The 70866-nt window shown below is 47.4% G+C and overlaps 2 protein-coding genes across 4 annotated transcripts in view; one reads left to right on the top strand and one right to left on the bottom strand.

Moving 5' to 3' along the window:
* LRMDA (leucine rich melanocyte differentiation associated) overlaps window positions 1-6218 on the bottom strand; it is a 944373-nt gene extending 938155 nt beyond the window's left edge. Inside the window, exon 1 of the mRNA XM_087701792.1 lies at window positions 6062-6218. Within this exon, the coding sequence (XP_087557918.1) occupies window positions 6062-6091 (30 nt within the window). The 5' untranslated portion in view covers window positions 6092-6218. The remainder of the gene's footprint in view (window positions 1-6061) is intronic.
* Window positions 6219-32072: 25854 nt separating this feature from the next.
* Window positions 32073-48582, top strand: ZNF503 (zinc finger protein 503). 3 transcript variants are annotated; one of them, XM_087701804.1, is made up of 3 exons: window positions 32073-33066; window positions 34124-35655; window positions 47071-48582. In XM_087701804.1, exons 1-3 carry the CDS (start codon window positions 32749-32751, stop codon window positions 47159-47161), a joined length of 1941 nt encoding a protein of 646 aa, XP_087557930.1. In that variant the 5' UTR covers window positions 32073-32748; the 3' UTR covers window positions 47162-48582. The 3 variants fall into 3 exon arrangements, with proteins under 3 accessions (XP_087557930.1, XP_013929089.2, XP_013929090.2); XM_014073614.2 differs by lacking the exon at window positions 47071-48582 and adding an exon at window positions 37758-38354; XM_014073615.2 differs by lacking the exon at window positions 47071-48582 and having other exon boundaries at window positions 32074-33066; window positions 34124-36522.
* Window positions 48583-70866: the final 22284 nt, after the last annotated feature.

Raw genomic sequence — 70866 nt, 5'->3', positions numbered from 1 at the left:
CTCATTATCCTTCCTGGTGGTGCAGAATGCAGCATTGTAGGCTAAATCTGCCAACTGCCAGGAGTTCACTCCTGTCCGACTCAAAGTTGACTCTGCCTTCCATCCTTCCGAGGTGGGTAAAATGGGGACCCAGATTGTTGGGGGCAAGAGGCTGACTCTGTAAAACCACTTAGAGGGCTGGAAAGCACTGTGAAGTGGTATATAAGTCTAAGTACTATTGCTATTGCTATACAAAATATTTAGGCCCATATAATATTATTCCCCCTTAGAGCGATTACTACAGAATCTAAATTTCTAAAGGTTACTTTTCAAACAGAGTTAAGTATGCCTAAGGTATATAGCAGGGATGGCGAACATTTTTCACCTCAGGTGCCAAAAGCAAACACTTTAGAAAATGACCTACCCCGCCCTCCCAGAGGCCCTCCAAGGCTGGAAACGGCCCATTTTCCAACTTCCGGTGGGCCGGGTAGGTCCATTTTTCACCCTCCCCAGTCTCCAGAGCCTTTCTAGGAGCCTGGGGAGAGTAAAAATGGCCCAACATGCAAACTGGAAGTTCAGGAACAGACTTCTGGGTAGTTCATTGGGCTGTTTTTCTCTCTCCAGAGGATTCAGGAGGCTTCCCTGAAGCCTCTGGAGGGCAAAAAACGGCCGAAAATCAAGGCTGAAAATCAACTGGCCAGCATGCTCATGCGCGCTGGAGCAGACAGGCCAATGCTTCGTGTTCCCTCAGAAATGCCTCTACGTGCTACCTGTGGCACACGTGCCATAGGTTCGCCATCATGGGTAAACGGCTTTACTCTGAAGCTGGTATGATTAGAATAGAGACCAGCCTATTGTATAGCTGTGTGGTGTTTTCTTTTTTTTCCATTCTAGTTGAAATTGCCAGGATGTTTTATTTTCCTGTAGACCTTGGTCCCTTAATCCTGGCTGCTAACTTTGAATCAACTTGGAGAAGACCAATTTATCAAAAGCTGCAGAGTTATAGCTTTGCACACAATGTATGACTGTCTATGAACAGGTGGTGTCAAGCTTAAACAATGCATTATGGATGTAGAATAGCAGTGGGATTTGTCATCTTAGTCTAAATATTTTTTTTTTTAAACAGACGGTCTCCTTTTTTTTTTTAGACCAGCAAGGTATTTAAACCAAATAACCATCCCTAACTTGAGGACAGTGTTAACCTAATATTTCACTTTCAACAGTTGCCCTTGAAGAAAAATTCAGAAAAATATCTTATTCTTCAAGATTGTGTCCTTGTGGCTACAGAAGCACTGGAAAGATAACCCATGTAATGTCATTGTTGTTGTGTTGTTAGTTGCGAACCTTTGTCCAACCCATCACAACCCAATGGACAACGTTCCTCCAGGCCTTCCTGTCCTCTACCATCCTCTGGAGTCCATTTAAACTCATGCCAACTGCTTCCGTGATTCCACCTCATTCTTTGTCATCCCCTTCTTCTTCTGCCCTCAGTCTTTCCAAGCATTAGGCTCTTCTCCAGGGAGTCCTTCCTTCTCATTAGGTGGCCAAAGGATTTGAGTTTCCTGGCCTTCTAAAGAGCAGTCAGGGTTGATCTCCTCTAGGACTGACCAGTTTGATCACCTTGCAGTCCAAGGGACTCGCAGAAGTCTTTTTCAGCCTTTCTTATGGTCCAACTTTCACAGCCATACATTGCAACCCACTTTTGTTGGCAGGGTGATTCTCTGCTTTTTAGCATGCTGTCTAGATTTTTAACACGTAATGTTGCACTGCCCAATTTATAAGAAGATATGGCTATGTTTCTTTATCCCCAACTATTAATTAAATTTCCTGGTCATTCAGACTTTATATGCAGTTGCTGTTAGCTGACCAAATGGGAATCAATTTCTCTGTGGCCAATTTTTGTTTTATTGCCTATACAATTCATTATAACCAGTCCTACTAATTATTTATTGTTTTTTACCTTTATCAACTTTCTATTACTTCTTTAAGCAAAATGTTGGGATTGACCTTAGTAATGGGCAGAAAGCAATCCATGCATACAAAACCGTTATGAGCTTGGGAAAGAAAGCATGATGTTTTCATCATGAAGACATATGACAGCACATAAAATTCTGCTTTGTAGGGGAATCATGGAATATTCAAATCCGTGTGTGTGTGTGTGTGTGTGTGTGTGTGTGTGTGTATTTTCCAGCATAACTCTGGAACGCCTTGAGCAATTTCAACCATACTTGGTACACGGATGACTTACTCTCTGGAGACAAATACTGTGGGGATAAGACACCCCTAAAACCCCTCAGAGTGTGTGTTCAGTTAAGATACAGTCTGTTGTGCCTTAAAATGGCTTCTACTGTGCAGCGCAGTGGAGTTGCCATAGTAACAGATTCACAGTACTCCACAAGGGGACTCCTTCTGGTAAGGGGGAAAATCCAACATTAGAAATTACGTTTGGTCCGGACATTTTCCCCTATAATTAAATACCCAGACAACGCTGAGTTATCAGCTAGTTAAGGAAAAAAAGATGCTATGAATTTTTTTGTTCACTGTTGAAATGTAAGTTTGTGCAAGAAACTCTTCAACCTCTGGACTGTTTGGTTACTGAGCAGACTCTGCTGTTTATTTTTATTTATCAGTACCATAAATATGTAGGTAAAAGGAGAAAACACCCAAGGCTAATTTACATGTCAGGATTTTTAAAGTCTGCTGCAGATCTGAAAGCAGACAAGAATTACTCCCCCACCCCTAAGTGTGGGCAAACAACCTCTGTCCCCATCATGTTGATTCAAAGACTGTCTCAAAAGAGATTAAAGAAGGAAGAGCCTTGTTAACTCACAAATTGCCATCTTAATGGCTACCAACAGGCACAAGATTACCAAAATATCTCAAAATTGACACACCCTGGCTCTTTTATAAAGAAGAGTACAGATAGTCATCAAATTACAAGCATTTATTTAGCCACCATGCTAAGTTACAGCAACAATGGGGGGGAAATGATTTGTCACTGGTCTTCACACTTATGACCAGTCCTCACACTTAAGACCATCAGAGTGTCCTCACAGTGACATGATCTAAATTCAGATGCTTGGCAACCGGCGTAAATTTACAACTGGGGTCATGTGATCACTCTCTTCCCAGCCAGCTTCCCACAAGCAAAGTGACAAGAGTGACATTGGATTCCTGTCAAGACAATGTGATTCACTTAACAACTGCAGTCATTCGCTTAACAACCATGAAAGTATAAGGTAGGTTCCAAAAATCAGATGCAAATTCACTTCAACCGTTTTCTTGCTTAGCAATGGAAATTCCGCTCCCAATATAAATTGAGGGCTACCTGCAGATATTAAAAAGTATGAGTTTTTAGATTTTAGAATAACAGAGTTGGAAGGGACCTTGAAGGTCTTCTAGTCCAACCCTCTGCTTAGGCAGGAAACCCTACACCACTTCAGACAAGTGGTTGTCCAATCTCTTCTTAAAAACTTCCAGTGTTGGAGCATCCACAACTTCTGGAGGCAAGTTGTTCCACTAATTAATTGTTCTAAATGTCAGGAAATTTCTCCTTAGTTCTAGGTTGCTTCTCTCCTTGATTAGTTTCCATCCATTTCTTCTTGCCCTACTCTCAGGTGCTTTGGAGAATAGCCTGACTCTCTCTTCTTTGTGGCAGCCCCTGAGATATTGGAACACTGCTATCATGTCTCCCCTAGTCCTTCTTTACATTAAACCAGACCTACCCAGTTCCTGCAACCATTCTTCATGTTTCAACCTCCAGTCCCCTAATCATCTTGGTTGTTCTTCTCTGCACTCTTTCTAGAGTCTCCACATCTTTTTTACATCGTGGCGACCAAAACTGGATGCAGGGATTCCAAGTGTGGCCTTACCAAGGCATTATAATACATTTAGAATAATTTAGAAATGTATTCTTATTCTTAGAGAAGAAACCACTGAAAAGAATGCTATTGAATGTGCCACTTAAAGAGAGGCAATAAATTCCCTTTGGAGAGCAACAAAAAGCAACTTACACCAAGCTGTCATGTTGTAAGAGTAGCACAATACTTGTTTTGCAAACATCGTGCCTTAAAACCACATTAACATTCATAATTGACCAGAGCCACTTCCCAGAAGTGAATTGCTAGTGTAACAAAATAGCAATAACACTTAGACTTATATACCACTTCACAGGGCTTTACAGCCCTCTCTAAGCAGCTTAGAGTCAGCCTCTTTCCCCCAACAATCTGGGTCCTCATTTTACTGACCTTGGAAGGATGGGAGGCTGAGGCAATAGCAATAGCATTTAAGACTTATATACTGCTTCTTAGTTCTTTTACAGCCCTCTCCAAGCGTCTTACAGGGTCAGCCTATTGCCTCCAACAATCTGGGTCCTCTTTTTACCCACCTTGGAGGCGGGTAAGCCCGCCTCAGCAAGGCTGAGAAAACCTTGAGCTGGTCAGAATCGAACTGATGACAGTCAGCAGAATTAGCCTGCAATGCTGTATTCTAACCACTGTGCCACCACCAAGACTCCAGCCTACAGATCAGGAATATTCTAGGATATTCACTGACTTCAGAAAAGTCCTAAACCAACCCCACTACAAATAGTCCTCGACTTGCGACTACAGTTGACCCCCACATTTCCATTGCTAAGCAAGATAGTCTTTGGGGTTTGCCCCATTTTGTGAACTTTCGTGCCACCATTAAGTGAACCAGTTACAGTTGTTCAGTTAGTAACATTGTTGTTAAGGAAACCTGGCTTCCCCTTTGACTTTACTTGTCAATAGGTCGCAAAAGGGGACACTGCAACCGTCATAAATAGGAGTCAGTTTCCAAGCATCTGAATTGCGATCACATGACCCTGGGGATGCTGCAACCAGTCATAAATTGAGTTTTTTTCAGTGCGGTTGCAACTTTGACCAGTCACTAAAATAAGCAGTTGTAAGTGAAGAGCTACCTGGACATATTATGCAGCCATTAATCAAGGATTATTGTAGGATTGTAGCTGAAATCTCACTTTCATCCCGAAATCAACAGGCAAGCAATTTAACCCCATCTTCAATATTGGGAATCGTAATGGAAACGTTACGATGTCATTATTATTGTTTTAATTTAAAACTTTTTAACCAGGTGATCAGGTGACACCCCCCCCCACACGCACACATTGCGACCGTCATATATGTGAGTCAGTTGCCATGCGTCTCAGTATAAAGCGGGTGACCCTGGGGACGCTGCAGCCTCGTAAGAGAGAGGAAAAAACTGTCATCAGCCTCTTTTTTCCAGTGCCGCTGCAACTTTGAACGGTCACTAAACGAACCATCGTTTAAGTGTGACCAGACTCCCGGAAGGACTTCTCAACAGATGCTTTGTGGAAGAGGAGAGGAACGTCTGAATGCCCTTCGTAGCCAGGAAAACCCAGGAGCGGAGAGCGCGTGCGCGAGTCCAAACTGACCGCAGCTGTTCGGGAAAACTCCTGGATTTCCTCCTTCGCCGCCTTTTCCTCGCGCCCAGCAGGTTGAACCCCGCGTGGGAGGGAGGAAACAGGGGGGGGGAGGCGTGGAAAAGTGCGGCTGAGGGAAAAGGGGCGGCGCCAAGAGAAAGTTTGGGAGCGCACGTGCGCCTCGGGAGTAGCCAGAGGTGACTGAGGAAGAGGAGGAGGAGGGGAGGAAGAGGAGGAAAGGAGAGGTAAAGCAGGAGGAGAGGAGGAGGAAAGGGAGAGGAGGAGGTGGAAAGGAGAAGTAAAGCAGGAGGAAAAGAGGAGGAAAGGGAGAGGGGGAGAGAAAAGAGGAGGGGAGAAAGAGGAAAGGCGCAAAGGAGGAGGAGAGGAAGAGGGGGAAGAGGAAATTAGGAGTAAGGGAAGAAGGAGAGAAAGAAGGCGAGGAAAAGGAGAAGGAGGTGAGGAAGAAAGGAGGAGAGGAAAGGGAGAGGAGAAGGAGAGGAAGAGGAAAAGGAGCAGATGAAGGAAGGAGAAGGAGAGGAAGAAGAGGAGCAAAGGAGGAGGAGAGGGAGAGGAAGAAGAGAAGGAGAAAGAGGAAAGGGAGAGGAAGAGGAGAGGCCAGGCTGAGCGGGGAGCCAGCGTGGGGCGAGCGAAGGCACTTACTTGTGTCCCGTTCACCAGCCGCCCCGCCATGCCTGCGCTGCCTGTGCCCGGGCCAAGGACGGCGGGGCTGCCGGAGCGGCCGGTGGGGCGGGGCGGGGCGAGGGGCGCGGCCGGCCGGCCAGCTGTGAGGTGCCTCCCGGCTGAAGCCCCTCCGGGATGCCGCTTCCTGAAGACGGTCAGCTGATCGCCAGGCGGAAGAGCCGCTGCTGCCTGCGCTAGGCTGGCTGCTCGGGCGGGCGCGGCGCTTCGCTGCGGGCTAGGCCAGGGATCTTCCGGGTTGGGGGAGCCTCGGGAAGAGAGCCGGGGGCTGGCCTCAGGGGGGCTCCGTCCAGGCCCAGCCGGGATGGGATGAAGAAGGGGGTACCTGCCTCGTTTCTCTTCCCCCCACACACATTTTTCACTTCCAAGACCACCTCTCAAACTTTTCAAAAGTTTGAGGGCTGCCAATCAGAAGAAGACTGATCCATAGATGGTGCCCTTTGCATGACACAGCTAGTCCTCGACTTACAACAGTTCGTTTAACAACAATTCAAAATTACAATGGCAATGAAAAAAGCTACTCAGGACCGTTCTTTGCACTTAGGATCGTTGCAGCATCCCTAGGCTCACGGGATCAAAATTCAGATGCTTGGCAACTTTCATACTTATGACCATTGCAGTATCCCAGAGGCACATGATCCCCTTTTGCGACAAGCCAAGTCAAGGGGAAAGCCAGATTCCCTTAACCAGGTGATTAACTGATCAACTGCAGCAATTCACTTAGCAACCGTGGCAAGAGAGGTCGTAAAACGGGAGGGGGGACTCACTGAACAAATGTCTCAACAGCAGAAATTTGGGACTCAATAATTGTGGTTGTAAGTTGAGGACCACTGTCTTGCAAAGAGGAAGAGGGCTCATAATATACCTGTCCAAAGTACCAACTTTGTCAGGAAGTGGTGGTATCACACACAGTCTAAGGCAGTGATGGCTAAACTTTTTGTCGTCAATGTGTGCACAATCCCCCCTGCATGCACCCAATCCCCCACGCATGCATGCATAACACACACACCCCACATGCCCCCCCATCCCCCACCCATTTTTGGCTTCTAGGTTGGTGCAGGAGGCTTCCCTGGGAGACCTGCACCAACCTGGAAGCCAAAATGGGGCACAGGGGGGATGTCCACGCATCCCCTCCATGGCCCATTTTAGGTCTGGAAGGCCTGCACCAACCTGAAAGCCAAAATGGGGCATGGGGGTCTGCACGAGGCCCCAAAATACAATGTGAGTGCTGCATGCGCAGCAGAGATGCAAAGACCACCTGACTGGCTTGAGGCATGTGCACATATGCGGTGGAGCTGAGCTGGGATGACAGCTGGTATGCCCACATAGAGGGCTCTGTGTGCCACCTGTGGCACGCATGCCATAGGTTCGCCATCACGGGTCTATGGATAGAGGCGGCTTGCAAAAGCCCTGAGCCAGGAATCCAGATGTTTCTGGGCTTCGCCTCCCTACAGTATGGAGCAGCCACAAGCCGGAGTACTGTGAGAAAGAGAAGGAGGAGGAATGGAAGAGGAGGAGGGGAAGAGGAGAAGTGTTCCTGGGAGCCCCAATAGAATTCCCAGTCTGCTGATTGGCTGCATTCTCTTGACATCTGCTGCCCAACCTTGCTAGGGGTTGGATGCTAAGAAGGCTGAGTCTTGCTTTATAGATGGATGAGTGACCACCTCTTGTAAGACAGCGTGTAGGTAGTCTTCGACTTACAACAGGTTGTATAGTGACTGCTCAAAGCTACAACGGCACTGAAAAGAATCACACAACCACTGCAGCATCCCTATGGTCACATGATCAGAATTTGGACAAATGACACCTATTTATGATGGTTGAAGTGTCCCAGGATCAGACAGTCCCCTTTTGTGACCATCTGACAAGCAAAGTCAGTGGAGAAACCAGAATTACTTAAATCCATGTTAGAAGCTTAAAAACTGCAGTGATTCACTTAACAACTGTGGCAAGGACGTTCGTAAAATGGGGCAAAACTCATTTCATAAAGGTCTCAGTTAACAAGAGAAATCTTGGGGTTGTAAGTCAAGGACTACCTGAAGAAGTAGAAAAGATAACAGAAAGAGTTTCCCTAACTCTTTTAAGAAAATTACCCTACTTTGATATAGTGCCTAAGATGTAAAGCTAGAAACCAGGAGATTGTGAGTTCTAGTCCCATCTTAGCCATGAAAGCTAGCTGGGAAACTTTGACCCAATCACCAGGAGACTGTGAGTTGTAGTCCTGCCTTAGCCGTGAAAGCTAGCTGGGAAACTTTAGGCCAGTCACTCACTCTCAGTCCAAACCCCGCTCACAGGGTTGTTGTGAGAAAAATAGAAGGGGGAAGGATTATTATGTATATTCGTCATCTTGAGTGATTTATAAAGTAATAAAGGCAGGATAAAAATTGAATAAATAAATAAACTACATGGACGCTCCTGGAAATGAAACTGGATTGAGCAACATTGTACTTTTCCTCCCTTGGCATCTTCTCTCAATATATTACAACCAAAGCCGTCTAAAAGGTCCCAGTTATGTAAAAAATATCATGTTCCCCTCAGATGACACAGTTCTTTTTTTTTTCCTTTTGCATGTGACAGGAGGGAAGAAACCACTGAAACTGACAACTGTTACAATCAAAACTTGTCTTGGTTTTGTCCATGAACAACCATCAATTCTCAACTAAGGCAATATCACCAACAGACTCTGCACCAGTTCAAAAAGTGTATCGGATCTCTGTCTTTATTATTTGATTTCTGACTAAGCCATAGTCTATTTGAATTTTCAGTAAAAAGAAAAACTCTTACAAAGGAAATAAAAAATAATTTATCTACCTTGTCAACAACTGTTTTACATTATAAACAGACTGTGATTTGCCTTTAATTAGTCATTTTTGTTTTAGATTAACTTGTACATACATTAGTCCTTGATTGTTCAACATATTCAATCGAAATTATTTTTTTGTTTTTCTGGGAGATAAATCTGTATATTACCCTAGATAGTTTCAAGTAAGGCCTCCAATTTCTCAGACTATAAATAAAAGAGTTTATTATAGGACTCCTTAGAAGGAGTGCAGACATTTTAAACAGTTCTTAGAAGTACTAGGCATTAAAGGGAGGGCACACAAACACTTTATATTTAGGAATTGTATTTGTCATCACTTTCATTTGTAGATAAATTATAGATAAAGCAGTGTGAATAATATTTGAGAAAGGCAGCAAAGTAGAAGATGAATTAATGTGCATTTTCTATGCACTGAGAGAGGAAAAATATAACCAAGCATTAATAACCATTTCCCTGCAAATGTGTCATGGACAGATTCTTTTATTTCAGGATATGGATTCATGCTGGATTTACATTTAATATTGCATGTAAAGTAGAACTTCTAAAACTTTTAATGGTTCCTTCCTGAGATGCTGCTTTTCATAATATTTCTAGAAAAAATCACTTCCATTTGAATTTTCCATGGACAGTTTTTTCACTATGAACTTCAAGGGAATGGATAATAAGGCCCTCTTTCCATTGTAAGAACTGATCTTGACATATGACCTATAGGCAACCTGTCAGGCCCAAAAGGAACCAAGAACGACAACAGGAGTTACTTCAGAATAGTTTATTTATTGCTGCTCGCCTAGGTACAGGAATTTTGCCAAACCAAAGTGCTTATCTTTATAACTGTTAGATAAACCCTGTGAACTGAATTGAAATGAATGAGAAATTAATTGCACCAGAAGGCAAGATGAGAAGCAATGAGTGGAAACTAATCAAGGAGAAAACCAGCCTAGAACTAAGGCAAAATTTCCTGACAGTGAGGACAATTAGGCAGTGGAACCTCCAGAAGTTGTGGGTGATCCCAACACTGGAGGCTTTCAAAAAGACACAGGACAGCTCTTTCTCTGAAATGGTATAGGCCAGAGTCTTCTGCTCAAGCAGGGGGTTGGACTAGATGACCTCCAAGGTCCCTTCCAACTTTGTGATTCTGTGTTCCATGTTCCAACTGCTAGAGCTGGTCACTTTCATCCTTTTCTTGCATGTCAAAGATTCCAAGCTATGTTGTCTCTTTATTTCCCAGGGAAGAGCCGAGGGGTGAAATTCAGCAGGTTCTGACAGGTTCTGGAGAACTGGTAGCAGAAATTTTGAATAGTTCGGAGAACTTCCACATACCACCTCTGGCTGGCCCTAGAGGGAGTGGGAATGGAGATTTTGCAGTATCCTTGCCCCAGGAGTTGGGAGGGAATGGAACTTTTGCAGTATCCTTGCCCCAGGAGTGGGGAGGGAATGGAGATTTTGCAGTATCCTTGCCCCAGGAGTGGGGAGGGAAAGGGGATTTTGCAGTATCCTTCCACAAGAAGTGGGGGGGATTGGGGATTTTGCAGTATCCTTCCCCTGCCATGCCCACCAAGCCACGCCCAGAGAACCAGTAGTAAAAAAAATTGAATTTTACCACTGGAAGAGACCTTCCATTCTGTGACTCTAGACTTTATTCCACCATGCAGCCTGCTCTGATCTTTTTGGTCCAGAGGCCTCCTTGGAGGAGTGATTTGAAAAAAATGAACACAGTGCCAACTCCAGGCTGGAGTCTCACACAGTCTCAGCTGCCATCTGGACTTTTGTGACTCCTCCTTCTGAACACTCCTGTTTCAACTCTATGGAGGCCCACTCAACTCTCTAATGACTTGGTCCTCGGCGATCTGCAACATGGCAGTTTTGCATTCTTGGAAAGGATGTACCCTACAACTATTTTGATTTCTTGCCTATGATGTCTTGCATTTGCCCTACATGTTTTAATAATGTCACCCAATGAAATTGTTAGGGTTCCAAATAACATCCAAAAGTAAATCAGAGTCTAAGGCAAAGTATTGCTCAAAGTTCCAGTTTATTAAAAGATAAGGAAAGACAAAGAAAAAGAAGAGAACATGGTCCAATCTTCCACCGCCATGCTGGCAGTTCCACCCATCCAGTTCCAGTCAGGTGCAGAGACAAAGGATGATCTTGGCTTTCTAGAAAGAGTTTTGTTATGGCTGCATAATATATACCTCTGTACAATCCCCCCTCCCATTTTCCCACAATAGAAAATGCATAGTAGAATAACAGTGTGGCAGGCCAAAGATCCAAAAGAAAAGATGGCTACAGACCTGACAGGAATGTTGAGATTATATTCAAGATTTTCTTATTAAAATTTCTAGTCTTGACATAGAAATTTTTTGGGGGGAGACACCAAGGCCATATTTCTATCATTGAGAGCACACATGCATTGTGTGTCCATTATGGTTTGCATCATTATAGTAGTTTGCTAGAGAAGAGGTTAGTCTGTTCTCTGCTACACTCTATGTTGTTTCCACATCATAGTTGGGAATGATATCAGTCGCTGTAAAAAGCCAAAAAATATAACTTTTTCTACTAAGGCTATGTATATGGTACATGTTTTATCTTCCTCCTGAAGGTTTGCCTTCCACTGATCACTTTTGATCCATTCCCAAGGTCACAATTCTTCCTATTAAAATTTTTTATTCTTAAAGTATCAGAATCAATGGGCAGCATACAATTAAGAAGGGAAGGGAGGGAGGGAGGGAGGGAGGGAGGGAGGGAGGGAAGGAAGGAAGGAAGGAAGGAAGGAAGGAAGGGAGAGATGGGGAAGGAAGGACAGAGGGACAAATGGGAAGGAAGGGAGGGACAAAAGGTTGGAGGAAAAGAAAGGAAGAGAAAGGAAGAGGGGGAAGAAAGAAAGGAAGGGGATGGAAGGAAAGAAGGAAGGAAGGAAAGGAAGGGAGGGAGGGAGGAAGGAAGGGCGGGAGGAAGGAAGGAAGGAAGTTCTGCATAGGGTGTGTGTGTCTGTAAGAAAACAAGTTCAGAGAGTATCAAGGATCCCACAATTGGCATGCATATACACCAGGGGTGTCAAACTCAAGGCTCGCGGGCCAGATCCGAGGTGCTTAGATCTGACCGGGGGGGGGGGGGCTGGCCTGGAAATAGCAAAGGACTGGGCCGCAGTACCTAGTCTGATAGGAAAAACAGGGTGTGCCCCCCCCACACCCTGGAGACTTGTTTTGGCTGCCAGAAGGCTATCGAAACTAAAAACAAAACAAAAGGAGAAATGTTTCCTCTTTTGCATTTCAGCATGCAAGAAGGGACAGGAAAGGGGAAAGAAAAATAGGAAGGACAAAGAAAAAGAAGAGAAAATGGGAAGAGAGCAAGGGAGGAAAAATAAGGAAAGAGGGGAAGGGAGAAGAAATTAGAAGGAAAAGGGAAGGAAGGAAGGAAGGAAGGAAGGAAGGAAGGAAGGAAGGAAGGAAGGAAGGAAGGAAGGAAGGAAGGAACTCCTGCATAGGGTGAGTGAATTCTATTTTAATCTGAAAGAAACGTGAGGTTCTGGGCAAGTCAGAAAGCCATTTTGGGGAAACAGAGCTAAAATATAAACCAGCAACAATCAAACCATCATGTGCACCTTACCATCTTGCCTTCTTTTAGGAAAACAAGATTTCTAGAACCAAAAGACTATTGGCTTCCATGCCTTACAATAGCTAGCTTAGCCAAGCAGCGAATAGTTCACTATCTGAACTCTTTTACATTATATACATACATACATACATACATACATACATACATACATACATACATACATACATACATACATACATACATACATACATATATATATATATATATATATATATATATATATATATTCAACCAAAGGCGGATGATTAAAAGCACGGAATGACGTACAAAAATGATAAACCTTAGCATTTATGTTAATAGCCAACGCTGCCTTTTCTACTGTAATTCTCTGTGCTTGCACAGCGTGTGTTTCAAAATCAGCTCCCATGGGCAGGAAGCAGCTTTGACAAGTGAAATACAGCTCGCTTCCTTCTTCTGTCCGGGTGAGGATTTTGTGTCCTCCTCCTCTAGAAGTTTCTCAACTCTTGGAAGGGTTTCCCCCCACCACCACCTTTTTTTTTTCCTTTTTGGACTCTTTATGTTGCCCATCAAAGTTATAGCAACATTTTTTTTTTATGAAGACCGCAAAATGAATCAACTTCCTTTTCCTCACCTGTGATTGGTCAAATGCTGCAATTGCATCAGTTAACTGTCATTAGAAGGCTCTTAACAAGGCGTAAGTGTTTCCTGCTCCAGTTCCAGAAGTCACTTCGACTTTGTTTGCTATTTAGGCACTAAAACGACCTTGAATTAAATCTGACTCCTGGGATTAAACAAGCAACAGCCTTGGAGTGTTCTTGGCAATAGGATAGGTGTGGTTTGGCATTGCTTTTTTTCCCTAGGACTGGCTTGTGGCCTAAGATTCCCTGGTGGGCGCCCATACAGTTATTAATCAGACCTGAACCTGCTTAGCTTCTGGGAACAGCCAAGACAATCCAGAGTCTGCCCCTTTTGCCAAAAATAATTAAATCTCACCACAGCTCTGTAGGTTGAAACAAAGAAATATCCTTCGGGCGTAGATAGAAGAAAGCTTGATTGTGTGAAGAGGCTTTCTCCTGGAACTTCAAACTCAGAGCTGAAGAAGCTGCTAATAAGAAATGAAACATCTTCAAAGAAAAACCAGAAAGTCCACTTGCCTCTTGAAAAAAGCACCTATGGGACAACCATGACCCTGGATGACTGAGAATCTCCATAGACTCGTGATGGCGAATCTATGGCATAGGTGACAGGCAGAGTCCTCTCTGTGGGCATGCCAGCCATTGCCCCAGCTCAGCTCTACTGCTCATGAGCGTACACCTCCCACTGGCCAGCTGGTCTTTGGGTCTCTATTGCACATGTGCGGGGGCAGGACGCATGCAGGAGACGAGCAAGCGCATGCATGGGGGGATGCTTGCATTGTATTTTGGGGCCTCACACAGCGCCTCTGCGCCCCATTTTGGCTTCCAGGTTGGTGCAGGAGACCTTTCAGGCCCAAAACAGGTTTGTGCCCCCGCCATATTTTGAGCCTAGAAGGCCTCCTGCACCAACCTGAAAGCCAAAAATAGGTGGGGGCGCGGGGCACAGGCGCAGGGAGCATGGGGGGTCACGTATGCATGTGCAGGGGTGGGGTGTACATGGGGGGGGTCACAGGTTAATGTGCGGGGGACGGGCGCAGGGTGTGTGTCATGCGCGCATTGCATTATGGGTGCAGGGGTGCCTGCACACATTTGGCATGCAACGATTGCCATAGATATTCAAACTCAAAACGTTTGAGACAGGATAAAGCATTTATGCCTAGCACTACCAGTTGTCTTAGAGAGATGGTATTCTTCCCCCTCCTGGAATGCCATACAGTTAGTCCTTTTTAAAAAAATGGTTTTTATTAAACATTTTTACCTTTAAAAACAGAAAAAAATGCAACAAAAAAAGAAAAAAGAAAAAACAAGACATACATTACAATATAAAGTAATTATATAGCTTCTGTATTGGCATTCATGTTTAGTCTTTATAGTTCTCCATTCAAACGGTTGTATTCAAAGACTTCCTGGATATCACACTATCCTCCAATCTAGCCGATTGGGAATGGGTTGCAAACAAATAAAAGAAACAACTTTAACCGACACAATTCTGTATCTGTCCAAATCCACTGAACAGCCTGGTTGAGGGAATAACTGTGAAGGGTTTATGCACATGGTATAAATGGTACGGAAGAAAGACCTTGGGAGAGGAGGGAGCATTACCTGAATGCTCAAATAAGGGATGACTTAGCTCAGGGGTCGGCAACCTTAAACACTCAAAGAGCCATTTGGACCTGTTTCCCACAGAAAAGAAAACACCGGGAGCCATAAAGGTCCTAACCGGAAGTTCAATTCTTTTTTTAAAACAATTTTTATTTGTTTTTGAACAAGGACAAACAAACATAAAAATAAAAATAAAAAACCCATCTTCCATTACAAATTGTAGAAAGTGTGTCAGTTGGTTACAGTATTTCCATGCATCTCTTCCATAATCACCACCTGCTTTTCATATCAAATCGCATATTTTAAATTTGCCTATATTCATGTAGATCACAATTATTATATCTCAACCTTAATTTGACTATAATTGTTTTTACATCCTTTTATATATAATATTCAAAATCTAGAATAGGATTATACGATAACATTCCATTAAATCATCCTAAGATCATCCAATCACAATACATCTTTATAACATATTCTAGATCAGTGTTTTTCAACCACTGTGCCGCGGCACACTAGTGTGCCGCGGCACAGTGTGAGGTGTGCCGTGGGAAAAACACTCGCCCCCTCCCCCATTTAATCGTTTTTAAAATGCGCTTTCTGAACTCGGCCTCTGTTGTCTTGGGAGCCTTCGGGGCGAATTCGCTTAATCTCCCGCCGCCGTCGTCCCTTTCACCCGAACCAGAGCTAAGGCAAGCCCCGTGGCCGTTGCACACGTGCGCAATCCTATTTTCTCCAGGGGACGACGAGCCCGAGGAAGAGGGAGCCGCGCAAGGGTGGGGCTTGTCATTGCAGGCTCTGGGCTGACCCTGCCTGAGAGCAGCTGCAGCTGCAAGCCAAGAGAAATTGAGAGAGGGGGAATGTGCACGTTGCGCTCTCCAGAAGGGCTAGGAGTGGGTCCGGCGGCTAAGGCTAAGCAACGCGCGGCCTTCGCCGGGACTGACAGCCGCGGCGAAAGCAGCCCCCGCCGGCCGGCCCTCGCTTTTGTCTGCTGGGTAGTGAAGGCAGCGGCTGCGGCGGAGGAAGCAGCCCGGCGTCGCTGCTCGCCTTTCCCGCTCTGTGCGTGGGAGAATGTGTGTGTGTGTGTGAGAGAGAGAGAGAGAGAGAGGTAATTCATAAAATCCTTTCCCCCTCCAGCCATTCTTCCCCTTTCCTACAACTGACATTGGTTTTTTTTTTAAAAAAAAATTGTGGCGGAGGCTGTTTGCTTCAACGTGGCTTGCCTCATCTTTTGGGGCGGGAGGAGGGCTCTGCCATAATTCCACATTAGCCAACAGTTTTTCCATGCTAGAGCTAGAAGTGTTGTGTAAGCCCAATCTATATGAGAACCAATAGAAATTAGTGGATGAATTCAATAAACCATGGTTAACCATGTATAAATGTCTTGTGGAAACATTCCCATGTTGTCCTATTGCAAGTAGATTCGGTGGTGTGCCTCGTGATTTTTTTCATGAAAAAAGTGTGCCTTTGCACAAAAAAGGTTGAAAAACACTGTTCTAGATAAAGCTTTTAAACCTCTTCTCATAATCTCCATGTGTTTATATAAAATTTCATATTATCAAACTAATATATCTATATGTATTATTATCATTATTAAACATTATTTAACTATAGCTATTGTCACTTCATTTTATACATACTACTAAACTAACTAAATTTAGCTTAATTTTTATTATACATTTTCATTGCATCAACCTGTATCCCTCCAGCAATAGTACGGTCTTATATATCTTGCCATTTGTAACACTGATGTTCTAGTTACTTTCTTAATAAATCTTGTATAAACCTCCCTTGCCAACATGCTGCTCCTTCCGTATCTCACAAAAGCTTGAAACCCAACATCTGCTCTTTCCATCAGCTTATCTTTGGTTATCACTAGTGCTTCTATCAAGTTTTCTCTTCTTATCTCTGTCAATTTTTCCCTCTTTTCTTCTGTGCTTTGAAGTCTGGGGTAGAGTTCCAATCCATCCATCTGCCCTTTCCATATTCCGCTCTTGCCATTACCAACCACGCTCACTTTGTTGTCAGTATCCAGTTTTCTTATTTCTTTGCTCATTTTTTTCTACTGGAAGTTCAATTCTGAAGGTGACCGGAAGTTCGGTTCCCCCACCATAGAGTCTCCTCCTAGTGTGGCCTCCTTTTTCCTCTACCTGTCGTAACCGAAAGCCCTATCAATTGTGGAGCCGACTGGAAAACCGGCCCCTTGCCATAGAGTCTTTTCCTGGCACACTGTGCTTCCCTCCCCTCCACCAAAAGCTCCTCTCAAAATTGTGGCGCCAACCAGTGACAGGGAGTCACAGCAGAAACATGAAAGAGCCACATGCAGCTCCAGAACTGCAGGTTGTTGACCTCTGGCTTAGCTCAAGGCTAAAGAATGGGTGAGAAAGAAGCTCAAGAGGGAACATCCCTAGCTTCTCAGGCTGTAAAAGAGACAGTGGGAAAGATGTACCATATTTTTCGGTCTATAAGATGCACTTCCCACCCTCTAAAAAGTGGGCGGAAATGATGGTGTGTCTTAGAGCAAATATTGGGGCAGGGAGGGGTGCAGCGTCGTTTGCTGCCACCATGTGTCACCGCTGTCGCTGGGGAACACTGGAGCCTTCACTGCTGAGCAGCTGATTAGACATTGAATTGGCCTCGTGGAATACTGCTGATCAGCTGTTCTAGGTGGCGCTGCTTGTTGTTGCCTATCACCGCCATGGCCGATCCAACTGCCTACTTGGCAGCGAAGTCTCCAGCGATGAATAACAACAACAACAACAACAACAACAACAACAACAACAAATACATCAGTGCCAGTCAATTATATTTGCGATACATTTTAAAACATTCAATTGAGTTTCATGTTTAATGAATAAAGTAAATATCAACAACAACAATAACAACAATAATAATATACTTGGTTGATACCTAGGACCCTTAAATGTTCACTTGACTGAGTTTTATCTTTAATGAATAAAATAATAATAATAATAATAATAATAATAATAATAATAATAATAATAATAACTCCGCCATTGCCGGTCCCAAGCCCGGATGAGAAAGGAGGAAGGTTGGGATCAGGTTGGCATCTGGTCCCGTAAAAAAAACCCCGCCAACCCATACAATATGGTGAAAAAAACGAATAAGAATTCCATACCGCATCGGTCGTCGCGCGGGTTAACAAGGGCCGCGGCGGATGTTGGGGTCCCTGGACATCCGTCGACAAGTGGGCTACAAGTGGACCAGCCAACAAAACGACAAAAATATAGTGCAGATGAAAACCGTGCCATAATGGCCTGTTACTACAACTCAGAGCCAGAAAAAAGAGGCTATTTAAAGCGAATGTATGAATTATGGAAACAACAATATCCAGATTCAAATGTTAGTGAACAACGACTAGCAGATCAAAGGCGATTTATTATACGGAATAAAGTGTTTAGTGAAGTTGAACATGAGGAAATTCAGGCAAATTGCAAAACCAAAAAAACAATATCACAAGCGGAAATAACTGATATTCAAGACACAACTAAAGACATTATAGTAGAACTCCCAGAAGAAGCTCTTGGGGAGGAAATAACATCACCACCACTAGAACCAGTTATCACTGAACCAACTGATGAACTAACTCAAAAACAAAAAGAATTGAAGGATAAGATCATGGAGCATTTTCTGCTTAATGAGGAAAGGCAACGTTTACCATCACTAAAAACTGTGCCGAAGAAAATTTTGGCCCCTATCATGAAAATGGTTAATGCAGTGTTTTCAACAATTGAACCGGGATCCATCTTGGAAACAAACCAGTTAATGTACAGCGCAGCTGTAATAGTCACTAATGAACTAGGCATTAAAATTAAAGTACCTAGTCATACAACAGAAAAAGCATCAAAGCCAAAGTGGAAAATCCGTTTAGAACAAAAAATAAAAAAATTAAGGGCAGATGCTAGTAACTTAAAGAACATGCATGAGCAACGGCTTAAAAACAACAAAATCATAGATCGGCTAATCAGGAGATATAGATTGGATACAAGAAACATCAATGAAGCTGTAGAGATTGTAAAACAGCAGATAACAGCAACAGCTAGAAAAATTGAAAGATATGAGGCACGAATCATCCAATATAAACAAAATCAGCAATTTCGATCAGACCAACGGCGTTTTTATCAAAGTCTTAATGTAAATGGTGACACCAAAAGTGAAAAACCAGAAAAACAGGCCACAGTTGAATTCTGGAAAGAATTGTGGGAAAATGCAAAGGACTACAACAAGGAAGCAAAGTGGATACATGACTTTGAGAAAAGCATTGGCAACAAACAAATGCAAGTATTAGAAATAACAACTGAGATGGTCAAAAATCGAGTTAAAAAGGTAAAGAATTGGACATCACCTGGAAAGGACCAATTACATGGTTTCTGGCTCAAATATCTGACCAGTTTACATGCAATATTGGCCAGGCAACTGAATGAAATTTTACAAAAGGGCCAAATTGATGAATGGTTGACAACTGGAAAAACATACTTGATTCAGAAAGATCCAACTAAAGGAACAACACCTGAAAACTATAGACCAATAACATGCTTGCCAACAACCTTCAAATTACTCACAGGCATTATTGCAGATAACATGATGGATTATTTGGAAACAAACAACATCTTGCCAGTAGAGCAAAAAGGCAACAAAAGAAGGAGCAGGGGCACAAAAGATCAGCTTCTAATTGATAAAATGATATTAGAAAATTGTAAGAACAGAAAAACGAACTTGAATATGGTCTGGATTGATTACAAAAAGGCATTTGACTCACTGCCACATAGTTGGATCATAAAATGCTTAGAAACAACTGGCATTAGCAAAAATATTACATCCTTTACTGAAAAGGCAATGAAACAATGGAGAACTGAGTTGGCAGTAGGGAATGAGAGCTACGGAATGGTTAATATCAAGCGAGGAATTTTCCAGGGTGATTCACTTTCACCTCTTCTCTTCATCATCGCAATGATCCCACTATCAGTAATCTTAAAAAAAATGAAATTAGGCTACCAAACAGCCAAAAAAGCTGAAAAAATTTCGCATTTACTATATATGGATGATTTGAAACTCTACGGAAAGTCAGAAATAGAAATCCAATCATTGACAAATACAGTCCGAGTATTCAGCACCGATATTTCAATGCAGTTTGGCATGGAAAAATGTGCCACTGTATCCATAAAAAGGGGCAAAATCACTGCATCTGAGGGAATTGAAATGCCCAATGGCCAACTAATTAAATGCAACGAAAGTGAAGCCTACAAATACTTAGGCATTCTGCAGTTGGATAACATCAAGCATGGAGAAGTAAAAACTATTGTCAGACGAGAGTACACCAACAGAGTTAGGAAAATTTTGAAATCTAAATTGAATGGTGGAAATACAATCAAGGCCATAAATACCTGGGCAATACCAGTTATAAGATACACAGCTGGTATAGTTAACTGGACACAAGCTGATTTGGACCTTTTGGACCGAAAAACCAGAAAACTAATGACAATGCACTACAGTTTACATCCACGTGGTGATACTGATAGACTATATCTGCCCCGAAAATCAGGTGGCAGAGGATTATTACAAGTGAAGCAAACAGTTGAAGAAGAAAAACATGCACTGGCTGATTATTTAAAAGAAAGTCAAGAACATCTATTAATCGAAGTAAAGAACAAAAATCTACTGAAGGCCCAACAGACAAAACAAGAATACAGAAAAGATGTGATAAAATCAAGAATGGAGAGTTGGCAGAACAAAGCACTGCATGGTCAATTTCTGGAAAAAATAAAAGATAAAGTGGACAGGGAACAAACTTGGTTATGGTTAAAAACAGGTACATTAAAGAAAGAAACAGAGTCACTAATCCTGGCTGCGCAAGAACAAGCTATCCGCACAAATGCCATTAAGGCCAAAATCGAAAAATCCTCTGATGATGCCAAATGCAGACTTTGCAAAGAAGCTGACGAAACTGTTGATCACATACTCAGCTGCTGTAAAAAAATCGCGCAGACTGATTATAAATTGCGGCACAATTCAGTAGCACAAATGATCCATTGGAATTTGTGCAAAAATTATAATATTAAAACAGCAACAAACTGGTGGGAACATCAGCCTGAAAAAGTCACAGAAAATCAGATGGTCAAGATCTTGTGGGATTTCCGTATACAAACCGACAAAATACTGGCGAATTATACACCAGACATCACACTGGTTGAGAAAAATAAGGTCACAATCATAGACATCGCAATACCAGGTGATAGCAGGGTCGCCGAGAAGGAACATGAAAAAATCGCAAGATACCAGGACTTAAAAATCGAAATTCAACGACTATGGCACAAACCAGCAGTGGTAATTCCAGTGGTAATTGGCACACTGGGTGCTATTCCAAAAGCACTGGAATTACATTTAAAACAGTTAAAAATTGACAAAATCACCATCAGTCAAATGCAAAAAGCCGCACTGCTTGGATCTGCACGCATATTACGAAAATACGTTACGACGTCCTAGGCCCCTGGCTGGGGCCCGACTAGTAACCAATGCCAAATCCGGCGAAATAACTGGCCGCTGTGATACAATTGTACAATAATAATAATAATAAAAATAAAACAAACCTTAGCCACAAACTGCATGAAGGCAAAAATTCAACATGTTACCACCAACAGCAAATGCCGTCTCTGTAATGAGAAAGACGAGACAGTCGACCACTTGATCAGTGGGTGCAGCAAAATTTCACAAACTGACTATCTACAACGCCATGACCACGTTGCTAAGATCATTCACTGGAAATTGTGCCAAAAGTTTGGATTTGAGTACAGCAAAAACCACTGGGAACATCAGGTTCAGAAGGTTTTAGAAAATGAGAAAGTCAAGATCTTGTGGGACTTCAGAATCCAGACTGACAGGCACTAGGCCCACAACACACCTGACATAACAATAGTTGAAAAGAAAAAAGTATGGTTCATTGACATTGCAATACCTGGTGATAAACGAATTGAAGATAAACAGCAAGAAAAAAAATCACAAAGTACCGGGACTTGCAAATTGAAGTTGAGCGACTGTGGAAACAGTGACTGTTGTCCCGATTGTAATTGGAGCCCTTGGAGCAATACTCAAAGGGCTACCTCGCTATTTGGAAATTCTACATTTATCAGACTTGAACATTCTGACTCTACAAAAAACCACCCTATTTGGAACAGCCTATATCCTCCGATGTTACCTTAACAGTTCCTAGGTCTTTGGTTAGGACTCGAGCTGTTGAGCTATCGACCAGCCCCAAAGGCTGTGAATCTCACCAAAGATTAACCACATAATAATAATCAGCAACATTATCATCCTGGCCACCTTAAACAGAGCGTCATTTCAAGTACAATAACATAATTTATTTTATTTTTTTAAAAAAAATCATTTTGGATTAAATGAAAGCTCATTGGTCGGCCCCTCCATTCCTAAGGAGGCAGCAGGCCGCCGTATCATGAAGGAAAGTTGGCTTCAACAAGTTGCAGCTTCCAGCCGGAGAAAAAACAAAGTCCCGGTTTGTCTCCCGCAGCGGCCAAGCCCACTCTTCGGTCTGCCCCCCACTCCCGACCCGCCAGCTTGAGCCCAAGGAGGCGGGCGTTAGGGCCCGGGGGAGACTTCCTTCCAGGCTCAACCTTAGGGCGGAAGTGTGGTGGCGGCGGCGACTGCCGGGCTCAGCTGCGCGCTCGGTTTCGGCCCGGGGGGGGGGGCTTCTTGGAGTCCCGGGGGCACCGCTGGTTAGAAGTTCGAGTGCTTCGGCTTGTCCCCCCCCCCCAACGCTTGCTTTTCCTGTCTCCCCAAGCACGAATGGCCATTCCCGGCTGGCGTTGGCACAATTATGGAATCGCAGTCCAGAATCGTATGCCAGCCCATGCCAACCCATACCCGGCAGAGGCAAGGGCGGCTGAGACGGCCGAAGGGGGCCTGCTTTGGGGGCCAACAAACCCGGCCAATGGTGCGGGGGAGGAGAGACAGAATGCTTCGGACATTCTCCAGATCGCTCTGTGTGTGTGTGTGTGTGTGTGTATGTGTGTGTATGTGTGTGTATGTGTGTCTGTCTGTCTGTCTCCCGGAGGGGGGTATCGGGGGATCGACCACTCCTCGACGCCGGCTGGATTCCTCCTTCTCCGCCTCTTTGCAAAGTTCCCCGCTTGGGAATGGGCAGGGCGACGGATCCCGCCCCCGGAGAGGGTGTTAGGATTACACGCAATCCCACGACGTGGCCCCCATTTTGCTGGGGCCTGAGCGGTTTTCAGCCGCGGCCAAAGGGGGAATCGACCTGTCCTCCCTTCCCGCTTCTTTGCTTCTCTCTCTCCCCCCATCACACCCACCCCTCAAAGAAGCGGGAAGGGTCCCCCACACACACACCTGGAGAGGATTCGCTCCCCCCTTCCCTCTCCCGGCTTCTTGGCTTTCCCAAGAGATCAGCGGTCTGGACGGGCAGAGGAGAAGAATTGGGAGATTTGGCAGAATTTTAGGGTGCTTTTTAGACAAACCACGAATAGTGGCTTGTAAAGGCCAAAGCTGAGACCAAATTGAACACCCCATTCCTTAACCGAGTGGTTGGTCCTAAGTAGACCCCTCTCGGGGGGATGAGGAGGGAGAAGAAGAAAGGGTAAAGCAGAGAAAGTAAGGGTGGGGAATTAAGAGTAGGAGAGGGGGAAAGAAAGAGGAGAAGAAAGGAGGAGAGGGGAAGAAGAAAGGAGGAAGGAGAGGAGGAAAGAAGAAGGTAGAGAAGGGAGGTTGAGAAGATGGAAGGAGTAAGGTTGTTGCAAAATAAGATGGAGGCACGGGGTGGCAAGAAAGTGACCCAAACTATTATATGTACTGTATGTGTGTAAAAATGAGCATAGAGACTAATGATGAACAGACAAATTTTAAATAGCAATTATAAGAATGTATATCTATGAATTAATTTGAAAGGGCAAAATAAAAAAAAAACTTAAAAAAAAGAAGACCCTCCCTCGCCCCCTTTTTTTCATCAGCAACCCCGAATCCCGCGGGAATTCCGTTCCCTTAAGAGCCTGAGCGAAAGTAGCCCAAACTTTTCCTCCGTCTGTCTTGAAGTGCCAAGACAGGTAAAGCCCGTCCGCCCCCGCTCCTTTCTCTCTCCCCCTTCTCCTCGCCTGTCCCTACTTTTCAATTTAGAGGATTAAAAGAAAGTCACTCCGCTAACAGCCTTTAGTCCATCGCCAGCCCATATGTCAGCCTTGGCGCTTTAAATAATTATATTTGCATGCAGGGAGTGATTCATAAATATGTCAGGCCGTTGAAATATAGGCAGGCATTTCAAACTTTCTATTTAAAAAACATGAATTATGGCCACGAAAAATGTGTTCCCATTTAAGGGTGATACGGAGTATTTGGTGTCTAGTGCGGAGGCCAATCCATCATAGAGACAATAAAGAGAGTTTTTTGCCTGACGCGGGAAATTTATGGTTGCCCTTCTCTGCCCTAATAATTCAACCATTGTGTCAGCCCGTGACAGCTTGCGCAGAAAAACAGCAAGCCCTGTTATCAATCAAAAAAGGAAGGGCCCTTTTTACATTTTTAGCAAAACTCGGATCATCCAGACACCCTTTTAATGTATATATTACATCATTATAGATCATTCTGTACTTCTTCCCCCCCTTCTTCCTTTCTGCAACTCAACAAAAGATTCATCATTCTCCTGGACAGCCCTGATGAGCGCGGATGTAAATTATTTGGCGTGTCACCGAAATGCAGTCCCGAGTGACAAATCCACTTAGGTGGAATTAATTTTTTTTAGGGCGCCTAGGATTTGGGGTTTGGGGTGGGGGAGAGATTCCCAGAGACCGCGCGTAAGGAAGAATCGTCTGCATAATCTGTATTATTTTTTGCAAAGATCTTCACCTGTTTCCATCCCCACCATATTCTCAATGGCGATGCAGTTTGGGTGCTTGGAAATACCCCCCCCCCCTGCGGCTTCAAAACTTTTCTCCCGCGCGTGCACACCTGGCCTTACTATGCAAACTCAAAAATAAAATTAAAAAACACCGGGGATGGTTTTGGGGTTTTTTTTAGAACAACAGGATTGCCCAACTCGCGTTCACGCAATTGGACTAAAAGAGATTGAATCTCTCCCGATTGTACTTCCAACGCCAAGCGCAAGGCACCTGCGATCCTGCGCAGCTCCCCTTTGGTTCCATGGGGGGGTGGGTAGCGCAAGATCACTTCCGGTAGGGGTTAAACGACCCCCCCTCTCCTCTCCCCCAATTTTTTTAACCATAATCAAAAGGACTTTCCCTTTCTTTCTTTCATGTCTCAGTTTAGCTTACTTTTCCTTCAAAGCGGCACCACTCGGAGCCGTTCCTACACCCCCCCCCCATTTGCGCCACATTCTCACGGACCCCGATCGACCTCTCCAACTCTAGCCTCAATTTTTACACGGGTTGGAAGTTGTTGGTGCTCTGTTCCTTTTTGGGCTGGGTTTAGTGGTGGTTGTTTTGAGCAATTAATTTCCTTCTGGAATCTTTTCTCCCCCCCCCTCTCCCCAGGTAAAGTTCAAAAGGCTGCGAGAAGTCCCCTTTTCTCTCTTTTCAACCCTATCGACCTCCCTTCCTCCTTTTAAACCCTGTTCCCCCCCCCTTCCCAGGAGCTGAATTAATTTTGTGGAGTGATGGGGGATCTCCAGACCTCCTGCCTGCAGCATCTCTGGAGCAGGTTGCTCCTCTAGTGGAAGACGCGCGCACGGGCACGCGGGGACGAGAGAGAGAGAGAGAGAGACCCCCGGGGGTTTCCAGGTTTCCCAAACGGGGGAAGGAAGGGAGGGAGGGAGGGAGGGCAGGAATCGCGCGCTCAGCTCCCCCCAATTACGAAGTGGCCCGTTTAGTCACGGGAGAAAAAGTTTCATTTCGCCACCCGAGGTCGCGGGTCTTTTTTCTGATTTCACCGCCTCTCCTCCGCCGAGAAACAAAGGCAGAAGAGCCGGAGCTCGGCGCGGTGGGGAAGGGCGGTGGGGAGGCGCCCTTGAACGAAGGAGAGAAGCGAAGGTGGTCTTTTTTTTTCATCGGTTTGGTTCAAGAAACCCAGGCCCCTCACGCCCGCCTGGCCGAGCCACGCGTGTCTCACTGTGACTTAAAAAAAAAGTAGAGAGCAGCAGAGGCTTTTCCGTGTCCCCGGGGGAATCTTTTTTTCGCCCAAGCGGACTGTCAGTCTCTTTGCGATTCCTTTCATTTTCTTGGGGAAGGGGAGATCTTAATCTTGGCAGATGTCCCCCCCCCAAAAAAAATCCAGGAGACTGTTGATTCCCATGGGCTGCGCGCTTTCCTTCCAAGGGGCACTCGAAATTCTCCACCCTCGCTCTGCCGGAAGCCCCTCCGCGCCGACCTGGAGAACCGACCCGGTTTCGGAGTCGCTGCCTTGCGCGGCACGCACGTGGCTGGACGAGTCGACTCGCCAACATTTCCTCGCGGCTCCGAAAGGCAGCTGTTTGGGGGAGAAGCGTGGGCCAGGTGGGGCGGCTGCGGCGCCGGCTTTCCCATCGGTGACCCAGTCTTCCCTATCACGAAGCTTTCCTGAGCGGTGAAGGGGTGGGTGGGGTGGAATAACCAACCGGGAAACCCCAGTTGGACCCTTCCTTGAATATATTCCACTTTTGTCCAAAGTGCAGCTGATATTTATTTTTATGGTTTTTATTTTTAAAAATGACCAAGAAAAATAATAAAATATTTCTGTGTACATACAAGGTAGAGAGCGTCAGCCGATCAAAAGCCGCGTCTTTCCCCGAAACATGGAAAAGAAAAAGAAAAAAAGAAAGTAAGAAAGAGACAGAAAGAAGGAAGAAAAGGAAGGAAGGAAAGAAAAAGAGAAAGAAGGAAAGAAGGAAAGAAAGTAAGTCAGAAAAAAGGAATGAGGGAAAGAAAAAAGAGAAAGAAGGAAGGAAGGAAAGAAAAAAGGAAGGAAGGAAGGAAAGAGAAAGAAAGGAAGAACGAAGGAAGGAAGGAAAGGAACAGAAAGAAAGAAAGAAAGAAAGAAAGAAAGAAAGAAAGAAAGAAAGAAAGAAAGAAAGAAAACCAGAAGTCAATCCAACCTAGGCTATATAGACCATTTTTTCTTTTGAAGGTGGGAGGAGGTGCCGTGAGGGTTGAAGGTGATCCTAACCAGGTTTTGCAGCTCACCAGTCTGAGCTGTCAAGCATATTATTTTAGAAGGAGATTAATAGGGGAGGCGGGCAGCAATAATAATCGTTTTGTTTGATGTGACAACTTTGATAGGCGTTGATTTACTTACAAACTGATAGGGTTTTAATTGAGCGCCTCCATCCCGCTTGAGATGAAAAGGAAACCGCATTGAAAGGTTGCCCGATTGCCCTCCAGCCTCAATACTGATTAGCCATCTCGACAATGAATAGTTCAAGGCATTCTCAAACTTTTTTTTACCTTCTCCTCCTCCTTCTCCCCCAACTTCTTCCCCTTCGCTCTTCCCTCTTCAAATAACTGCCAGCCCACGCCCCCTTACCCTCCCCCCTCCTTCGGTGAAAATAAATCATTTCCATTGTGTGCAAATAAAATCGACTTGACATCTTTGCCGATCGCTGGTAGGTAAACGAAAGTGTGGACTGGCATTTGCTAATTAATCCTTTGCTGTGTGTGTGTGTGTGTTTCACAGCCTTCCCCCAGCCCGGAATATAACGGCACCCCCTTCGCTTTGATGGAGGCGTCCTAAGGCTGAGGGTCTTCCCACCCACCCACCCCGATTTAATTTGCTGGAAAGAAGGGGAGAGGGGAAAAAAAGAGAATTCTTCACTAAAATGAAATAAAAAATATCGAAAGAAACTTGAAAGGCGACTGTGTTGCAAAGCTCAATTTCCTTTCTAAACGGAGGTTAGTTAGACAGCCAAATAACACAACCAGCTGACTCATACAAACCCAAATGGTGCCCCCCCTCCTCTCAGCCCGGGGAGCGTTGTTGTTAGTTTTGGTTATGCAGATAAGCCGGTTGAACGACCCCCCTCCCCCAGCTCTTGGGATTCGTTTAACAACCGGGAACTCCGGTCAATGCACAGCCAAGTTGGGCTTGACCGTCATATGGGAATCCTACTCCTATTGCCGAGGAAACTACCGTGTCTTCTGCAACTGGCGCCCCAAGGAAGGTTTGCAAGGAGGCGAAGGGACGCTCTCAAGGGAAGGGCGCCGTTTATTCGAGAGAGGGGCGGGATCCGGCTTGACCTTTCGCAAGCCGATCTCTTGATCTTCGATCCATTTGATCTCTTCGGGCCTTTGGAAAGCCGGCGGTTGATTAAAAAGCGCGCGGCAGAGGCCGAAAGGATGAGGCTACTTTTTGAAATTCCCCAAATATCCCCCATCTACTGAAAGCAGCAACTAGTCTGTGTAGGTTCCCCACCCGCCACACTTCCCTCTCTCTCTCACAAACTCATGCACACAAACACACCACACAATTATTCCACCCATTCTCGCTTTTCGATGTTTTCCTGTCTCTGTTTGTCCCTCTGTCTGTCTGTCCCTCCCCCCCTCTTTCTCTTTCTCTCTCTCTCTCTCTCTCTCGCTCTCTCTGTCCCTCTGTCTCTCGCTCTGTCTCTGTCTCTCTGTCTCCCTCTCTTGCACGTCAATACGATGCTTGTTTTACACATGTCCCGGAGTTCACCTTTGATTCTTCTGTTTTAAGCACTGTAACGAGGCCTCTCCTCGACCCCCTCCCCTCCCACCCGTCTCCTCTCCTTTCTTTCTCTGCCTCGCTCGCTCGCTCCACAGGGGGAAGGAAAAAAAAACCCTTTCCCACATCTAACGCTACCTTAAGACAATTAATCTTTTTTACTCTTTCACCCTGGGGGGGCGGGCAAACACCAACCGGGGAAAAGTCGCTCTGCTCCGGTTAGGAAAACAGCTGGTCGGGGCACTTTCATGCAAATGAAGGCAAAATGAAGAACTGCCTTTCTCTTTCTTTCTTTCTTTTTCTTTCTTCCTTCCTCCCTTCCTTTCTTTCTCTTTCTTTCTTTCTTTCTGTCTGTCTTTCCTTCCTTCCTTCTCTTTCTTTCTTTCCTTCCTTCCTTTCCCTTCCTTCCCTTCCCTTCCTTCCTTTCTTTCCTTTTTTCCTTCCTTCCTTTCTCCCCTTTCTTTCTTTCCTTCCTTTCTCTTTCTTTATTTCCTTCCTTTCTTCTTTCCCTTTCTTTTCCTTCCTTCCTTCCTTCCTTCCTTCCTTCCTTCCTTCCTTCCTTTTTCTCTCTCCCGGCCTCAGCAAATCTATCAGGATTCACAATTGGAAAAACAAAATAAAACAAAACCAAGGGACCAAGACGGCCGGCCTCGAAAGCCACTTGGCTGGGAGGCTCCCCCCTCCCGCCGGTTCAGGAAAAGAGGTAAGCGGGGACTGTCGCCGGTCCCTTCGTGAACGGCCTCGGCTAGGAAGTCCGGCGTCTCCCAAGCCTCTGAGCTGAACACCTCGGAGGGAAAAGCCGAGAGGGACCAAAAGGAGCCTGCGGAAAATCGGCCCCGACATCCACATCTTCCGCACACACCCCCCCCCCCTCAATGTTTCCTCGTTGTTGCAGCCAGAAGGCCTGGGAAGGGCGCTCCTATGGCACTGGCCCTTCGCTTGGAAAGAAGGGGAGCCCGAGCCTCAAACCTGAGCCGCCGAGAGCTTTAGAGGCAAGGCCCAAGCGGAGGTTTTGCTTGACGGGGACTCTCTAGGGCTTTCCGGGGGCCAGAAGAGACTCCCCACCGGCTGCCCTAAGGAAAGTTCCCCCTTCTCAGAAGGCTTTACTATCGTAGCGGCTACGGGTCAGCTGGTCACGCTTCGAGCGAAAGGGCTGCCTGCACCCAACACCTGGCAGCAAGTCAGGGACAGGTGTGAATCTTGGCCAGCGTTCACTTATGGGAGGTTTTTGTTTTTGTTTTTTTCTGGGAGAAGTTATTGGGTTGTGGGGGGTTATTTTGAGGAGGGGAGCGAGTCCCCAGAAAAAAGAGAGGAGCCCACAGAGAAGCGACAGGAAGCTATTGCAGACACGCAACTGCCTTCCTTCCCACGCGTCCTTGCTTCCAAACGTTTAGGGCGATCGGGGGTCGGAGCTTGCGAGAGGCGGTGGCCCGAAAGTTGGCGAGAATGTGCAATTCGATTCGTTGTTTGTTTGTTTGTTTTTAAATCAGAGCGGATCGAGTTTGGCGTTTGCCCGGGGGCTCCTCCGTCCCTCCAGAAGGCCGGCCACCCGGTTTTCGGGTCGGGGTAGAAGTCTCGGGCCCGGGGCAGGAAAACGAGAAGGGGGAGACCGGAGCAACAGCATGCTGGAAAGGGGCGGGAGGGGAGAGCCAGGCCACTCTTGGGCAGGTGAAACCGAAGCGGCATCCAAGCGTCCCTGCGCCGGCGGCTGAAAGCCTTGGACGGCAGCCACAGTTCATGTTATCCCGCAGCCTCTTGGGCGAATAGCCTGGACCGAAAAAGAGGCTCAACCTTGTCCCGGGCGAGCCCGCCTCGTCTGATGGGCCGGCTGGCCGCCCCTGAATCCCTCACCCCCAAGGGCCGTCTTAACAGCATTATGGGTCCCGGGCAAAGCAGTGTACTGTGGACCCTAGGACAACTACTCAAAGGAATAAAAAATGTAAATGGTCGATGAAATGAAATACATATTTCTCAGTGTTATCATTGTTAATTTCTATTCATGCATGTTAGGATGAATTTTTTTAAAAAATTGCAGTAAAATGTAATAAATACGTTGATGTCTTTATAGGATACAAGGCGCATTGAAGGGTTAACATATAGAGATTAGTCCGGGGTCCCTAGGCTCGTGGGGCAACCGGGCAAGTGCCCATCAGGCCCATTCGTTAAGACAGTCCTTGCGCGCCGGGGGAGATGCCCAGGCTTCGGCCTTCCTCAGGCAAATGGCATCCCTGCGGTCCCCACGAAAGTCACGCAAACGAGTGGGCAGCACAGGCAGCGCTGTGGGACTCCTGGCTGGGCCTGGACAGCGCCGTGGCGGGGCCCCTTGCGTTACCCAGAAGGGAACTGGCGCCAAGAAGAGTCCTCGTGGGCTCTGGATGGATCCCCTAAGGCAGTGGTTCCCAAACTTGGCAACTTTAAGACTTGTGGACTGCTGGCTGGAGAATTCTGGGAGTTGAAGTCCACAAGTCTTAAAGTTGCCAAGTTTGGGAACCACTGCCCTAAGGAAATCTGTTCCAGAGACCTCCGAGAATAGGGACTCAAAGAACCGCGGCAGGAGGAGGGAGGAGCAGCCCTTGGCGAAGAGCAGCCGCCTACCTATCAGCACCGTTGGTTGTAGGTCGTACGGTGGCCGTAACACCAAGAGTAGGAGTCCCACGGGAAGCTAACGCGGGTATCCAGGGGCCTCCTGCAGTTCCAAGTACTAGGAGCCGCGGAAGAACCGGCGCTTCATCGCCCGGTGGGGGTGGGGGAGGCCTGGGCAAGCAGCATGTTCCCCCCGAGGTGCCGGGCTCAGAGAGTGAGTGAGTGAGTGAGTGAGTGAGTGTGTGTGTGTGTATTCCTTCTAAGGGAAGCCGTCCGTCTGTCTGTCTCTTTGCTATCTGTCTCTCCGCTCACTCTCTGTCTCTCTCTCCCTTTCCTTCCTTCAAAGTCGCACCAGGCTTGTAATCAGCAACACAACCTGACATAAATCAAGGCAGGATTGACAAGGGCTGACAAATAACTGATGGATTGCGGTTGGAGAGCATTGACAGCGGATGAAGGAGAGGAACCGAGGGAGAGCGCGCCTCTCCCCTCCCCTGGCCGGGAGGGGAGGGGAGGGGCGGCAGGAGGAGGAGAGAGGGAGGGGGCAGGGCCTCATTCACGTGACACCCCCCCCGGCCTCGCCCAATCCCCGCGTGGAACCTCCCCACGCCCCTCCAGTTCCGCTTGGAGGGCGCTGGGTTGGCGTCTTGGAAGGAGGCCCAGGACTTTTCCTGCTTTTTTTTCGTTTCGTGCCGGAGGAAATCCGATCCAGGCGCCGTCAGCTTTTCTCTCCCCCCCCCCCCCATATAAACTGAGCCCGGGGCCGTTGCACGGAGAACACGCGCGGCGTCTTTTTTCTTTTTGCCCCCAAAGCCACCGATCTTGTCCCAACCTGGGGCAGGCAGCATCTTGCAGTCCCGGCCCCGACCAAAAAGGCAGGGTGGGCGTTGGGGAGGGGAAAAGTCTGGATCCCGGAAAAGTGAGAGGGGGTCTTTCCCAGGAATGCCAGGCCGGACAGGGAGCGAGCCCCGCTGAGGAAGGCAGGAGGCTGGGTGGATGGAGCGGGCAGAGCGGTGGGTGGGTGGGTTGGGTGGGGGTCGTCGGCCGCGGAAAAGCCCTTGAAGAGGGAGCGTGACGTCACATCCCCTTGACCCTCCAATCACCTCGGGCTCCCATTTGATTGGAAGGCGGCAAAGGCTTTAATCTCCCGACTAATTCAGCTCGCTCGGGAAGCCACTTTCGCTGCCAGAGCCGAGGCTGGTGGGGCAGCGGCTGGCTGGCTGGCAGGAGAGAGAGAAAGAGAGCGGCTGGGGCGCGGAGAGGAGGAGAAAGCAAGAAGGACCGAAGGAAAGAAGGAAGGAAGGAAAGGAGGAGAAGACGGGCCGGGCAAAGGGGGGTGAACGGCGGAGGAGACAAGCCCGGGCTCTTCCCCTCCCCCCTCCTTCTCCCCCCCCGGGACACAACCCCCCCGCAAAAAAACCCCACGGATTTATTTCTCCTTGGGTCTCCTGCGGTTGCAACCTCGAACTTTCCCTTTTGGCCCGAATTTGAAGGGGGGGAGGCAAAGACTGAAAAAAGAAAAAAAGGAAGACAGACTGAAAAGGGGAGAAGAAGAAAAACCTTCGCAGGAATCTGCTGCCTCGGCTGCTGCTGCTGCTGCTGCTCCCGGTTTTCCAAAGGGGGCGGTAATCTTCCTCCTCCCCCCCCCCACCTTCTCGGTCCCCTTAAGTCGCCATTGGAAGCTGCAGACGCCCCGTTTCGGTCCCTGAGCAGCGCGTTCCCGGCGCTCCCGCTGGCTGCCTCTGGCCCCCCACCCCGCGCGTTTTCATGCGAGCCTTTGGGTCATGATTACAGCCCCCGCGCTTTCTGCCATAAGAAGTAGTCCGCGCGGAGGCGGAGGAGGAGGAGGAGGAGGAGGAGGCGCGCCAGAGCTGGGAAACGGCGGCGGCGGTGCGGAGCTCCCTTGGCAGAGCGGGCTCGCTGGGAACCTTATCGGCGGCGGCGGCAAAGCTTTCTTCCACGCCATCCCCCCTTCGGATCCTTTGCGCCAAGCCAACCGTCTGCCCATCAAAGTCTTGAAAATGCTTACGGCACGGACGGGACACATTTTGCATCCCGAGTATCTCCAGCCGTTGCCTTCCACGCCGGTCAGCCCGATCGAGGTAAGGCACGCGGGGAGGACGGGACCCCTCCCCGTCCTTTGGTGTGTGTGGAGGGGGGTTGGGGTGTGCAATCCTTTGTAAGGCGCTTGCTTCGTTTCAACAATCCCCCCCCCTACGCTCCCTCTCTCTCTCTCTCACACACACAAATCGTCCAGCTGGGGCAATGGCGCGGGCTGCGCGATTGGGGGGGAGTTAGCTGGATTACCCCTAAAAGCTCTTGGAGGAGGGACCCTCTGGACTAGTCTTCCTGCGTCCCTTGCCTCCCCTTGGTGGAGGGAGAGGCGCGCCCCGGCCTTTCCATTTTGTTGTATTCTCTTCGCTCTGAACGGGGGGCCGACCGGGGAGGGAGGGGGGCTCTGGCCGAATTTGCCACTTTATCGCCGGGCTCATTCCTGCCCCCTCCGCCGCACCCCCCCCCCAATCTCTCCTCCCACCCTTCGGGCTTGTTGATTATGGAACCAGCTTGCCATCCAAGGGACGGTAACCTGAAACGGAGCAGCCCTTGACCGGTTGGAGGGTTTGGAAAAGGAAGCGCCCGGGCCTCTTTGGGGGTGTGGGAGGCTGTGTTTGTGTGTGTGTGTGAGAGAGAGAGAGGGAGAGAATGAGTGTAAGAGTGTGTGTTCGTATTTGTGAGAGAGAAACTGTGTGTGTGTATGTGTGTGTGAGAGAGAGCGCGACCTTTGGGCACAGCGAGGGTCTTGGGGCGGTTACAGCGAGGTGAACGGATCGGATCTCGGGGCCGCGGGGATCCGAAGGGCTCCCTAGATGCGCAGCGACGAGGCAAGAGGGCTGAGCGAAGCAGCTCGGGGCGGCGTCTCTGCGGCGCCCGCCAAGGAGTCCCAATTGGGGTGGGGTGGACGGACGATCGGGGTGCCTGGAGGGGGTGGGGGAGAAGCGGAGGGCGCCGGCCTCGGCTTGCCTCGCAGGGCGGGACGCGAGGCGTAGAGGATATGCCGCAGGCGGCGGCGGCTTTCAAAGGAGAGGGGGGTTGGCGTCGAGGGGGCGCTCAATGCCGGCACTGAGGGTTCCCTCTCTTCTTTCTCCCGGCCTCCTGCAGCTGGACGCCAAGAAGAGCCCGCTGGCTCTCCTCGCGCAGACCTGCTCCCAGATCGGCAAGCCGGACCCCTCGCCTTCCTCCAAGCTCTCCAGCGTCACGTCCAGCAGCGGCGGCGACAAGGAGCCGTCCAAGGGGGGGCCCTTGAAGCTCAGCGACATCGGCGCCGAGGACAAGTCCAGCTTCAAGCCTTACTCCAAGCCCGGCGCGGACAAGAAGGACTCGTCAGGCGGCGGCGGAGGCTCCGGGGCCGCCTCCGGAGGGAGCTCGGGCGGTGGCGGAGGTAGCAGCGGCGAGAAATCAGGATTCCGGGTGCCGAGCGCCACCTGCCCGCCGTTCACGCCAAGGACAGGCAGCCCCAGCTCCAGCGCCTCGGCCTGCTCGCCCGGCCTGCTGCCCGGCGGGGAGAGCAAGGGCGGCGGCGGAAGCAGCGGCGGCGGCGGCGAGGCGGAGAAGAAAGAGGCGGCGGAGAGCTGCGGCAAAAGCGCTTCCGACGGTGCTGCCCGCCTGGCTTCTAGCGGCGGCGGCGTTCTCTCCGCCGAGCTGAGCCAGAGCCACGAGGGCGCCAAGGGGCTGCTAGCTGGCGTCGCTTCGTCCGCCTCCTCTTGCTCGACGGCGGACTCACCCTGTAGCGCCGTCCCGTCGTCGGTGGCCGCCGCTGTGCTGAGCTCCGCCGGCTTGGTGGCGCCCGTTTCCCCTTACAAGCCGGGCCAGACTGTTTTCCCGCTGCCGCCGGCCGGCATGAGCTACCCAGGCTCCCTGGCCGGGGCGTACGCCGGCTACCCTCCACAGTTCCTTCCGCCGGGCGTGGCGCTCGACCACAGCAAGGCCGGCGGCTTGGGGGGCGGCGGTGGGAGCGGCGGCAAAGCGGCGGGCTCCAGCCCTCTGGCCGGCGCTTCGCCGCCGTCGGTAATGACGGCCAGCCTGTGCCGCGATCCCTACTGCCTGAGCTACCACTGCGCCAGCCACCTAGCCGCCGGCGCCGCCTCCTGCGCCCACGAGCAAGCCCTCAAAACCGGCGGCTATCCGCTGGTTTACCCGGGGCCGCCGCTCCACGCCGGCCCGCCGTCGCTGGCCGGCCACCCACTCTACCCTTACGGCTTCCTGCTGCCCAACGACCCCCAGCCGCACAGCTGCAACTGGGTCTCGGCCAACGGGCCCTGCGACAAACGCTTCGCCACCTCGGAGGAGCTGCTCAGCCACCTGCGGACTCACACGACCTTCCCCGGCCCGGCCGACAAACTCCTCTCCGGCTACCCGAGCTCCAGCTCGCTGGCTGCCGCCGCCGCCGCAGCCATGGCTTGCCACATGCACGTCCCCACGTCGGCGGCCGGTGGGCCGGGCAGCCCCGGCGCCCTGGCTTTGCGCAGCCCGCACCACGCCTTGGGACTGAGCAGCCGCTACCATCCTTACTCCAAGAGCCCCTTGCCCACCCCGGGAGCCCCCGTCCCGGTCCCGGCCGCCACTGGACCTTATTACTCCCCTTACGCACTCTATGGGCAAAGACTGACGACAGCTTCCGCGCTGGGATACCAGTGAGTTTTTTCCCGGGGGTGTCGCCGCCTGAGGTTGGGGTGGTTTTTTTTTGGTGATCCTTTAAGGGGGCGTCATGGGTGGGGTGGATTTGAAGCCACGCTTTCTTGGGGCGGGGGGGGGGGTGGAGACGGCCCAGCGTCCTTTGGAAAGTTTCTTAAAGAATGGATGACCAGACAAATTGCAAACTTGGACCTTTTTTAATAAATATATATATAAAGATAGTGTTCATCTTGAGGACTGGATCCATGGGCACTGTATTTATTTATGTTAGCTTCAAGCGGGACGATGAATCCATTAAAAAAAAGTGCATTAGCTAATTTCAGCTCGAATAGGCTTCAAGGAAAACAAAACAAAACGAAGTGGAAACACCCGTTGTAGAATATAAATCAATAAAAAGAAAACGAGAACTAGAGGTCTTCTCTTTAATGTTACTTTAAAATTGCTATGATTGTACTGTATTGTACGTTATTTAACGGTGGGTGGGTGGGGCAAACCCCCCTCAATGCATGTCTCTTTTTTCCAAGAACAACGCGGGCTTAACTTGCAATTTGTCTATTCCGATTTTCAAATTGCAGCGATTTTTTTCAAAGATGTACCCAGTGGCAAGAGAGAGAGAATTGGTATTTTTTCTATGTATCCTGGCAGAAAAGAAACCCAACCACCACCAACCACTCTTTTCCAAAAACCTCCGTTTGCCTTATTTTTATTCTTTTAAAAGAAACACTTGACTATTTTTTAATTTTTAAGTCCACCCTGTAGCTAGGACAGGAACAAGGGTGACGTCATGTATTTAAAATAAGACAATGTATCGCTTTAAAAAGATTAAAATTCTGTATATTTGATGTATTAAAAAAAGGTTTACTTTTCTTTTGAAATAACCCTTGGAGTCTGTTATAAATGCTCTTAATTACTGGGCGGATGAAAGTAAAGGAAGAGAAACAGCCATTGAAGGTTGATTATGCTCCGGTTTAATTAGTACCCGATACTTTTCTTATTGCAGCTGCAACGTTATTAAGCAGAACTGGCAATTTAAACTAAAAACAAAAACAAAAGCAAAGTCAGCTTCTGTTTTAAGGGGAAAAGGAAGGCGTTTGGCTTTCTGGGATTTGCCCACCGAGGTGCGGAAGTACGGCTGGGCTTTTAGGAAAGGAAGGAAAGGCGCCCTGTTTTGTTTTGCTTTTACGCGTGGCGAATGAACTCCTGGCTCCGTTTAGGGAAACGTGGGTCACGATCCAACCCAGATTCTGGAAGGAATCGTGCTGGCGGGTGGAATGAGGTCTCGTCCCATCCCGTTTTTGGCCCGAGCAAGAGAGACCTACCTGCTCAGGAGAACCTAAGATCGACCTTATGGCACGGATGGTCTTGTTTTTTTTCGTCCCAAAGGAGCGAAAAATGAAGAAAGAGACACGTGGGGTGCAGATTTTTTTTAACACGAGGGGGCAAGTCCCTTGGATTCCTAGTTAAGTGGGATGGGGGAATATTTTGAAACCCGGGTCAGTTTGGCCTGATGGATGCAAACCCAAGTGGCGGCGAAACGCACTCGTAAAATATTTCATTTCAGGCAGAGCCGGGGAAAACATCTACAACTACAAAATCTTGTTAGATACGTTGTGGCAGAAAAGCAACCAACCCGTAGATCTGCCATATTCGCACATGCTACATTGGGTTTAGCGTTAATTAACCCTGGGTTTAAAGGGTCTTTCGGAAGACTTGGGCTGGTTTGCGGCGTGAACCAAATCCCTTTGCTTTTAAAAAGAGTGCTTTTTCGTGGCCTTTTGTGTGTGTGCCAAAGTAAGGGAGCTCATTTCAGCGACCCGTTCCGTCGTTCTTGTGTGAATGCGGACGAGGGGACGTGGAGGGACAGATCGCCAGAAGTTGAGGGTTGGAAATAAACCCTGACTAAAGCCCTAATCCCCCTGGTCACTGATGCGGAAGTAGCTGCGTCGAAAAGGGAAGGGGGGTCGTAGCTCTGGATTGGGGGGGGAAATTGTAAGAAGCCCCATCTCCTAAAATGGGAATGGGGGAGGAAGATGCTTAATCGCTTATTTATCAGGCTTGCGGCCTGATCTTTTTTTTTTTTTTTTTTTTTACTTCCGAGTAGATTTCTTCCTACAAGTTGAAGACCAAGAGCTGCCGACTTAGAGGTGGTGAGCGGACTTCAGAACGTCTTTCTGGCTTCCCTTTCCAGTTTATTCCCATCTACTATTTCCCCCTCTTCAAAGTTGAAAGTAGTAAGAAGGCGGCTTTGGCCTTGTATTGTTTTTGTTTTTTTTTTACCTTCAATCCGGAGAGATTTTTACCTTTCCAAATCTGTTTGCGTTCTTACGCAGCGCTGGATGCAAAGGAAAAGTTAGTCGTTGAAAAAGCAGATCCGGGGAAACTGCAGGGACGGTGGAGCAGAAAAGCAATATATCTTTACAAAAACGAAAAAGCTGCTAAAGATTTTTCCCCCCTCCTTTGGATGTAAATGGCACTCCAAAAGATGTGCAACTGGGCCTATCCATTGTCTTGCAAAAGGGAATAAAAGCAGAGAAATATGTGTCTGCGCGCACCCAAAACAGTATTTCGCTTGGGTCCTTTAACAATCGGTTCGTGGTGGTTTTAAGTCGGGGTAGGCTGGGTTGCTGGCGAAGCTGTAAAACTTCCCAAGTCAAACAAACAAAACGAAGGCAGGCAGGCTGACTGCAGGAAAAGAAGGAAAGGAGACGGGCGGGAAGCAAAGAGGAGAGAGCGAGCGTCGCACGGAAACATTTTAACCTTTATTATTATTATTATTATTCTTTAACGAGGATTATTTTTTGTTCCGCCGTCTTTGTCAAACGGTTACCAGATCCGAAGGAGCAAACTGGTCGCATCGGGGGGGGGGGGCAGCTCAGGCTCTGCAAAAGTTTGCGTTTCCCCGGCTGTGACTTGGGGGTGGTGGTGTGGAATTGCCTTGGGACGGGGTTCACTCTAACGACCCCGAAAGAACGATCCTTTCGTTGCAAGCTGCGGCGCCGGTTTGCGGCGGTAGCGTCCATCCCTCGCCTTTGATGGCGACTTTCGCTCTGCTTTTTTTGTCTTAGGGGGCCAAGGAGGGGCTTTGACTCTTCAAATAACTCACAAATCAAAGGGCTTTTTTTAAGGGGAGGGAGGCGAGACGGCCAGCAGAGAGAGTGTGATTGTGAGCGACTTAAGTCGTGGCTTGGCTTGAGAAGCGAAGGACTGGATTTCCTACAAAATTGGAGCTAAGGACACTTGTTGGCGTGTTTTTATGTATCGCGGGGAGGTTTTTAAAAAGGAACCAAAATTCCCTTTTAAAGTACAAGGCAGAAACGCCCTTGTAGAAACAAAAAAAAATCCTCTTCTGGGAACACGTGTAGAGAGAACGTCGGAAAACAAAAAAGGGTTTTAATAACAACAACCACCTCTTCTCTTAAGTTGTTTCTTTACTGAGTCACCTAAGGCTGTCAACCTCCCCCACACCTCGACCCGATTTCTCCCTGCAATCTGAGCAGGGGAGAAAAATCTGCAAGGGGTCATTCTTGGGCACAGCTCCCTGGATCGTACAGCGCGCCCCAGACTTCAAAGTGGGGCAATGGAGACAAGCGAAGGTAACACCCACTCTTCTTCCCCCCCACCCCGATCTTAACAGGTCTGCCGTTAAGTAAGTCTGGGTGATGCCGGGGTAAGACTTGGGCCAACTAAGCCTTGTGGTGCTCGGGGCGAAACCTTCTCCTTCGGAGCTTTTTCTTCCTCTCTGACCTAACCCTAAAAGCCGGGACTTCAAGGGACTGGCGGCGCTTGGCAAGGACCAGGAGATGCGTGGCACCAATCGCTACAGGCCCGCAGAAGCCAAGGTGGCCCTGCAGACCTTCTCTCGCTTCCCCGCCGCTTCTTCCACACCAGGAAAAAGGCTCCGTCCCTTTGCAAGGTTGCCGGGGCCTAGCGGACAAGCGCCATCTGTTTGAGAAGCGAAAAGCCCGGGAGGAGGAGGAGGAGGAAGGGGCAAGGGGGGGGGGGCGACGGCGGCAATTGACTTTCGCGTCCCTGCGAGGAGAGCAAAGGCCGGCCTCGCTTGCTTCTCTGCGGCTGGAGACAGCCCGCAGCCTCCGCGGCGGAACCCGTGGACGGCGTTCCCACGACTCAAGTTCAGCTGCCGCCGGAGTTAAGTCTGGGCCAAGGCATCCGGCGAGGCTGGGAACGCAAAGCCGGCCAAGGAAGCTTCTTAGCTGCGCGTTGGAACCAATTTCTTCTGGGGCTTCTCTGCGCCATTCTTATTCAAGGGCTTACGGCTGTCGGAGGAGGCGCCTCCACGGCTGGGCTAAACCTGGTCTTTCCCTCCGTTACAAAAGAGCCCTACAGCTGGACAAAAGACCCTTACTTAGCACCGGCCCTGCACGAAGCCTCCGCAGAGCAAAAGCGGAGAAAGAGAGAGAAATCCTGCAGGGAGATAGACACTCCGCAGCGATCTGAACAGGCATGGTTAGAGGAGGAGGAAGAAGGAAGAAGAAGAAATGGCAATGCTCCTAATACTACGACTAGAAGGGAGAAGAAGAGTCACGACTGCAACGCAACTGGATTCTCCTAAGAATGGCCAGCTGGAAAGAAGGCAGCAGCAGGGCAGAGCAACCCAACCGGGGGAAAAGGCCGTCGTTCCCCATCACGGGGCTGGGAAAGATTTTTTTTTGGGGGGGGGGGAAGACAGTGGTGTATTAACCATTAAGCACACTAAGTAGCTGCTTAGGGCACCAGGTCTAAGGGGCAAAGTTGAGAAAGGAAAAAGAAACCCCAATGAAGATTGGTACAGTATGTACAAAGGAGGCGGGGACCAAAATGTGTCAGTGCTTAGGGCACCAGTGAGCTTTAATCCACCACTGGGGGAAAGGGGTTCGACTCCCGAGAAGAAAGCTGGAGGCCTTGTGGTACAGGCCTGGAAGAATCCCACATGCGAGTAAGGGAAGGCCTCTTCCATCTGTTAGAAAAAGCGGCAAGGCATTGCCGGGGAAGGGCCTTGACTTGAATTCCCAGGACTCGCAGAACATGGGGAAGATGCTGGGTTAATTGCGCGAGTGTGTTTGTGCCCAAGAGACTTGGCCGACCCTGGGGTGGGGTGGGGGTTTGATGGTCGCGTTTTATTCTGTGGAGCGTTTTGTTTTCCAGGTTGGGAGCTTTATTTTTGGAGGGGGCTCCAAGCTGGACAGCTGATGAGCAAGCTAGGAAAAGTGGGTGCAAGATGTACAGATACTCGTGAGGCCTATATAAGAGCCTCCTATAAATGTTGCGTGGCCGTTTAAGCAAATGCAAAGTGGCTTAAAAAGGCATCCTCTGTCTGTAAAATGGGGACATTGCGAGCCGGTCCTGGTTCAGGCAGAAAGCCTGCTGGCGGATTTGGGGCCAGCCGCTGTCTCTCAACCCTGGGAAGGAGGCAATGGCAAATCACTTCTGGAAAAACCTCGCCCAGAAAAACTGCAGGGAATTCTTGAGAATTGGACACTGTTGAAAAAATAATAATAATTTAGTTGGTTAGCAAATACTAGAATGTGGGGGAAAACGTCTCTGTCCCATCAAGCGATCGCCTTAACCCAGTGTTTCTCAACCTTGGCAACTTGAAGATGTCCAGACTTCAACTCCCAGAATTCCCCAGCCAGCTTGAAGATGTTGCCAAGGTTGAGAAACACTGCCTTAACCAAAGAGCAAGGCAAGGGGTCAGATCCGTCCAACCCACCGCTATTTGTTCCTTTTGTACCTCCGAGATCTCCCCGCGTTTGGTTACGTTTTGCACTCCAAATCCTATACAGCAGTCCTTTCTCGTCGAATCCGGGTGGCCCTTTTGGGGATCCCAAGATCCGATTGGACGGGGAACGAGAGCAAAGTGGTATCCCACGGGCGATCCGTGGGAGAATCAGTCCCGGGAAGTGAAGTTTGGGGCTCCAGGAGAAAGAATTTGTAACGCCAAATTTAGGGGAAAGAGTTCCCTCCCTTAGTGTTTTGGGGACGGCCAGAAATCAGCCTGAGACACGCAGCAGGCAGAAAGCCAGTCGCGCGCGCGCGTGTACTCCACACACCGGCAATGCTTTGAAAACCGACAACTGAAATCCGTGTCTGTCCGGAAGGGCGCACGCGCGTTTTAAATGTGGCGTGTCTGCTTGCCTTCATCCAGACGGCCAGAGAACGCTGTCGGCTGCTTTCCACGGCGCGCCGAGGACGGGAAGCATCGTGACTCGGGAGACGCCGGCTACGACTTCGACTATCGCCCTCGTGGGAGAGAGACAAGACGCGTGGGCCTCTTTTCAGATGGCTGGAAAGGAGCACTTGTGTAGCCTCAGCTGCGAATCCTTTCTCTTCCTTCGCCTGCCTTTTCTCTTTCTTTATTATTAGTATTATTACTACTATCCCTTTATTCATTCTTCTTTGCCTTTCCTTCCTTCTTTCTCCTCCCCTTCTTCCTCTCTTCCTCCTTTCATCCCCAAATTCTCGCGTGTTATCCCAGTGACTTCAGCATCACCCAAAGACTTCTGCCCTCCCGCTCGTTGTGCATCATCAACCGGAGACGTCGGAAGAAAAAATCGTTTCGTCGAACCACAATTTCTCGCGGTTACTACTATTACTAGTAGTAATCCATTAATCCACGCACGGGTAAATTCCTTTAGTCCGTCCTCGCCACGTTCTGTTGTTTGGCTTCTCGTCGCCTTGTGATGACCTAAAGAGAGATTGCACGTGGGGAAAGTAAGAAGGATGCTCGCTTGCTCGCTGCCTGGCGTAACTCCCTCCCTCCGGCCTCCGCCTCTTTTGTTTCCCTGCGTAATTTCCCCATTTCCAGCGAAGATGCACCGCCAGGCGGCGCTATTCAATCTTTCCGAAACGACTTGTAAAACCCACAGGTTTAACCCCACCGCTTTGAGCGCGACTTTTTAACGTGGTTCTTGCGCCGAGTAGCTGGGTCTGTACTTATGTCTTGCGTTATGTGTGTGCAACACAACTGCGTTCACGGAAGAGGAGATGGGGTAGGTTCGAGGAAACTGTTTGATGGAGAAAGGAAGGGAAGGACAGCGGGATGCATGGAATGGGAAGAAGATCAAAGCAAGACGCCCCTCTTAACTCTTAACTCCTCCAAACATTTTTTTTTAATATAAAAAGGTTTTTATTAAGTGAACATTAAAAACGTTGGACATAGTGCGACATTTCTGGCATAGTCATTTCCATAGTTTTTTGATCTTACAACAATAACAATTTATATCCATGACATAGGATATAAATATAATCAGTCAAATTACCTACCCATTAATCCCTTTCATTATATAGTTACTATCAGTATGTATACATATCCAATTCCTACCTATTGCACAATATTAATACCATATTTTCCAGTTTTTAACTTATGCGTGTTTTTTTGTCCCGACTCTTCCAAACTTTTCATGGGAGGCACAGCAAATTCAGAGGTCCCATCCAAGCTGTTTGAGGCTAGACTGTTTCAAACAGATAAAACATCAGCAATATTTTGGTGGTGGTGTGGCGTTTTTCTCTCTGCCCCTTTGAGCTTGAGGTACCACCTCCTCAAATCCTCCCAACTCTTTTCCAAAGTATTTGGTGGGGGAAGTGCAACATTTTGGTATCTTAAGAGACATCTCAGCCGCTCTCCCCTCTTTGGGAGGCATCCTGAGGTAGATTTTTTTTGTGGGGGGAGCAACAAGACCCAAATCTAGACAGCATAGTAAAAAAGCAGAGATATCACCCTGCCAACAAAGGCGTGTATAGTCAAGGCTATGGTTTTCCCAGTTGCAATATATGGCTGTGAAAGTTGGACCATAAGAAAGGCTGAGTGCCAAAGAATGGAGGCCTTTGAACTCGGGTGCTGGAGAAGACTCCTGCGAGTCCCTTGGACTGCAAAGTGATCTAACTGGCCAGTCCTATAGGAGATCAACCCTGACTGCTCTTTAGAAGGCCAGATCCTGAAGAGGAAACTCAAATCCTTTGGCCACCTAATGAGAAGGAAGAAGAACCTGATGCTGAGGTTGATTGAAGGCAAAAGAAGAAGGGGATGGCAGAGAATGAGGTGGTTGGATGGAGTCACCAAAGCAGTCGGCATGAGATTAAATGGACTCCAGAGGATGGTAGAGGATGGGAAGGCCTGGAGGAACAAGGGGTTGGTTACAACTTTGCGAATAACAATATTGAGACCCTAATTAATAAAAACACTTCTCAACTCTACCAACACACACCCCTGTAATTAACTAAGCCTTGCAGAGCAGCTGAATGTGGGTATGTTTTCTCCAGTCTCTGAAGTGGAAGGGATTACCAAATTAAAACAAGGGAGTGACTCAGCCAAGTGAGAGGGAGGAGAAGGAGGAGGCATCTCCCAACTGTACCTTCCTGAGCTTGTTTGGGTGCTATGGGGATCCATCCAGGAGTTTGGACTAGAAGACCTCCAAGGTCCCTTCCGACTCTTGTTATCCTGTTATGGTCTCTCTCTTGCCAGCCTTAGCTTTGGCCTAACCAGCAAATGCCTCCTCCCCACTTTGCTGGACTCCAAGGGGTGCATGAACCCTCTGAAGCCACAGCACCAACCCCACCCCCAAGCCCTTTCCCCCTGGCCTTTCAAATGGCAAAAGATGCTCCTTCACACTGAGCCAGTAGTGTGCAGCGGAAGCCAAAAAAGCCAATGCAATCCAAAGTTGCATTAACGGGGATACAATCAAGATCAGGTACTAATACCACTCTATAAAGCTTTAGTGAGACCACACCTGGAATACTGCATCCAGGTTTGGTCACCAGACTAAAAAAAAGATGTTGAGACTCTAGAAAAAGTGCAGAGAAGAGCAACCAGGATGATGAGGGGACTGGAGACTAAAACATACGATGAATGATTGCAGGAACTGGCACAAAACTAACTGTCCCCATTTCTAATCCTCACCTTTTGTCTGCCCGAGCCCCGTTTCAAGTCATTTTGGAAGGGCACTGGGTATCCTGTGGAGGCAAACTGGCTTTTTTCTTTTTTTCTTTGCTTTGTGGTTGTCCTCCTTTAGCACATCCCATAATGGCAGGAAAACAGCCATCAATCAGGGCCCTTCCACCATTCTGTCCAGCTTCTCTGAAAAGGTCTTGTCTGTTTCCTCCTTCGGTTGCTAGCTGAGTCTCCCTGGCTTAAAATGATATACCATCAGTGCTAGAAGGGAGTGGGGTTTTCTTTCTGCTTATATACAAGTGACTTTCCCTGGCTGTGTTGGTGGGAGTGTCCTTGGTGATTCCTTGATTAGACTCTTGGTTGCTGTTTGATTGTTGGTTTGAACTGTTAGTTCTGCACAGGTCAAGCATATAAACATAGAGCAAACCCCACTCCCTTCTAGCACTGATGATGTTACCTAGTTGAGTCATGAAACGTCTGCAGGACAACAACCCAGCTCAGAGAGCACCGACGACCCCACAGTTCAACCCTGAGTTACAAATATTCTTTTCTTGTAGGAGAAGACAAGGCTGAGCCCGAGGGAGGGGTCAAAGATGTCATCAGCCGTGAATCCCTGCGCCCTCACAAGAGATCTAACTCCAGCCCACCTTGAATGCCTTTCTTATCTCCCGCTCATTTCCCTTGACTGTTAGTTGACCAGATTCTTGTAGAGAGCTTAAGCTTGCCATAAATCTTTTATGTTCATTTGAAAGGCCCGAATCGCCTGATTTGACGCTTAACACTACTATTCATGTCAACAATCAAAGATCAGCCAATCAGCATTCTCTCTTTGACCCAGTGCCTTTTGTTAACCAATCAGGGGCTTGTTGGCTATTCACTCGAGGCCTTGATGTGACATTTGGGGCAAAACTGAACATTCTGGAATGATGGACAAGTGGTGTGCTCCTAGTTTGGTTTAGAAAGAGCTATCTTTGCCCCTTTGCCCCTTTAGGCTGTGCAGTGCCAATGGCTGTCCACAAACACACATCTTTCCAAACCATGAATAGCAAAGGGCTGAAAAATATTTTTAAAATAGTTTTTTTAAAAACATACATCACGGAAGGGATAGGCATTACGGTGGCACAGCTGTTAGGATTCAGTACAAGTAGTCCTTGACTTACAATAGTTCATTTAGTCACCTTTCAGGGTTACAATGGCACTGAAAAAAATGACTTACAACCATTTTTCACACTTTTGACTGTTGCAGCATCCCCACATGGTGTCATGATTGACATTCGGATGCTCAACAAGTGATTCACATTTATGGTGGTTGCAGTGTCCGTGTGTCCGTGTGTGTGTGTGTGTGTGTGTGTGTGTGTGTGTGTGTGTGTGATGTCTGTTGTGGCCTGCTAGCAGCCAACAGAGCTGGCAGTAGATTTGGACAGTGAGGAAGTTGGGGAGGAACATCAGCCAGTCCTGGAGTCTGGGGAAGGCTCTGCGTCGGAGGCAGAGATGGGGCCAGGGCCGTCTGACAGTTATCAGCTGCCTTCAGAGTCAGACATCAGTGAGGCAGAAGAACAGCTGGAGCCTGTTCCCAGTGTGTGTATGCGCAGAGTTGCCAGACGAAAGGAATAGTTAAAGAACAGGTTGACTTGGAGTGAAGCCACAGGTGGATGATGAATGGCCCCTCCCAGAGGAAATAAAAGAGGAGAGAAAGGGGAGTGGAGTTTGTAGGAGACAATTAGTTTGCTTAATTGATTCGTGACTCTGTGAGACTCCTTGCCATGTTTTGAAGATATCGGCCTGGCAGCTCTCCAAGCCAGATAAGGTCTGTGACTGTAAATCCTCCCTTGAAAGACTTTGCTGGATGTGAATGAGATTTTTGCCCATTTTTGCTTCCAGGAGGCTGCAGGGAGTCCCACTAGGACCAAAATGGGGCATGGGAGGGTTGTGCATGCATGCGTAGGGGGGCAGGGCAAATGGGTGTGTGTGTGTGTGTGTCTGTGTGTCGCACACGCATGCTTTCGGCACACGATGACAAAAAGGTTAGCCATCACTGGCCTATATACTTGGACGGAGATGATGGTCAGTGGGGTAACCTGGCCCGATCACCAGTCAAAAAGAAAATGTCCATTAAGACTCCTATGTGGGTCAAAGTGAATCAGCAGAATAACAGAATCAGAAAGGACTATGGAGGTCTTCTAGTCCAACCCCCTGGAAGGATCCCCACAGCAGCCCAACAAGTCCAGGGAGGTACAGTTGGGAGATGCCACCTTCCCTCTCGCCTGGCTAAATCGCTCGCTAGTTTTGGAAGAATAAACCTGGGAAGCAAGTGTACAAAATTGCAGTCTCCAGATCACTTAGCATATTTCTCTGGAACTATTTTTTAAAGTCCTCGACTTGCAAGCTTTTTTTGGGGCGGGGGTGGCTTTTGGTGCACAATGTTCTAGAACTGTGATCTGTCCTCTGATTGTGTGTTTGTGAACCCTGGGACTATGGAAAAAGCAGTCATGTTCGTAGGCCTGAAGCCGCTTCTCTTATTTCTGTGCAGCTCCTGGCATTCCTGTCCCACAATGGCCGCCTTTCAAGGTGAAATGATTCATACGCATTTTTGCTGGGCGAGACAGTATCCAAGCACTTAGAACACGGCTGTGTGATTTATCATCAATACAAAGCACCGAGAAAGTCACCGTGCAGAGGAGGGAGCTAAAGGGGATTGCAACCAACGTCAGTGAAACAAAGAGAGGCCGGAAGAAACGGTGGTGGTTGTGCAGATCTGAAATTATTGGGGGGGAAATTGAATATAGACTCAAACCCTCATTCACCAATTCACACTCATTTCCTAAACCGCACAGCAATCGATAGCTTTTGTGATACATCAAAAAGCTACTGATCGCTGTCTTTTTATAAGAGCCCAATTACACAGTGATCTTAGCGCGCTTCGGTTGCTAAACACAGCCTGGCGGTCAGACAACCCCAACAGCAAAGCTGCTGTGAAAATGTGTGCCGAATAGACGGCGACAGTGGTGGGATTCAATTTTTTTAACTACCGGTTCTGTGGGCGTGGCTTTATGGGCATGACATGGCTCGGTGGCAGTGATGAAATTCAATTTTTTTTTAGCTGTGGTTCTGTGGGTGTGGCTTGGTGGGTGTAATGTGGCTTTGTGGGCGTGGCTTGGTGGGCATGGCAGGGGAAGGATACTGTAAAATCTCCATTCCCAGCCCACTCTGGGGCCTGCCAGAGGTGGCATTTGCCGGTTCTCCAAATTACTCAAAATTTCCGAATTAGCCAAGCCTGGGTGAAACTTCATCTTTGGAGGTTGCTGGGGGCTCTGCATGGATGGGATCATCTGTTATTAAGCGAGGGTCTTTGGGCATCATCAGTGTGCCACAACTAACCTCACCACTTCTTATAGCAACAGCACTTTGACTTATATACCACTTCACAGACCTCTTTGCAGACCTCTCTAAGCGGTTTATAGAGTCAGCCTTTTGCCCCCAACAATCTGGCTCCTCATTTTATTGATCTTGGAAGGATGGAAGGCTGAGTCAACCTTGAACTGGTCAGGATCGAACTGCTGGCACTCAGCAGAATTAGCCTGCAATACTGCATTCTAACCACAGCGCCACCACAGCTCTTTTTATCATTTTACCATCTCTAATGATGTCTCCTATGAAGTAATAAGCTGCTATGTGGAGTAAGAGGACGCCTGTTGTGTGGGTGTCGATATGTATATATGTATATATGTATTTGATGTATATATGGGCCCCTTCCTTAAGAAACTTTGGAGAGGTATAAGTTTAATGCTGTCCAATAAAATGGGATTTGAGACTGATATATCCCTCATGCAATGAGAACAATCACTTTTTCAAAAGTGGGGAAAGCAATTGGTTGATTCACAAAAGAGCAGCAATTCCTGATGTTAGTGTGACTGTGTGCTATGGGGTGAACTCTGTAGCTGTGGGCTGGAATCAACACTCGGTATTTCAGGCAAAGGGAAAATGTCTGGGCCTTTTACAGCAGGTTAAAAAAAAATCAAGATGGCATCCACAATAAAACACTTCAGTCACACCACCTCTATCATGACTTTTTTTACTATATTCTGTGGACACACACACACACACACACACACCATGAAAGGTGAGCTAAAGCCAGACAAGGAATAATGGATGGAAACTGGTGAAGGAGAGATTCAACCTAGAAATAAAGAGAAATTTCCTGATAGCGAGAACAATCAACCAATTGAACAGAAATTTCCTTTGGAAGTTGTGGGAGCTTCATCACTGGAGGCTTTCAAGAAGAGATTGGACTGCCATCGGTCAGAAATGGTGTAGGGTCTCCTTCTTGGGCAGGGGGTTGGACTAGATGACCTACAAGGTCCCTTCCAACCAAGGGTGGGTTCTGGCTGTTTCTGGTCTGCTCAGGGACACACTGTGTGCGCATGCTTGATGCGCGCAATGCATGTATGCACAGTACTAAAAATGCTTCTGTACATGTGCATAAGCAAAAAACAAGATGGCGCCGCCTATGGCGCCACCGAGAGAACCGGTTCGGGGGCGTGGCAGGATGAGTTACTACCTACTCAGCTGAACCAGTCCAAACCGGTAGGAACCTACCTCTGCTTCCAGCTCTGTAATCTGTTAAAGCCTAACTCCCCAGCTCAATGCATTTGGGACCCTCAGCTGGGGATGACAAATTAGGATTTGGGAGATATAGAATCTCTGGCATGACTTGCAAAGGGAATAGGTGGCAGAATTCATCCTTTTGTGTCATGCACACAGACACCAGAAAGGAAATGGTTTTAAGGCCACACCAACTGCTCGGATTGTAGATAGAAGAGCAGTCAGGGACGGTGGGCTTAATGTTTTCCCTCTCTTGCCCTCTTTCCTTCTCTGTCATAAACAGAAATCTCTTTGGGGTGGGTGATTGGGAAGTGACTTGGCTTCTCTTGGACCTTTTTGAGATGAAAAGATGAGATAGGCATGAGAGGGAGGGAGGGAGAGAGAGATTGAAAAGCTAGAGTGGGTGGAATAATTGTGTGGTGCATTTGTGCGTGTATGTGCGTGAGAGAGAGAGAGAGAGGGAGGGAAGGCTGGTGGTGATGAGGCATACAAAGACATTAGTTGTTGCTTTCAGTAGATTGGGGCATTTGGGGAATTTAAAACAGTCGCTCCACCCTTTGGCCCTCTGCCACATGCTTTTCCATCAACCACCAGCTTTCCCAAGGCCCAAAGAGATCTAATGGATCGCTGATCAAAAGATCGGCTTGCGAAAGATCAAGCCTGAGATCCTGCCCCTCTCTCGAATAAACGGCACCCTTCCCTTTAGCTTCCTTGGAGATAGCAGTAGGATTCACACATGACAGTCAAGCCCAGCTTGGCTGTGCATTGACCGGAGTTCCTGGTTGTTAAACGAATCCCAAGGGCTGGGGTGTGTGTGTGTCGTACAACCGACTTATCTGCACAACCAAAACAAACAACATCTCAGTCTTTGCCCAAGTCTGATTGAAACCCCCCCCCCTGTTTTAGATGAACTTCTGGCACCCTGCCAACACTGGGCACGTCATTCATTCTTGGTAAGTAGACCCTGATACAACTAATGGAAAACACACAATTTAACAGGAGTCAAAAAGAAGAATAACCAGCCTACCAGAAGACTAAAGTGAGTTAGAAAAGAGAATGTCGTGCCATCCACAAACTTCAGAGCAACAACTGTTGGTCAACATCCAAGTGTTATGATTAATGGTCTTTCTTATTATGTCATCATTTCTCGAACTTTAATAAAGCTTTGTTATAGTCAACATCAGGTACAGGTAGTCCCAGACTTACAACAGTTCGTTTAGAGACTGTTCAAAGTTACAACAGCACGGAAAAAAGTGACTTATGACCGTTTTTCACTGTTACCACCTTTACATGGTCCCCATGGTCACGTGATCAAAATTCAGATGTCTGGCAACTGACTCGTATTTATGACCGTTGCAGTGTCCCGGGGTCACGAGATCCCCTTTTGTGACATTCTGACCAGGAAAGTCCATGGGGAAGACTGATTCACTTAACAATCAGATTACTAACTTATCAACTGCAGTGATTCGCTTAACAACTGTGGAAAGAAAGTTCATCAAATGGGGCAAAACTCACTTAGCAACTTACATTTTTAGGGCTCAATTGGGATTGTAAGTTGCGGGTTACCTGTACTTTTATTTTCAAATGGCTCTTTCCATGATTTTCCCCACCACGCTTACCATATTTTTCGGAGTATAAGACGCACCAGAGTATAAGACGCACCAAGGTTTTGAAGAGACAAATTTTTTAAAAAAGGTTTTACACTCTGCAAACCTCCCCAAAACAGCCCATTTTTTGTGAAAACGGGCCAGTTATTTTTAAAAGGGCATGAATAGCCCTTTGGAGGCTTGTAGCATGCTCCGGAGGGGGGGGGGTGAGTGAAAAATGGCCTGTTTTTTGCGAAAACGGGCTCATTTTTTTTGCCAAAAAAGGGCATGGATTGCATTTAGGAAATGTGCTCCTGGAGGCTGGGGGGAGGGGAATTGAACAAAAAACCGCCCCTTTTTCACTCATTTTTGCCCTCCCCAGCCCCAGGAGCTCTCTGAAAGCCTCCTAAAAGCTACGCACAGCCATTTTGGGTGTGGTTTCAGGAGACAAAAAATGTTGCATTCAGTGTATAAGATGCACCCAGATTTTCAGCCTCTTTTTTGAGGGAAAAAGGTGCATCTTACACTCCCAAAAATATGGTATATTGTTGTCTACAAAATTTAAAGAAGAAAAATTAAAAAAGAAAGTGTTGTTCTTCATGTGTGTTTATATCCTGTACCCGAACCAGAAGAAAGTCTGTTGGCGTAAAAAAATGACACCACCTTCTACGTTCATCCCATCTCTGCAACCAGATTGGTCAGCATTGGTGTCCACACACATCGTAATGTGGGGTAGTTCTAGCCAGGGGTGTCAAACTCAAGGGTTGAGGGCTGGATCCGGCTCATGGGGTGTTTAGATCTGGCCCATGGAGCTGCCAGCAAAAACAAAGCTCGGGAGGGCCGTGTGTTCTGGCCTAGGCTTCCCCAGCAGCACAAAGCCGAGTCCTCATCCCAATAAATCCCTTTTATTTAATTTACAGTGAATTCCTCTCCAGCAAAGTCTTTCCTCTACCACAGTCTTTCAAGATAGTTCACAATTACCCACTTTTATCAGGCTTCAAGAGTGGCCAAGCAGATATCTTTCAGATGCCACAATACTTGGCAAGAATGCAGGAATGAACTAATTGTCTCCTGCAAACACCCCTCTCTTTTCGCTCCTCTTTTATTCCCTACTAGCTGTACCCAGCCACACGTTGCTGTGGCCGAGTCTGGTTAAATGGAAAAGAAAGAAAAGAGAAAGCGCAAGTTTCTAATATGTTTAATTTCACAATGCTTGTGGGTATACAATATTTTTTGTTATTCCATTGTCTGTGCAAATATAGAGATTGTCTGGTTTGCCGACTCTAGAACACGGAACATATAATTGTCCATGTGAGAAACAATTTTCAATTGCTGGAAAGACATTGGACCAGGCACATTTACCAACAGCATGCAAAGGAAGAAACATTCCCAGGGTGGTTCCCTCTGGGCAGGGTCATGCCGTTGCCAGCAGTGGCAATGTTTGTGAGGGTCTTGCCCACTTGGCAGGCCCTGCCACTTGCTGCATCGGCCATGGCTCCCCTGGCAGAGGCGGCCCCCGCATAGAAGTGAGCCACGGTGGCCCCTGCAAGCGCCACTATGGAGGACGCTCCCGCAGGCCCCAGCCTGGCGCCCTCCAAGCTTCCTGCAACAGGCAGCCTCCAGAATGATGGGCTTTATGGGCCCCTCCGGACATGGGCGGGGGGACCCCAGCATGGGAGGGAGGCTGGGGGTGTTCCCCATGGGCGTAGTGGAGTGGCGGGTGGGTGCTGCCATTGGTCAGGCCTCGGGGCTGCTGGGCCGGGCAAGGCTGGTTGGGAGAGATGGCGCCGGGGCTGTTGGCCTCATGGAAGTTGTTGGGCATTTCCTCAGAGGAGCTGCGCTCGGGCTCCCCCAAGTCAGTGGCCTGGGAGAGCAAAACGTCCAGGATCTCGGAGGAGCAGAAGTCCTCGGTGTGTGACTCATCCAGGTTGTCATAGCTCTCTGTGTCTTCGGCGATGCTGCTGTTGGAGCTGAGGCTGGCCGAGATGTGTGCTGCAGTCATGCTGGTGATCTGGAAACCACTCTTCTTCTTCAATTGGGTGCCTGCTGGACCCCCGATGCCTTCCCCTCCCTGTGAGAGCAGCACCAGGCTCTGCGGCAGAGGCGCCTCGGGAGGGCAGGAGGAGACCGAGACCGAGGTGGTGGCGGAGGCTGGGGTGGTGGCGGCTGAGCCAGCAGGCCAGGTGGGAAGTCTTCCAAGCTGGCAGAGGCTGGGGTGGCGGCGGCTGAGCCAGCAGGCCAGGTGGGAAGTCTTCCAAGCTGGCACTGCTTCTGCTGCAGCTGTCGGTCCACTGAGGCAGCATCGTGGCCTGCGCCATCTTCTTCCTCACCCGTGCCTCCTCCACTGAGTCAGGCTGCTGCTGCTGCTGGGGCTACTGCTGCATTGGGACCGGCGGGAGGAAGACCCAATGCCACCACCGACAATGCCGACGCCTCCCTCAGGTGCCGCCCCGGCGGGGCTGAGGAGGAGAGGCCTCAGTGGAGGAGGCTGCCCCCCCGACTTGGCTTCCCTCGGCAACGGCAGCTAGAGGAGGCGGCCGGTGTCCCCTAAGGAGTAGCAGGAGGAGGAAGAAGGAGCCGCCCCTGGCGATGCAAATGCAAGGCAGCCCCTGACGGCCGCGGCCCCATACAGAGATGCTGCTGCTGCTGCAGCCGCCACCTCACAGGGCACCCAGCGGCAGCCCCAGACTTGCTGCGCCTCAGGCTGACACTGCTGCCGCCCCGTCGGAGCGCCTTGGCGAGGCTGTAGCTGGCTCGCTGTGAGAGGGGTGGTGGAGAATGCACGTGGCCGGCCGGGCTGAGGAGACGCTCCGTCTCTGCCTCCTCTGGATCTCTGCTGGGTTGGGCAGGGGGAGGCCAGCTTAAGGGTGGGGGGATGTGGCCGAGGGGAGAGGAGAGAGAGGAGGGGGAAGCCGAAGGGCTTCGGCTCCTCTTGGCCGAAATGGCTGAAGCTTGTCGGAAGAGGGGGCGGAATGGGGAAACGGTGCGGCCACAGCCCAGCCATACATATAAAGGGACTGTTGGGATGAAGGTGGAGAGGGGCTGAACTCTTCCGAATATACTATACTCACGAAATGAACGCTATGGTAAATGACACAGCTCAATTCCAACGCAATGTCACACAAAATAATTAAATCAAAATGAAAATAAATCGAAATCTATGAAAATTCAATATAACAATGCAATCGGAAACATTGAAATGGAATCATAAAATATTTAGTAGAGTGTGTGTTGCTTTTGCGTCCAACTGGTTTTCAAAAAAGCATGTTTTTACCTGTCACAGGTGTGACATCCATATAACAGTAGGTATATAAAAACATGTATTCGAATGCAACGTTGTGTCAAAATTTCAAAGCAATTGGTGAAGAACTTAAGATTTAAGATTTTGAACAAATGAACATTTACATTTTTATTTATATAGATGGGAGGGGCCATTCACTGTCCACCTGTGACTTTAATCCCAAGTTGACCCTTGTTCCTTAGCTGTTCCCTTCTCCTGGCAGCTCTGTGCATCCGCACATTGGGAATAGGCTCCAGCTGTTCTTCTGCCACACTGATCTCCGACTCCGAAGGCAGCTGATAACTGTCATACTGCCCTGGGCCCCTCTCTGCTTCCAACACAGAGCCCTCATCAGAGCCTTCCCTGGACTCCAGGACTGGCGCATGTTACTCTCCAACCTCCTCACTGCCCGAATCTGCTGCCGCTGGTGGGCCACAACACTGTGGTCAGTCCCCCAGAGCTCCATTGTTGCTGGCAGAGAGTTGCAGGAGGCTGTCCAGGCCAAAAACAGAGCATACAAGGGTCGCAAGAGGCCCGCCCAAGCTCTAATTTCACTGGCAGAGGGCTGCAGGAGGTCATTATGGCTAAAAATGGAGCTGAGGAGTCCCCTTTCACTAGCAGAGCTTTCGGTCCACCACAGGTGCCCCTGACATGAGTGATGTCGACCAGGCCATGCCTATCTTGGCCACACCCACTTTGGCTCCTCGAGGTCAAACACAACCCTGATGTGGCCCACAATGACATTAAGTTTGACACTCCTGTTCTAGGCCATCCATTGGTTGAATGTCTGCCCCCTTCCACCGACCAAACATCATCTACCCATGGGGAATGTACCACTTGACTGTAGAGTCAGACTGGGTTGAGTGTTGAGATCCTCTCCCTCCAATTGAAACAAGCCTTCCTGTTTGGAAAAATGAACATGGCTTCTGTGTGGCCTGGCCAACCCCACTTCATGGCTGTTCCTATGCACCCATGCTTTCAAGAAATGCCTCACTGAACACATGGGGCTTGGTCTCAGTCAATACACCCCAATTTGCACTACATCTCCCATTGAGAGGGTAATGCCATGTTTCCCTGAAAATAAGACGGGGTCTTAGGCTTGAACATAAGCACTTGGGTTTATTTTTGGGGATGTCTTATTGTTAGGATTCCAAATAGCATCCAAAAGTAAATCAGAGTCCAAGGCAAAGTATTCCTCAAAGTTCCAATTTATTAAGAGAGCCATGTTGACACATCCGGGAAAACCCGAAACTGAAAGCTTCCCAGTTTTTCCCACCCAGTTGAAATTCAAGATCTTGCCTCCACACCCACAATCACATGGTCCAATCTCCCACTGCCGTGCTGGCAGTTCCACCCATCCAGTTCCAGTCAGATGCAGAGGTGCAGAGACAAAGGATGACCTTGGCTTTCTAGAAAGAATTTTGTTATGGCTACATAGTATGCAACACCTTACAATCCCCCCTCCTATTTCCCCACAATAGAAAACACATAGCAGAATAAAAGAAAGTGTGGCAAGCCAAAGATCCAAAAGAAAAGATGGCTGCAGGCCTGACACTTATTTTATTTTTTGAGGTGAAGGATGGGGCAAGCACAGTCACCTCATGGCTGCTGGCCCCTCGCTGGATCAGCTGATCTGCAGGCCACGGTTAAGGGAGCAGTCATGATGTGACCGGGGAAAGGAATGACTGCCTCCTGCACTGGCCATGCCCACCCCCTTCACTAGGGCTTTTTTGGGAGTAGGGTGTATATTAGGCCCACCCCATAAAAACCAGGCTAGGGCTTATTTGGGGGGTAGGTTGTATTTTAGAAGAAACACGGTAATATAATGGAATGATCTACACTGGATTGGGAAAAGAAAAATATTTTTGAAGCTTGTACCAAAGCTGCTTTTTCAAGAGGCAACTGGACTTCCTCATTCATTTTTTTTGAAGATGTTTTGCTTCTCATCCAAGAAGCTTCTTCAGCTCTGACTGGATGGTGGAGAATGGAAGGATCGATACTCCTTGCAGACAGCTGGTCATTTGCGTTCTTTTAGAGAGCCGTTGAGGCCACTTGGAGGTTTATCTGTGTCCTCAGGGTCACCTGAGTAGTGCAAATGGGAGTCTTCTTGGAACTGCTGAAAACTGTGTTGTGAAGCTGTGCTTTCTTCAGGATGTCTCCGCAACACAAACAAACCTCTAAAAGAATGCAAATGATCAGCTGTCTGCAAGGAATATGAATCCTTCCATCCCTCCACTATCCAGTCAGAGCTGAAGAAGCTTCTTGGGTGAGAAGCAAAATGTCTTCAAAGAAAGACCAGAAAGTCAAGTTGCCTCTTGAAAAAGCACCTTTGGGACAACCATGACTTGGATGACTGAGCATCTCCATAGACATTAAAGCAATAGGTAATCTACCTGTAGCCTCTAGACTTTATCAGGGAAAGGCTTTGCACAATATCATTTGGAACAGCTATTGGCCCATTTTAAAGGCTGTGAATTATGTTCATTCACAGCCCTTAGTGAGTCCCAAATAGTTGTAAAGAGTTCTACAGTAGGCTGCCAAAGTCTTTTGGGATAAGGCTGATAAGCACCCCCCTTTATCTTCCTTGAAATGCTGCCAAAGACTTAATTGGCAATTAGCTTTGCAAGGCCACATGGAGTCAAAACGGAGTTTCAGAATTTAAACAGACCAGAACGAATAAAGTTGCTTCCTGCAAAAGCTCACATTCTTTGTTCCTCCTTTATGTCTTATGGGAGAGGCCAATCATCTCCAAGCCTTACTCCCAAGTCACCCCTTTTGTCTTAACTGTTCTTGCCTTCTGGCAGCTCTGCGCATGCGCACACTGGGAACAGGCTCCCCGTATTCCTCTTCCTCGCTGATGTCCAATTCTGCAGGCTACAGAGGTAGCACATAACTCCCAGATGGCCCTGGCCCCCTCTCTGCCTTCGACACAGAGCCCTCATTTGAGCCTTTCCCAGACTCCAGGACTGGCTCATGTTCCTCCCCAACTTCCTAACTGTCCGACTCTGCTGCCAGTTTCACAGGTCGCTGGTGTGCCACAACAGAAATGGGCCAAGGTGTGGAAGGCCTGGCTGCAACTATGCGATGGTAAGTAGTAACTCCACACACCCCACCCCACCCTAACAATTTTTACCTTGCACCCTGGGTCTTAATTAAGGCTTATTTGGGGGGTAGGGCTTATATTTGGGGGCACATGTAAAAATCAAGCTAGGATTTACTTTCTAAGTAGGTCCTATTTTCAGGGAAATGTGGGTAATTTGTGGAGGAGACCCTGGAGGAAGACATTTCTTCCATTTTCCTAGAGAATGGAGTGGCCTTGTCGAAATAATTTCCCCTTAATGTAAGAAGTAATGTGAAAGGGGCAGGAGCCGAGGTGGCGCAGTGGTTAAATGCAGCGCTGCAGGCTACTTCAGCTGACTGCAGTTCTGCAGTTTGGCTGTTCAAATCTCACTGGCTCAAGGTTGACTCAGCCTTCCATCCTTCCGAGGTGGGTAAAATGAGGACCCGGATTGTTGTTGGGGGCAATATGCTGACTCTGTAAACCGCTTAGAGAGGGCTGAAAGCCCTATGAAGCGGTATATAAGTCTAACTGCTATTGCTATTGCTATTGCTATTTTTTTATATGCTTGAAAAGAAAGTATTTCAGTTCCCAAGAAAATATCCAGTTTAAATGGCGAATCCATAATGCTAAACATGTTTGTTTAAAAAACCCTACATTATTGTACCACATTATCTGCACACTGCCTGAGTAACGCCCTGCAATTAGCAGATTCGGCATAAAATGATCTATTGAGCATGTCGGGATGGCCAGCCATTGATCGGTTACTGGTATTTGTTTTAATCATTATTTCCCATCGATTACTATAAATAGAATTTTAGCATCATAAAGTAAGGCAAAAATGTGTCTCCTTTTTACAGATTGCCGTAAGCTGTGGTGGTAACAAATCTTCACCTAATCAACTGCATTCAAATTTCAGAAGGCATGGACAGAAATGTTTTCCTGAAACACAGCCGAGCTCAGCATAAGTCAATTTCCTGCTGATCAACTGCAAAAAAGCTGTTTGGCAAATTAAAACAATGCTTTCTCCATACAAGATCTTTTTTTAATCTATGTTGGACTGAGACATGATTTTCCCGGTTCTAGGGACCAGCTTCCGGTGGCTCAGTGGTGGCTAAGATGCTGAGCTTGTCAATCAGAAAGGTTGGTAGTTCAGTGGTTCGAATCCCTAGCACCGTGTAATGGAGTGAGTTCCCGTTACTTGTCCCAGCTTTTGCCACCCTAGCAGTTTGAAAGCACGTAAAAAATGCAAGTAGAAAAATAGGAACCACCTTTGGTGGGAAAGTAACAGTGTTCCGTGCACCTTTGGCATTTAATCATGCCGGCCACATGACCATAGAGACTTCTTCAGAAAACTCTTTGGCTTTGAAATGGAGATGAGCACCCCCGCCCCCTAGAATTGGGAACAACCAGCATATATGTGCAAGGGGAACCTTTACCCTTATCTTAGGGACCAGCTTCATGGCAAGACAAGGATTTAAAGGTAAATTTTCTTAAAAACTATTGACATTCATTCTAGATTCTCTACGGTAAGCACATTTTATGAAGCCGTCAAAACCATTTTTCAATGTTACGCATCTAAATGTTGTTCTGAATGGATACTGGTGAGAACTGTGCAAAAACACAGTAATTCATAAGAACTGATGGATGCATGAGCAGCCAACATGGGAGTACAACCACCAATTTTATGATATGTTACATCCTCTATCTCAGACAATCTTATCCGAAGACTACCGGAGCCCTACTTTGATCTGAATTAAGTTTGACTTTCTTTATCTAACCCAGGGTGTCAGATCACCTGTAAAACAATTCTGAATTTCCACAGTTTTTCGATAGAGTCTATTGAAAAAGTGGATCTAAAAGTGAGTCTCAATCCCAAAATTTGTACCAGCTTTCCCCAAATCAGGAGTGGCAACCTTAAACACTCAAAGAGCTACAAAGATCCTAACCAGAAGCTCCCCATTCAATTCTGGAGCTGACAGGATGTCCAGTTTCCCCACCATAGAGTCTCCTCCTAGCACGGCATCCTTTTTCCTGTACCTGTCCTAAATGAAAGCCCTATCAATTGTGGAGCTGACCGGTGATGGGGAGCCACAGGAGAGGGATGAAAGAGCCACATGCGGCTCCAGAGCCATGGGTTGCTGACTCCTGCCTCAAACACATGCTTTCCAGATGTTGGGTTACAGCTTTTGTAGTCCTCTAGCCAACAGATCTGGAAGGAATCAGGTTGGCTAAGGCTAGTAGATATTTCATTTGCTGTTAATCACATTTATTTATTAAACGGATGATGAGGATCTGACAAAAGGGAAGTAAACATATACACACCATCCACATTATTATATACAAAACTACAGATGTATGTAACACCAGTGATAACTGAACGTGACTTGTCAATCACATTGACCCTTATGTCAATATTGCAAGGTCATTTAGCTCCCTATATAACCTTGTAGCATCAGGAAAAACATGAGATCATTATTTGGGGAAGAGGCACAGTCCCACAGCAGCCATAGATGGAAAATAAGCACCGTACAGGTCTGGTAATAAAGATGAACATGCAAACCATTTTTTTGTGATTGAGGAGGAAGGGTTTTATTATTTTGACCACAAAATCCAGGCTGGGAACCATCAACAAAGTTACAACTAATAATGGAGAATATTTGTAGCTCAGAGTTGAAATGAGGAATCCTTGGTGCTCTCTGAGCTTGCTTAGATTTTTTTTTTTTTGGCAGACATTTTATTACCGTAACTAGGTAACATCATCAGTTAGTCTAGATGGCAAACCTATGGCATGCATGGCACAGGTGGCACGTGGAGCCACGTGAGGGCATTGGCCTGTCAGCTCCAGCGTGCATGTGTGCACTGGTCAACTGATTTTTGGGGTTGATTTTTGGCTGTTTTTTGCCTCCAGAGGCTTCCCTGAAGTCTCCTAAAGCCTCAGGAGGGAGAAAAACTGTCCAAGGGGCAACGTGGAAGTCCATTCCTGAGCTTCTGGTTTGTGTGTTGGGCCGTTTTTTGCCCTCCCTGGGCTCTGGAGCCCGGGGAGGGGGGAAAAACAGACCGACTGGGCCCACCGGAAATTAAAAACCGGGCCGTTTCTGGCCTCTGGAGGGCCTCTGGGGGGCGGGCGAGGCCGTTTTCACCCTCCCCAGGCTCCAAGAAAGCCATGTGTGCATGCATGGGGCAGTGGAGGAGGGTCACACATGCATGCGCAGGGAGCATGGTGCAGGGGGGCATTAAATTATGGGGGTGCGTTTGTGTTTTTGGCACCCAAGGCGAAAAAGGTCCGCCATCACTGGTCTAGAGTCGTTACCTAGTTGAGGTAATGAAATGTTTGCAAAAAAACCCAAGCAATCTCAGAGAGCACGAAGGACTCCTCAGGTCTCAATTGTTCTACACAGTTACTGATTTCCAGCTTTTAAAATAATGTCAAATTTGGTGGCAGATTGCATCTGAATTTAGAAGCTAAGCATGGTGGGACCCGCTCAGTTCTTGGATGAGAGTCCACCAGATCACTAAGCAGGACAGGGGATTTTATAAAATACTAGCTGATAACCTGCCATTGCCTGGGTATTTATTTATGCTAATCCCAGTGACATGCGGTGGGGTTTATGGCTGGTGAGGCAGTCCTCTCCCCCGACACCCCACTGACTAGAACACTTTCTTTCGCCCGCCTGTGCTCACGGCAGCCTGCCTCAGCTCTGCTGCGAGCACAGGCGGGCGAAAGAAGGTGACTTTCGCCCGCCTGTGCTGTCTGGCTGCTGCGGACACAGGCAGGCGAAAGAAAGTCTCTTTCACCTGCCTGCGCTGGTGGCCTGCCGCGGGCACAGGAGGGCAAAAGAAAGTGCTTCACTGAATAAAGTGCTTTCTTTCGCCCGCCAGGGCAGTGCGGCATCCGGGGTGCGCTTGTCGGGTGAGGGCAGTGCAGGTGGGGCATGGATGGAGCGGAAGAAGCATCTCCCCCCTCCCCCACCTGAAATAACAAAGGGAATCTCTGCTGCCTCCCAGACAACCTGGCCGGCCTCTCTCGCAGTGGCTCTCTGCGGCGCCGAGCCTGGGAGTCCCTGGAGGAGTTGGTGGGGGCTGCAAGCGCCTCAGGCTGGACTGAAGCTGGAGGTGACACCACTCCAGCCAGGTTAGGTGGGCTGCCCTCCCTGCCTCTCCTACCCCCTTCCCTCTCTTCACTCAAACAAACTCTCTCTCAAACAAACACACACAGACAATGTTGCACCAGGAGGATGAAATTTGAATTCCTCCCCCTCCCTCCGACCCACACGTACCTTTTCCAGCTGTTTCAGAGAGGATTTCAACTCTGCTGAGCCAAGGTGGCGCAGTGGTTAAATGCAGCACTGCAAGCTACTGCTAGATCAGCAGTTCAGCGGTTCAAATCCCACCGGCTCAGGGTTGACTCAGCCTTCCATCCTTCCGAGGTGGGTAAAGGACCCAGATTGTTGGGGGCAATATGCTGACTCTCTGTAAACCGCTTAGAGAGGGCTGAAAGCCCTATGAAGCGGTATATAAGTCTACTGCTATTGCTATTGCTATTGCTCTTGCCTGCCATCATGAAAAGAAAAAAAATGTAAAAGGAAAAAGGCAAGAGCTGAGGTCAGGCTGAGCTAGTTGCTGCCAGAGTCGCCATGGATGACTCTGCTTAACTGTTTAAAAAAGCCTCTAAAAACGCCCTCTACAGGAGGAGGCAGAAGAACGACATGCTTCATCTAGGTTAGGAATTTTTCGGCTTTTAATGCTTGCTTAACTCTGCTCGAGTGATCATAAAGTCAGACTAGATGAGGCACGTCGTTCTCCTGCCTCCTCCTGTAGAAGGCACTTTTAGAGGCTTTTTTAAACAGTTAAGTACTAAGCAGTCATCCACTGTGACTCTGGCAGCAACTAGCTCAACCTTTTTTCTTTTACATTTTTTTTTCTTTTCATGATGACAGTGGTGAAGCTCTGCCTCCCCTGCCTCCCCTGACTGCACGTCCCTGACTAATCCTGTATTAGATAAGAAAAGGAATGAATTATATCTATAGTGTCAAGTCAAAGTAATGCTGGAACAGATAGACAGACAGACACACACATGAACTTGAATCCAAAACGCACACTATCACTGTCAAAAGTACTGTGATTTGACACTATAGATATAATTCATTCCTTTTCATTTCAGCAGCCCAGGCGTTCCAGAGTTATGCTGGAACACACAGACATAGACACCCCCCCCCCCGAGGGGTGTTATGGGCATCTTACCTCCACAGCATTTGTTTCCAGAGAGTAAGTTATCTGTGTACCAAGTCATTTCAGCAGCCCAGGTGTTCCAGATTTATGCTGGAACACACACACAAACAGACATCCCCCCCCCCCCGAGGAGTGTTAGGGGTGTTTTATCCCCACTGCATTTGTTTCCAGAGAGTAAGTCATCTATGTACCAAGTTTGGTTGAAATTACTCGAGGCAATCCAGAGTTATGCTGGAACACACACATATCACTTGGTGAAACAGATCACTTGGCTGTTGTGATACAAAGCTCTGCTTTTGGGGGCAGCTGTGTGATATCTACTCATGTGCAGGAAGGAGCAGCTGATGGGGTGCCACCCTTTTTGTTACTTTGAGCCTGCCCATCATTACACCAGGAAAAAAAAACAGCCCACAAAATCAGCATGAGTTCTACTTGACTCAAAAGAGACTTTATTGTACTTTTGCTCTAATCCTGACCTCTGCCAAACACCCAGGGAATGCGCCCCCTTCCTTAAAATTCACTTAAAATCGCTCAAGCTGTAACCTCTCCCTCTGAATCTCTGCTTTTCTTTCATACGGGATCTAACTTTTGACGGATGTCTCCAGGCAATTATCTGAAAATAGTGATGAATGTTACTGGGAGAATGTGCAAATGACTGTTTGGAGACTTTAAGCTTGGATCCATATTAAAGGTCAGTTATCAGAGAAAAGAGGAAGCCGGAATGGATTATTTGTCACTTGAAGCGAGCAGAATTTTAATGTCAGTAATGTAGGTTATTAAGCGTAAATAAACAAAGGTTTAAAAAAATCAAAGGATGGAGGAGGTTTTGACTCCTGGCACGGTCTCCGAGGAGCTTTCTTGTACAAGGAGGAGCTAAACACACAAAAGGAAGCCTTTTAGGCAATTAAGCTTGATTGGGTTTACAATATCTCTTTTTCCCCACTCAGCAGCTCAATTCATTTGGGCCGGCATTGTCCGAGGGGTCCGAGAGACTCCCGCTGAAGCAGAAATGCACCTTGCGGTTGCCAAGAATCAAAAACTTGGCAGGTTTATGTTTATCTGTGTATGTGTTCTGTTTCGCTTGTGGGAGGGGAGGAGCAAAGGGAACCTTACATGGGCCTATTCAGTGGTGGATTCCAGATCCTGGTGCAACTGGTATGGTGCAACGGGGCCGGGCATTCACCACATGAATGTGCGCAGTGTACGCATGCGTACTTACCGCCTGCAATGCTCTGCGATGCTCCAGCTGCTCGGCGGAGAGTCACACAGGTGCTGTATGCTCCGTGGGCTTGTGTGTAAGCCCGAACAGCTCAAATAGAGGTAAGGAGTGCGGACGGGTAGGTGGGCCCCCCAGAGCACCATACTGGAACGGTACCTGGTGTTCCCAGCAGGCAACAGTACTCCCGTACCGGGGCGTACCGATCGTATCCCACCACTGGTCCTATTGGAAGAAATGTCCATCTGGGTTCAATTTCCAAGTGGGGAAAAAGACACTGGAAACATGGAGGCTGCTTGGAAAGATGGTTTTAATGGTGGACAGGACCACATGGTTTCTTTTGTTAAGTTTTTATTTCTCATGCATACATTCACAAATATACATTCTCATAGACATTCTTAATATTATGTGTTGTCTTTTAACATTTGTAACAAATTCATTTCTCTGCCTAAGACTTTAAAAATATAATTGAGATTGTTTTCCTGCCATCCCGTATATCCATCTTGTTTTACAACCCTACTTTTTCTTCCCTCTCCTTTTTTCCTAGCCTCCCTTCTTCTCTACTTTCTTCTTTCCTCCTCTCCTTTCTCTTTTCTTCTTCCCCTTTCTCTACCCCTTCCTCTCCCCGTTCCTGTCTTCTCTCCTTCTCTTGCTATCCTTCCCTTTCTTCCTTTCCTTTTCACTTTCTTCTTTCCCTCTCCTTTCCTCCTCTCCTCTCCCTATCTTTCCCTCTCCTCCTCTCTACCTTCCTTCCTTCCATTGTTGTGTTTACCTATTTTCCTCTTCAATCTGGTATATTATTGGGATGGCGTTTGAGCAAACCCGGTTCTGTATTTACATAACAATCTTAAATTCCCTCTTCTTCATTTTATTTTCCATTGTAATAGTTCCACATATATCATTTTTAAACATATATTTGTATATTAATACTTTTTCCATTTCCCCCTCTTACCCCCTCCTTCATTTAATAGTGTGTCATCTGGGTTGTTTGATCAATCTTCTTTTATTCATATTCCTTATCTAACCACTCATAAAATCGCCCCCAGAAATGTCCTTCTGGGTTCAGTTCCAAGTGGGGAAGAAGACACTGGAAACATGAAGACTGCTTGGAAAGATGGTTGAGCCTTGCTGAGGGATGATGTAATGAAAGGGCTTTGGGCAATTCCTCCTACGGTCTGCCTGAAGGAGGTAGATCTTTATTATATAGAATAGACTGGCTCAGGCCTTAATGGTCCATTGGCAAAAATGTTGAGGGATGAGTTTCTGCTTCCCTTTTAGGGTATTGGAAGAAATGTCCATCTGGGTTCAGTTCCAAGTGGGGAAGAAGACACTGGAAACATGAAGACTGCTTGGAAAGATGGTTTAATGGTGGAGAGGATCACATGGCTTAAGCTTCTGAGCAGAAAAGGGAAGAAATGCCCTGGTCTCACCCCAGAGTTTATGCCCTCTCGGGGTCCCCACCCCAGAGTTTCCCGTTCCTGTGTAAGAAATGCATTCTGATTGCTGATCAGACTCCCAGGCGGCAGGGGTCTTAGCTAACTTTGTAGGCTGTCCTGAGATCCAAGCTTGTTTGAACCGCTGGCTGATGTCATCTTCCCAGGTGCCATGTGGTGAGTTTCTGTTTGTTAGATGGGTCCTCCTGAAAGAGGTAGAACTTTGTTATGTAGAATATACTGGCTCAGGCCTTAATGGCCCTATTGACAAAGGTGTGGGAGGATGCGTTCCTGCTTCCCTTTTAGGGGGAAATATTTTGCCCTTTTTAATATTTCCTAAAATATTTCATTTTCTAGTAAAGGGGTGGGTTTTAACTTCTTACAAGGAGAAATATTCTGCACTTTTAATATTTCCTAAAATATCTCATTTTCCTAGGAGAGGGGTGGGTGCTCACTTCCTACAGTCCTTAAAATATTTGTGAACTTGACCAGAGTTCAGAAGAGAAGAAGATAAAGTGCAACTTCTCAGTTTCTGGTTTGGCTTCAATCGTCGGATGTGAAAACATCAAGAAAGTTAAAAAATAGTTTATTAAGTGACCCAGGGAGTTGTGTAGCTCAATTTGCATAACCACAGGGCTAACAAATGCAATAGTTTAAAATAGTAAATTTGAGAGTCAGGACTCAATCTTTGGGAGTGAATACATTTCAGATAAACATAGACAGCCGAAGGCATGGGGTGTCCTTTCTGATAGTCTTTGAAAACTAACAATGCAGGCCTAACTCAAAGACCCACCAGCAAGCGGGGACAGGGCAGCATGAATCCCATCAACTATTAGATGAAAGAAAAATAGCTTTCATCTAATTTGCCCCTGGATTCTTCTGTCCACCAGGAAAAGAAGATTCAGAGCAATCAGACTTCTAGTCCAGTGGTCACCAACTGGTGGTCCCTGAGAAAATTTTGGTGATCCACAGAAAAATTATTTGCATTGTTTGTGTTGCACCAAATCAGGGGTCTTCAAACTATGGCCCCTGGGCTGGGGATGTGCAATGAAAGTGTGTTGCTGCAGAGAGTCTCCCCCTTTGGGGTCTTTTTGTGTGGGTCAGAGGGGGGTAGAAATTCCGACATGGGGTCTGCTTCTGCCTCCTGGAATGGGGCTGGAGGGAAGTACCACTGGTGGCAAAGAGCCGGAGGGCCTCATTCCAGTGGGACTGCATCATGGTCTGGAAGTGGCTGACCATCTCAGCCCGCTGAGCCTCCAGTAGCTGGTACCTGACCTTGCACTCCCACAGGTCTTTCCTCTGCTTGGAAAGCCTATGTCAGTGGTCTTCAGTGAGGTGTTTCTGCTGAGCCTCCTTCTTGGTCAGATCCAATTTGAACTGAGCCAGCTGTTTTGCCAACTCTTTCTCATGGTGGCTGCTTAGCTCAAACAACTGCTTCCTGTTGGGACCCCAAAGGGAGAGACTCTTTGCAGCCACACAAGCGCTCATTGCACGTATCCTGCCTAGGGGCTGTAGTTGAGGACCCCTGATTTAGTGCAATATAAAAAATGCAAATAATTTTTCTGCGGACCACCAAATGTTTTTCATGGACCACCAGTTGGCGACTGCTATAGTAGAGTACTTACCAGACAGTTGACTGTCATTGAAAATACTGTGGTGCATTGTTTTGATTCACATGGTCCTGGATACAAGACGCTTAGAGAAATGCATCTCCAGAAACCTCCAAAATGCATTGAATTATCATTCTGGTGACCTGAGGCAATTTGTTATAATATAAAACTCTTTCTGAAAGATTCCTCTGATAAGGAGCCAAAAGAAAATAACATATCCACCCACTGCCATTTCAAAGGGAGACAGAAAAAGAATTAACATTCCATCCCTACTAAGATCCTTCTCTACATTTGCTGATCAATTAACCACATCATTCAGGCCAGACGGAATTCTGCCATAAATCAACCAGTTGCTCCTGACACCTCTTTGGGCACAGATGTGAAGTTCTCTGGCGTGTAGCTGGTTGCTCCGATATTGAACATGCATTCAATCATTCCTGTTGGACAATAATGAGATCTCCCTAGTCGACTGGAGATTTCTAACTCCTCTTTGGTTGCAATCAGGGTTTGCAAATGTCTACATTGAAACCGGTGGAAGTATGAAAAAAAGTATTTCGATGACGATAATAATCCCACAGAAAAATAATGTGGGAGGAATATTTTGGAGGGAAAGTCTGGTCACCAGACTAATAAAAAGATATGGAGACTCTAGAAAGAGTGCAGAGAAGAGCAACCAAGATGATGAGGGGACTGGAGGTTCAAACATACAAAGAACAGTTGCAGGAACTGGGTATGTCTAGTTTAATGAAAAGAAGGACTAGGGGAGACATGATAGCAGTGTTCCAATATTTGAGGGGCTGCCATAGAGAAGAAGGGGTCAGGCTATTTTCCAAGGCTCCCAAAGGCCAGACAAGGAATAATGGATGGAAACTGATCAAAGAGAGATTCAACCTAGAAACAGGAGGAATTTTTTGACAGTGACAGCAATCAACCCATGGAACAGAAGTTGCTTTCGGAAGTTGTGGGAGCTTCATCCCTGGAAACTTTCAAGAAGAGACTGGACTGCCATCTGTCAAAAATGGTGTAGGGTCTGCTTGGGCTGGGGTGTGGGAGGATTGAACTGGATGACCTACAAGGTCCCTTCCAAATCTGTTAATCTGTATATAAACAGAGAGAGGAATACATGATGGTAGCGAATTCTATATTTAGTAAGTTACCCTGAATTGCAATATCCATCTGGAGTCACTTCTTGTTCCTTGTTCAAGAGCCTTGATCTTTTTTCCCTCTGTAACACAGGCAGATCAAGAGGAAGTACATCTACTTGGGACCATCTCACCTTCTGCTCTTGTGCTGTATCTCTTGGTCAGAGGTGGGATTCAGCCGGTTTGTACCAGTTCGCCCTCCCCCCCCGCCCATCTGCCCTGGCTCTATGTTGTCCCATTTAGCCATGTTTTCTAAGCCACGTGCATGCTTACAAGCCATGCACGTCAGCAGAGTGCATGTACGGAAGGCTGCACACATGAGCAGAAGCACACAGGTTCACGAAGCAAACAGGTGCGCATACGGCAAACTGGTGGTGAACTTATGTGAAACCCACTTCTGCTCTTGGTGACCTCTTTTGCATTTCCGGACCCTTATTTCTCTCTATTCCATCCATCCATCCATCCATCCATCCATCCATCCATCCATCCATCCATCCAGGTGTTCCCTTCTCGCACCTTTTCTGCATCCCGAAGTGATCTTTCTTTGCACCTGATATGCAATGAGACAATTGTCACAGCTGGACTTTGGAGTGCAAAACCCTGGGTAGATCTGCATAGGCATGGCATTCAAAATAGACGATCAAAGGATTTTAGGTGTTCTTGTTCCTAGACACGGGTTTTAATCATTTTATTTAACCCAGTAATTCAATACTGGGTTAAATAAAACAATTAAAACCTGTGTCTAAGAATGTGAAAAGCCATCAGCCAATATTTACCCCACATCTTTTCGTAACCGACAACAGAAAAAGAGAGGCATGGATAATGAAAGTATTAACACAATCTTAATGACAGTGTCATTAGCATGAGCTAATTACCAGATTTACTGGCATTTGCTTCCTTTTGGATTCATGGGCATGAAATCATTTGGAACTAGAACAGTGTGAAAAGAACAAGTGAAAGTTTTCCACAATTGCCCCCTTTCCCCGCTTTTTAATACAAACGGAAGTCCTGCAGGTCAACATGTTGCTGAAGTCATGTCCAGAATTCTGTACTCTGTACACACCGCCTTCCTCCAGTCCTAGGCTCCAGCTGATGTTACCATTCAGACAAAGTTGCTACCAGACCTAGAAGTTCCTGGTTGTGATGGGCTGGCTGCTAAAGCAAGGTCATGGCACACACTTGAAAGTAAATCAGGAAGACTATAATTGTGGGGTCTGTCTGGCAAGAACAAAGAATGCCTGTCAACAGGAAATATGCATGTGTAAAGTTTGTAGCAATTATGGGTAGTTAGATCACTTGCAGACCTCAGCTGAAAGTTAGGGATGGCCTGCAGCAAATGAAATGCGCATTAGATAATTCCTGGGGCATTCATTAGCCAAGGCTTAGGAATAGAGACAGCTAGAGACCAATAGAACAAATGGTAGAATTATTACTAAAATGTTTATTAGATGGTATTTCTTGTTATCTCACCTTGTCCTGCCTTCTCCTTTAGTGAAAATGTATAAAGCTTTTTAAACCCTTTCTTCTTGGTTCTGGACCAGGAACCCTTTTCCTTGGAGTACTCCAATAAAAAGCAATCAGAAAACCTGCACCTCGTGTCTGGCGTCCATCATTGGCTTCGGCTCCAGGCTCAGACCCGAATTGGGGACAACAGTTGAGGTCTTCTCATCTAGCAACATGAAAAAATGGTATATGTGTATGTGTAAATTGTATGTGCAGAGAACAGCAACAAAGAAGATAAATGGCCTGGAGACTAAATCGTATGATAAACAACTGAAGGAGATATGTGTGTCTATCCCGAAAATACACCAGATTGAAGAGGAAACATGTAAACACAACAACAGAAAGAGGGAATGGAGAGAGGAGTAAAGGGAAAAGTAGGAAGAGGAGAAGAGAGGAGAGGGAAAGAAGAAAGGGAAAAGAAGGGGAAGAAATGGAGAATAGGAGTAGGAGAGAAGGCAGGGAGGGGAAGAAGAAGGCAGGAGTGGGGGAGAGGAACGGGAAGAAGAAAAGAGAAAGAAGAGGAGGAAAGAAGAAAGTAAAAAAGAAGGGAGAGTAGGGGAAAAGGAGAAGGAAGAAAAAGTAGGGTTGTTGTAAAACAAGATGGATATACGGGATGGCAGGAAAGCAATCTCGATTATATTTTCAAAGTCTTAGGTGGAGAAATGAATTTATTATAAATGTTAAAAGATAACACATATTATTAATAATAGCTTTTAGGCTGTATACTTGTGAATGTATGTATGAGAAATAAAAATAAAAAACTTTGGGGGGAAAAGAAAAGGGGTGACATGATAGCTGTCTTCCAGTGCTTAAGTGGCTTCTCAGAGAAGAGGGGATTGATTTATTCTTCAAAGCATTTGAAAGCATTTCCTTCCCTTTTCCTTCTAATTTCTTCTTCCTTCCCCTCCTTCCTTCTTTTTCCTTCCTTCCCATCTTCCCACCTTTTCCTTTCCTCCTTCCCTTTCTCCTTTCCTGTCCCTTCTTGCATGCTCAAATGCAAAAGGGAAAACATTTCTCCTTTTCTTTTTAGTTTTGATAGCCTTCTGGCAGCTAAAATGGGGCGTGGGGCGATTCCCCCCTGCACCTTGTTTTGGTAGCAGAGGTACTGCAGGCCTGTCCTTTGCTATTTTCAGGCCAACCCCGCGGGCCAGATCTAAGCACCTCATGGACCAGATCTGGCCCACGGACCTTGAGTTTTTTTTAAAAAAAGTTTTATTTTTTCCTTTCCATATACATTCATAAATATAGCACATTTTCGTAAATACTATTAACATTTATCTGTTGACTTTTAGCATTTATCACAATCTAAAACACAATTGGGATCGCTTTCTTGCCACTCCGCATCTCCATCTTATTTTGCAACAACTCTACTCTTTCCTTCTTTCTTCCCGACCTCCCTTCTCTACCTTCTTCTTTCCTCTTCTCCTTCCTCTTTTCTTCTTCCCATCCCTCTCCCCCACTCCTCCTCTCTTCTTCTCCTTCTTGTCCTCTCTCCTACTGGCATTTCCCCTCCCTTGCTTCCTCCCTTCTACCCTTTCTTCTTTCCCTCCTCTTCCTTCCTTCCTTCTTCTGTTGTTGCCTTGCTTATTTTCTTTCTTTGATGGACTTTCGGGGTGGCATTCCAACGATCCCAGCTCTATATTTACATGAAAATAAATTTTCTC

This window comes from Thamnophis sirtalis, unplaced genomic scaffold (genome assembly GCF_051295495.1).
Source record: "Thamnophis sirtalis isolate CommonGarterSnake01/CBP01778 unplaced genomic scaffold, rThaSir2_p1.2 scaffold_15, whole genome shotgun sequence".
Classification (NCBI taxonomy): Eukaryota; Metazoa; Chordata; class Lepidosauria; order Squamata; family Natricidae; genus Thamnophis; species Thamnophis sirtalis.
The sequence above is the reverse complement of the archived record's forward strand: the minus strand, read 5'-3'. Positions and strand labels throughout refer to the sequence as shown.

Coding starts and splice junctions, on each gene's coding strand:
- ZNF503 (XM_087701804.1), top strand. CDS start 32,749: ATGATTACAGCCCCCGCGCTTTCTGCCATAAGAAGTAGTCCGCGCGGA. Junction 33,067..34,123: donor CGCCGGTCAGCCCGATCGAG/GTAAGGCACGCG, acceptor GGCCTCCTGCAG/CTGGACGCCAAGAAGAGCCC. Junction 35,656..47,070: donor GCTTCCGCGCTGGGATACCA/GTGAGTTTTTTC, acceptor ATTTCTGTGCAG/CTCCTGGCATTCCTGTCCCA.